Genomic DNA, 72,089 nt, shown 5'->3' with positions numbered 1-72,089 from the left:
CGGTATACTGAACAGGATACAGGACTGAGGAATCAAGTGTCCTGAGTTTGGACCTCAGTTCTGCTATTTACTTTCTGTGTTATCCTGGGCAAGTTACTTTCCCTCTCTGGGCTTTACACTTTTAGATGACAATAGCTTCTACAACCTATGGTTTTGCAGTTCTCACGGACACTCAAATTTTTCTGGAACCAGGCTGTGTCAGGTGTGGTAGCAACCTCTATTTTCCTTGACAGAGGGAGTCTTTTTGTAGTGGCTCTGGCTACTTACAGCTTTATTGCCTCCAGATGGACCAGCCAATGCAGAGTTTATTTAGCCCCTTGCTACTCCAGGTGTGGTCTATGGACCAGTAGCATTGACATCACCTGGGAGTTTATTTATAATGCGGCATCTCAGACCCTAGCCAGACCTGCTGAATTAGAATCTTCACTTTTGTTTTTCTTTTGGTTTTTTTTGGCCGCGCCATGTGGCTTGTGGGATCTCAGTTCCCCAACCAGGGATAGAACCCGGGCCACGGCAATGAAAGCCTGGAATCCGAACCAAAAGGCCACCAGGGAACTCCCAGAATCTTCATTTTTAAGAGACCTCCAGGTGATTGGTACTAACATTAAAGTTCGAGAAGCATAAAGCCCAACGCACAGGAGAATCTGATTGCTTACTACAGCAATTAAATCAGAATCACTGTGGTTGAATTCTGGGTACTCGCTGCTCAGGTGATTTTTTTTTTTTTTTTTTTTTTTTTTTTTTGCGTATGCGGGCCTCTCACCGTTGCGGCCTCTCCTGCTGTGTAGCACAGGCTCCAGACGCGCAGGCGCAGCGGCCATGGCTCATGGGCCCAGCCGCTCCGCGGCACGTGGGATCCTCCCGGACCGGGGCACGAACCCGTGTCCCCTGCATCGGCAGTCGGACGCTCAACCATTGCGCCACCAGGGAAGCCCTGCTCAGGTGAATTTTGGCGTGCAGCTAGAGTTGAGAATCTCTAGCCTCACACAGAATGGAGGTGTGTGTCTTTGTCCAGAATGGGAGACAGAAGATGGGCCTCTACTTCAGCTGGGGGAGGAAAAGTGCAGAGAAAGCCTTCTAGAGGTAATATTTGAACTGCTTGGCGAACATGTAGGGCCAGCGAGGCAGAGAGGAGCTGAAGGGCTCTCCTGGCGCACTGACCCCAGGGGAGGGAACTGCAAGGCGGTGCGGGGCGGTGGGGGGAGCCCGGGGCTGGGAGGGCTGTGGAAGATGAGGCAGGGGCCACCTCTGCCGTGCTTGGGAGTTCATACTTCATCTCAGGGACAGTGAGGGTGGGGTGGGGTGATAGCTGAAAAAGTGTTTTCAGTGGAGAATGATGTAATTAGATTTGCATTTTAGGAAGCTCTGTCTTCCAGCTGATGCAGCAGATCCCTTGAAGGTGGAGGAGAATGAAAGCAGAGAGAACACCCTGGGGTCAATTTCAAAGAAGAAACAAACGAACGTGAGCGTCAGGAAGGATGGAAAGGAAGAGAGAAATTGAAAATTACTTAGTTGGTGACTAGTTTATGAAAAAAGATAGTGAGGGAGGAGTTTAGAATGATCCCAAGGTTTCTGGTGTGTGGTCTGGGGGATGGTGGACCGCTCACCAAGATAAGGTATAAAATATAGGAGAAAGAACAGGCTTGGGGTGGGAGTAAAGAAAAGGGGGAAAGAGGAGAAGATGAACAAGACTTTTACATGGTTAAGTTGCCTGTGAAATGAGCTACTGTAGATGTCCTGGAAGTAGTTGGATATCAAAGTTCAGAAGAATGGTCTGGCCTAGAAATGTAGATTTGAGAATTATTAATAAATAAAAAAGTAATCAATTACATGTATTTGAATTTATAGGAATCCTTCCAAGGAGAGGGTAAAAAATCAGAAAAGTAGAGAGCTTTGCGTGGGGTATCCATCATTTGAAGATCAGATGCAGAGAGAGGTTGACACTTGCAGAAGTAGCCAGAGAGGTAAGTAGAAAACGAGAGGGGAGGGTGTCACAGATGCCAAAGAGAAAAAAGCACCAAGGGATGGTATAAAGAAATCAAGAAGGATGTGGGTGAGAAGATTTCCTGGACTTGATAATCAGGTCATTCTCAAGACAATGAGATTATTAGTGCTATTAGAGCAGTTTCATTAGTGTGTCAAATGTATTGATAGATTCTCCCTTAATACTTGATGGCTTGTGTTCAAGCAAATAATTTTTCATTTCAACAAATATTTCTTGAATGCCTTGTTTATGCAAGGCACCAGGGCTCTAAAGATAAATAACTGTAGGACCTCGGCCTCTAGGAAGTCCCTGCACCTCAATAAGTTTGCAGGGATGGAGCCCTCTGTCTCTTGGACTGCCCTCGGGTTGGCCGAAGACAGGTCTACAGATGCAGCCACTTATCGAGCCCCTATGCTATGCTGGGAACTGTACCAACCACTAAGGATACAAATACACACGTTTATTGTGTGAACTGATTATCTGACCTTCTAGAGTTCTCTGTCTGGTGGGTGAGATAGATGGATAAACAAACTCTACTACTAAATTTTTTTAACTACTAAATTTTAAGTACTCTAATAGAAGTTTCAAGAAGATATCATAGAGAGAACATGCACTGAGCTTCTAATAGATGCCTAGGTGAGCTAATGGTGTGACTTACTTGGGCTTCTGCTTGGAAAATCAGCTCTGGTTTGTGAATGAACATAGCCTGTGGGGTTGCAGGATAGAATCACAAGGTAGTAGGCTGGCTCCACATGGCTATTGTCTAGTGAGGGACTGGGAATACATTCCTTTAGCATTATTTGAAGAGTTTCACAAAGAGACATTTTACGGAGTAAGATTGAGGGAGGGTAATTATCAGAGCAGGTGGCTAAGGTTTCATTGTTTCATCACTGCCTTTCAAGGTAAACTGCCTTTTTGGGAAATAGACCCTCCGTTGCTCAAAGTGAAGTTGGAGGAGATAAGCTTTCCTGGGATCTCACTAGTGGTTGAGTGTGTAGACTCCAGGCTCTAGGGAGCATGTATTGGTATGAAGATGGCTGGGGAAGTGCAGACTCATTGAATAGCTTTGGCTGTTTGTAACAAGTTTTGATCAGAGGTGTTTTTCTCTTTGTGGGTATCTGGGGGAGAATCCTAGTGGGTGAGAGTCACTAAATATTTCAGACTGAAGCCTCTGAGTGGTTTGGGAAGCCAGACCTGCATTTTGGGGAGTTTGGAGGTTGTTTCTAGGTTCTTCTTAGTGGGATGGGATAACTGGCTGGGGAGCCCATGATCATCTTCTCTGCCTTGAACAAAAAGCACAAAACCTGAGGGTTGAAGTAGCAGCATATGAGTATCTTTATATGCAGTCACACTCTGTTTCCTTGAGGGGGAGGACGAGGTCCATTGTTATGTCAAAGCACAAATTTGGAAGGCAATTCGGTCTAACACATAGATTGTTGACGAAAGTCCTGTTTGTATGTCTGGAGATCAAAGGTGAATATGACACTCCACTCTCAAAATGAACAGCCCTGGTTATGGAGATGACTTAAAAAACAAAGTAAGTCTAGACTAATGAATGCATAACGTATTCTGGAAACCTGAGAGAGCAGTTGATTCTTCCATGGGCTATGTCTTGGGAGGAGGAAGTCATTGAAATCACAGAGAGGAGGTGGCACTAGTGCTGGCCTTGTAGAGCCTCCCAGCAAATGGCAGCTGTGAGAAGAAGGGCAATAACAGAGGGGCTGAAAATTGGTGATGTCCAAACAGGACCCAGGTAGGTAGCTTTGTTTAGAGAGTTTAATCCTAAGAAAAACACTCAGTATTCAGAGGCCTGAACTTAGACTGTTGGACTAGCAGAGACCTCACTGGGGTGATGCCTGCCAGCCTCTCAGTGAACAGTAAGGAAACTAGTTGAGGACCCGAGGTGTGGAGGCTACAAACTCACCATCAGGTCTTGGGCCTGTGCTGGGATTTGAAGCCCTTATTCCCGGTATAGTCACTGCTTTAGCCTGTCTCCCACATCTTCAACCTTTGTCATTACTCACGCATGAAGAGAGGAAAGATTGAAGATAAATCCTAATGTTCACGCACCAGCAATACTGTTGGCAAAGTAGGACTGGGCAGAACCTGCCAAGGACACTGCACACAGAATCCAAGGTTGATTTCACCTCACTGGGTTACTGTCAGGATGATTCTGCTCAGTGAAATCCAATTTAAGATATGTTCATTGAATCCACACTGTGGGCAAGTCCCAGAGAAAATCAGATCCTCCCTTTCAGGACCAGCATGGAAGCTGCTAGGACTTCATGCCCGTCATTCTGAGCGTCTTTCTGAGCATGTCTTCTACCACTATTCAACCTAGAAGGATGCTTATCACAATATGCTTTGTTTGTAGAAGCTTATGATCAACATATCTTTTTTTTTTTGCGGTACACGGGCCTCTCACTGTTGTGGCCTCTCCCGTTGCGGAGCACAGGCTCCGGACGCGCAGGCTCAGCGTCCATGGCTCACGGGCCCAGCCGCTCCACGGCATGTGGGACCTTCCCGTACCGGGGCGCAAACCTGCGTCCCCTGCATCGGCAGCATCGGCAGGCGGACTCTCAACCACTGCGCCGCCAGGGAAGCCCTGATCAACATATCTTTGAATTTCTGTAAAGCAAATGTGGGTTAGATAATGGCAGACTTTTCTGGGTACCTGGCTGGTCTCGGAGGGGATCCATCCACCCTGGCTGCTCTGCCAGATGCTGTGAGTGGTACAGAGCATTTCAGACAGAGCTGGTGGTGGGTCTCTTTTCCACCTCCGTGGGGCTGTCAAGCAGTGGCCCCTGGATTTTCGTCAAAAGTAGCTCATGTCCCCCACGCCGCCATTGCTGAACATGCCAGGATTAATAGCATTTGGTCTTTTAAAGATCTGAATTATCCTCTGTTTCTAACATGTGTACTTACCATTCTAGGAGTTGAGCTATCTGTTCTCTGAAACAATCCTGTTTTTCTGAAGGATGTTACTTAGAATGCTAATAATTTAGTGTTGATGCCAAAGACCACCAGGGATACACCTGGAAGAAAAACGAAAAGTTAGGTTTATTGAGTTTGCTGGAGCAAAGGAGAACGCCCTGGAGAGGAGCGGTGGGCAGGCCCTCTTTCAGGATTCAGGTTTATGTTGGGTGATTCTAGAGAGGGATGAGGAGAGCAGGGGCCAATTCTGGATTGGATGATGTCAAGAAGCAGGGGCAGTCCGGCGACTGGGTATCTTAATAGATTTTATCAAGGAGGCTGGTGGATTAAAGGTGGGCTATGAGTAGTTATTAGAAGAGAAACCGCACTCTATTAGTCAGAAGAGGGGATGTCTCATCATTGCTGAGGTTATGGAGTGGCCATTTCTCTATCTTGTTCCAAACATAGCAGCTATGTGGCCTTGTCTGAGCACCATTTATTTATTTTAATTAATTAATTAATTTTTGGCTGTGTTTGGTGTGTGTTGCTGCACGCAAGCTTTCTCTAGTCATGGTGAGCAGGGGCTACTCTTGTTGCGGAGCACCAGCTCTAGGTGCGCGGGCTTCAGTAGTTGTGGCACGCGGGCTTAGTAGTTGTGACGCACGGGCTTAGTTGCTCCGCAGCATGTGGGATCTTCCTGGACCAGGGCTTGAACCCGTGTCCCCTGCATTGGTAGGCAGATTCTTAACCACTGCACCATCAGGGAAGTCCCTTGAGCACCATTTATATTCGTTGCTTTTGTTCAGCTGTTAACAGCACTGCTGGCTGCTGGCAGGGTCATTTTTCATGTTTTCAGTAGTTTCCTCACTTGTAAAATGAGAGGATAACATAAGATCAGTGGTTTTCCAATCCAAAAATGGGCAGAAGACCTAAATAGACATTTCTCCAAAGAAGATATACAGATTGCCAACAAACACATGAAAGAATGCTCAACATCATTAATCATTAGAGAAATGCAAATCAAAACAACAATGAGATATCATCTCACACCAGTCAGAATGGCCATCATCAAAAAATCTAGAAACAATAAATGCTGGAGAGGGAGTGGAGAAAAGGGAACGCTCTTGCACTGTTGGTGGGAATGTAAATTGATACAGCCACTGTGGAGAACAGTATGGAGGTTCCTTAAAAAGCTACAAATAGAACTACCATACGACCCAGCAATCCCACTACTGGGCATATACCCTGAGAAAACCATAATTCAAAAAGAGTCATGTACCACAATGTTCATTGCAGCTCTATGTACAATAGCCAGGAGATGGAAGCAACCTAAGTGTCCGTCGACAGATGAATGGATAAAGAAGATGTGGCACATATATACAATGGAATATTACTCCGCCATAAAGAGAAACGAAATTGAGTTATTTGTAGTGAGGTGGATGGACCTAGAGTCTGTCATACAGAGTGAAGTAAGTCAGAAAGAGAAAAACAAATACCGTATGCTAACACATATATATGGAATCTAAGAAAAAAAGGTCATGAAGTACCTAGGGGTAAGACAGGAATAAAGACACAGACCTACTAGAGCATGGACTTGAGGATATGGGGAGGGGGAAGGGTAAGCTGTGACAAAGAGAGAGTGGCATGGACATATATACACTACCAAATGTAAAACAGATAGCTAGTGGGAAGCAGCTGCATAGCACAGGGAGATCAGCTCGGTGGTTTGTGACCGCCTGGAGGGATGGGATAGGGAGGGCGGGAGGGAGGGAGACGCAAGAGGGAAGAGATATGGGAACATATGTATATGTATAACTGATTCACTTTGTTATAAAGCAGAAAGTAACACACCATTGTAAAGCAATTATACTCCCATAAAGATGTTAAAAAAATAAATAAATAAAATAAAATTCTACATGTCTGGGAAAAAAAAAAAAAGATCAGTGGCTTTCTAACTGCTCCCAAGAAGGTCCTGTGGGGGAGCTTTGGGGCCACCATAGGTGGCTTGGGGAGGCAGAATGGGCAGGGCTCCTGATGCCCTAACCTCCTCTTAACAGAGAAGCTATGCTCTTCCAGTTTTACGTTGGGGATTATGTGTTAAACCACATTTTAAACAAAGATTCCTTTGCTAAAGAAAAGCTTGAAAATTGCTAGAGTGGACAAGCTCCAAGGTCTCTCCATTGCTTCATGGCACAAAGAAGTAAAAGTTTGTCCTAAATTTATGCAGCTGATTGGATTCAGTAGCCTAGGTTTGCACCTCACCTCTGCCACTGACTTCAGAATTTTGCTTATTTTATTTATTTTTTCCCACTGTGTCAAGAGCTGGTGGGACAGCCACACAGGAAATTTATTTTTATTGAGTCAAACCTCATGAAAAGGATTGCATTTAAAAACTGAAACTTATATAAGTTTGGCTCAACAGTGTGGGAGGACAAGAATGAGAGAAGATTAGTAATGGAACCCATTTTTATCATCCAGTAGGTGAGATCTGGGGGACCATTGGCTTCACATTATTCCATGAGTGATCAACTGTGTAATAGGACAAATTTAACACAGATTAAACTAGGTTCTTATTTATTATACAATTCTTTTGGGGATAACTATGCTTCCATTAATTTTATGAGATTCATCCTTATATGTTTATATTATTAGCTACTTGCTTATTAGGTGTTTATTTTCCACTCTACTGTGGCAAAGTGGAATTTTCCCTTTATCCTATAGGTACAGTCTTCGCATATTTTAACTCTGTGTGCACTGTGGGTGCTGCAGACCCTAAAGTTTTGTGGTTATAATTTATGCCTTTATAATCATCACTGATCAGACTAGCAATTGATTAAGCTCATAACTTGTTCTAATTTGGACTTCCTTTGAGTTGACAACAACATACTAGAATTTATAGTAACGATGTTGGGTGATTCTGCTTTGTCTGGGGATTTAATTGCTGCTGTTACCCCTCCATATTATATCCTTTGCTCCCTCAGATATGAGATCTGGAGCTTTGAATGGGTATATAAACTTGGGGGAACAAAGGAAAAACTCATAATTCTATTTAGAATCTTGAAACAACTTATGAATGCACCAGGAGAGAGAACTCTGCTCTTAGAATCCATTCTTTGGTTGTCTGATTGAGCCAATTCAGCAGAAGGAAGGAGTGCACGCAAACCTGATTAGATTCTAGCTCAGCAGACTGTTGCTCGGTGAACAGGGCAAGAAGAGTTGGACATTACTAGGCTGTGTGTCTCAGTGAGGCATTGTGAGAATCACTTAAGTGAACAAAGGATGACAGTCTACTTCAGGGGTCAGCAAACTATGGCAAACGGGCCAAATCCAGTCTGCTGCCTGTTTTGTATGTCCCCTTACTAAGAATAGTTTTTAGATTTTTTTTTTTTTTTTTTTTTTTTCAGTTCGCGGGCCTCTCACTGTTGTGGCCTCTCCCGTTGTGGAGCACAGGCTCCAGACGCACAGGCTCAGCGGCCATGGCTCACGGGCCCAGCTGCTCCGTGGCATGTGGGATCTTCCCGGACCGGGGCACGAACCTGTGTCCCCTGCATCGGCAGGCGGACTCTCAACCACTGCGCCACCAGGGAAGCCCGTTTTTAGATTTTTAAGTCAGTTAAAAAAATCAAAAGAATAATCATATTTCATGAGATGTTAAAACTATGTAACATTCAAATTCCATTGTCTGTAAATAAAGTTTTATTAGAATACAGCCACTCATTCATTCCTGTATTGTCTATGGCTGTTTTGTGCTACAATGACAGAGCTGAGTAGTTGGAAAAGAAACCTTGTACCCTGAAAAGGCCAAAATATTTACTATTTGGCCTTTTACAGAAAAGACATGCCAACCTTTGGTCTCTATGTTAGTGTTATACAAGAAAAAGTTTAAGAACTTAACCTTAATAAATAATCTCATTGAATTTTGACTGCTTGCTGGTGAACACTTATTTATTCTAATATTTTTCTGGGGGTATCCTTTGGAATCAGCATATCTGATCTTATAGATAGGACTAGACAGGGATTTGATTTAAACCTTTTTTTCTCCACTTCTGTTTCATTTAGAGGCACATTTTCCAATTATTGGACTGATCTTTACCGGTTTTATGGAAGAAGTCATATTCTGTATCCTAGTTTCTCTCCCTGTTTCTGCTCGTGAATGTTTTGCACATAGCCAGGTTTATGTATGTTGATTTAGCTCATAAGGACTCGGGAAGTGAGTGTGCTGAGGCTTAAAGGTATTGGAAGTAAGGAATGCATGGAAGAAAGACTGAATGCAAGGATGCAGAGTTCTGAGGGGCAGGAGAAAGGAGATAGAAGTCCTTAACAGAGTCATGATGATGGTCAGCAAGTGCAGACCAGCAAAATGCTGCTATTAGAAATTTCAGGGAACTGCTTGGATTGCAGTTGATATTGCAGGAAGGATAGAATCTGGAGTAACTGGGCAGAAAATGCATATTTTTTCCACTTCCCAGGTCACTGAAGGATAGAATGAATTAATCTTTGGTTCAGGGTAAATGCAGAGAAGAGAATCTGAGTTCTCAAGGAGCAAGGTTAACGTGAGAGTGCTCTTTGTTGTGAGCTCCCAAGTCTCAAGTCAGGGTTCTAGAGCGCAACAATCTGCTCAACTGTGGTCATGAGGTGTAATGACTGGAACCGGTGGGCATCCATAGCGATGTGGCGGGAGATGAGCCATGCACTGAGAAGAGTGTGCATCAAGCAGGAGCAGAATCTAAGTGTAGAATTTAGGACACGACTCTTAGTTCTGAGCGCTGACCCAGCCTATCCTTAGCCTTTGTTCTTCCCGGCTCCCCAGGAAGTCTTGGAAGCGTTTTCTCTCAAGTTCCAAGTTCTGAAATGCTTATCCTTGTTTCATCTGAGATTCACAGAGCCATTCTGAACAGTAACTTCTGTTAACTTAATAACTGTTTCCTTCTCCAACCACCCTCTTTGTTACCACTGTTTTTGGGGGATGAAGGATGCTTTGATGTTTCCAGGCATATTGCTTGCTCATCTAACCAAACATATTTATATCAGCCTGACTGCATGGCCTATGATCTTGCACTTCAGTATTATTCATTTGGATTGTTGGGTTTGATGGAAGAAGGAAATGGGTATGAGGGTGGCATTTTCAGCAGGAACAGCCGCCGCAATTTGGAAAACTTGCGTCCCTGTGTTCAAACAGTACAGGCTAAACCCTCCTGTGCACAACTGTGCAGATAACAGTGTGAGGGACCCTGTGGGGGCTGCTTGGGGATAACAGTGTTTCCCTGATCTGATTACAAGGAATGCTAGATGATGAATAATCAGCCCAGTAGATACTGCTTCCAGCAACTGCTTTGTAGTAATCACTCTTCCTGATGAAAGTAGCAGATTGTTCTGCAGACCAGTGAGCTGGGCTCTATGGAAACTGAACATACATTTATTTTGGAGAAACGTACGTTTAGAGCAGTCAGTAAAACCCCCAATTTCATTTCCTTTATAGCAATGTTTTAAACAAGGGTCCCCCCAGCTCCTAGTTCATGGGGAGGAGTTCTTCAACCTAGCTCTTCAGACGGCATAAAAAGAAGCAATGAGACAAAACCAGCCCCAACACCCTTTCTTTAAGAAGAACAGAAATTTATCTTTGTACCTAGCATATGAATTTATTCTTGAGTTATGGAGGCCAGTAGTTCTCGGACTTAATGTGTGAAGATTCCTTAGGACATAGAAAGGATGCCTTCTTGTCTTGCTAGAATAGAAACGTTTGAAACCCCTCACCCAAGACTTCAGAGCAAATCTCTTTTAAGAGTCACAAATGTGGGTTGGAGTCCAAGTTCTCCTCCAGCTGAGCTGCGTGGACTTTAGTAAATCATTGAATTTCTCTGGAGGTCCAACTCCTTCATCAGTATCCATTTCACTTAAAAACTTAAAAAAATCATCAGTTTATTGTAGAAAAATCAGAAATGTCAAGGAACAAAAAGAGGGAACTAAAAGGTTATCAGAGATCCACTCAGAGAAACCACTCTTAGAAGCTAGTGAATATCTTTTCATTTCTTTGTTCCCTCTCTCCCTCTCTTCCTTTTATCCATTTGTCCATCTATGCATCCATCCATCTACCCAACCATCCACCCACATTCAGTGGAATCATACTATGCATAGGGTTTGTATAATTTGCTTTATCTTCTCTGCAATGTTCTTGAATGTCTGTCTGTTACTGTGTGTGTTACCTTCTTGTTGTCTCCAGAAAGGAAGGTCTGAACAATCTAATGTAACTCAGTCATCAATTAATTTTTAAACTAGTTTATAGATACTTCAGTAATATAAAACCTTTATTATTGATATTTTGGTATTTGTCTCTCTCCTTTTAAAGGAAAAGGTAAACCTATCCCAGTCTCAGCCTCATATCTTCTATTTTTTCATAATAGATATTTTTCATTTTTTTCCAGCTATGTAATTTCTGGACAATCAATAACAGGAAGGAGTAAGATCCCATGTAAATTGGGGTTTGTGTATACCACAGATTCTTGGTGCAGAATGTTACTTTCGTGACAATGTTATGTAAACCTCTTCCTGATATTTAAAGTTTATGTTTTGTGTCTGTCCTCCGAGATTCTGGAGAGCCAGGAGTCCCATGTTTTACAGAGTGAGGAATCCCACAGGCCATACCCAGTGTTTTCACTTTATCAAAATGAATTTTTGAGTGTTATTTTAAAAATTTTGTATTTTCCCTTTTCAAAAAGTAACATATGTTTTTAGTTTGTTCTCTGTATCTCTGAGTCTATTTCTGTTTTCTTATATTTGTTCATTTGTTTTGCTTTTTTAGATTACACATATAAGTCAAAACATACAGTATTTATCTTTCTCTGTCTAACTTATTTCACTTAGCATGATACCCTCCAGGCCCACCCATATTGTCACAAATGGCAAGGTTTAATTCTTTTTTATAGCTGAGAAATATTCCTCTGTGTGTGTGTGTGTGTGTGTGTGTGTGTGTGTGTATATCACAACTTCTTTATCCATTTATCCATCAGTGGGCACTTAGGTTGCTTCCATATCTTGGCTATTGTAAATAGTGTTGTTATGAACATTGGGGTAGCATATATCTTTTCAAACTAGTGTTTTTGTTTTCTTTGGATAAATACCCAGGGATGGGATTGCTGGATAGTATGGTAGTTCTGTTTTTAATTTTTTGAGGAACCTCCATACTGTTTTCCATAGTGACTGCACCAATTTACATTCCTACCAACAGTGTACAAGGGCTCCCTTTTCTCTATATCCTCACCAGCACTTGTTATTTATTGTCTTTTTGATATTAGCCATTCTAAAACGTGTGAGGTGATATCTCATTGTGGTTTCGATTTGCATTTCCCTGATGATTAATGATGTTGGGCATTTTTTCATGTGTCTCTTGGCCATCTGCATGTCTTCTTTGGAAAAATGCCTGTTGTTTCTCTGCCCATTTTTTCCCTCCAGTTTTATTGAGATATAATTGATATACAGCACTGTATAAGTTTAAGGTGTACAGCATAATGATTTGACTTATATACATCATGAAGTGATTATAATATGTTTAGTGAGAATCCATCATCTCATAGGATAAAAAATAAAAGAAAAAGAAAAAAATATTCCTTTATTGTGATGAGAACTCTTAGGATTTACTTTCTTAACAACTTTAATACATAATGTACAGCAGTGTTAATTATATTTATCATGTTGTACCTTATATCCCTTGTACTTACTTATCTTATAACTGGAAGTTTGTACCTTTTTTACTGCCTTTATCCAATTCCCCCTCCTCCCACCCCTTCCTCTGGTAACCACAAATCTGATCTCTTTTTCTATGAGTTTGTTTGTTTGCTTTTGAAGTATAATTGTCCTACAGCACTTATATTAGTTCCTGATGCACAATATAGTGATTCAGTGGTTCAGTATTTCTATACATTTCAAAATGATCACCATAATAAGTCTAGTTACTATCTGTAATGTAATACAAAGATACTACATTATTATTGACTATATTTCCCATACTGTACATTTCATACCTGTGACTCATTTATTTTGTAACTGGAAGTTTGTACCTCTTAATCTTCCTTACCTATTTCTCTTATCCCCCTACCCACTTCTGCTCATTTTTCAATCAGGTTGTTTGTTTATTTGATAAAGAGTTATATGAGTTCTTTATATATTTTGGATATCAACCCCCTATTGAACATATCATTTGCAAATATCTTCTCTCACAGATACAGAGAACAAACTAGTGGTTACTGGGGGGTGGGGGTAAGGTGAAATAGGTAAAGGAGATGAGGAGGTGAAAACTAATAGTCATAAAAAAAAAGTCATAGAGATGTAATATATAGCACAGGAAATATAGTCAGTATTTTTAATAATTTTGTATGCAATCTATAAAAATATCAAATTACTATGTTGCATACCTGAAACTAATATAATAGAGTAAGTCAGCTATATTTCAATAAAAAGGTAACACATTGTTTGAAGAATATTTGGAAAAATACAGAAAAGTATGGAGAAGAAAATACAGAGGTAAGGTCATTTCTTTGTGCAGTTATATTGCATGTACAGTTACTTTTAAGTGAAAAATACTTATAATAAATTCAGATAGTATGATAATGAGAAGTAAGTTCTTTCCCACTGTCCCCTTTCAGACTTCCTCCTCAGGGTAAACACTGTCAAAATGATTGTGTGTGCGTCCATATAGCTTCCTATTGAACTACACAGTCTTTAAAGACAGCGTTAATGGCTTCATGTTATTCCTTTGTGCAGATATGCCGGATTTCTTCTAGCATTATCTAATTAGTGGATATTCAGGTTGTTTCTAAGATTTATTATAGCATATCCTTAAAATATGTGAGGGCCAAATCCTAAGGTCTTTGTAAATCCCAAGTCTGTAAGTACCTCCAAGTTGAGAATCAAAGCATAAAAAAGGCTTTGCTTTACATTTTTGTAATCTCATAGTGATGGTTTTTCACTTGAAAAGGAAATAGCTCATATACTGTCCTGATGGTTTGTGGTCATTGAACAATATCTAGAATTGGCAAGCAACCTGCCTTTCCCCCCTACATTCAAAAGAAAATATTCCACTACATTTTTTATTCAAACTTCCCAAATCATCCACTCTATAAATTGACTAAGGAACCAGGCTACCTTCTGTAGCCTGTAGTTCAATATTTGAAACTGGGGCTGACGTGGAAAATTACAGCAATTGCTCTAAAAGTTTCAGGTTACTATTATTATCCCTGTAAACTGTCTTCAGATAGTTCAGCCAACGTTGGGTCTTGTCTCCATCTTTATTTGAACTCGTAAAATGTGACATTATAAATCCAGAAATTAAACAGCATTGCTAATGCAGAACTACTTCTGGAGGTGATGAATGAATGCTAACTATCATCCTTAAAATAATCCCCTAGACACCAAACATTTTCTGAAATGGTTTTGTTATAATAAATAATCTGCAAATCATCCTTTTATGGGCATGACTCATGCGTGCACAAATTCTGATGGTGTGATAAGTTGTAGGGAGTAGGAACAATCCTTTCCCACTCTTCCTGGAGCCTTCCTGGTCACCAGAAAGGACTCAGGTAGTCCTGGTGAATGTAGAGTGCCTTGTATCTTCAGTATTTTATTATAGATAAGAGGTGGATTCACGACTTAGTAACTTTATTTCTCTAAGCGTTTCAAGGTTCTAATCTTGAAATTAAAAATGTTCTAAAAATGTTTTTACTTATACACTAGGCCTGTCTTGGGCACAGATGGAATTGGGGTCTCCCACGTGATTACATTTGAAGCTGTAGGAAGGCCCTCAGCTCTGTTTTACCCATCTCCTTGAACTCCTAAAATTCTACAGTTAGGAACACATTTCTTGGATAAAGAATTATCCATACAGGTATCTTCTTTTAAACTGGATTTACTGTGCAGAATGAGAGTTAAAATACAGATCTGTATCTTGGGATACAGCTGTCTAGATTACACTAGACACTGTCTAGATTGTACTACATTAACCTGTTGGACAGTGAAATCAGTATAAATAAGTTTACAGCGCTTAGAACAAATGTATAATTGATTGACAATGACTCTTAGCCTTGATTCTATTGCTTTGAGGATTCTGAGGTAGAATGAGTCTTTAATGGCATGGAATTTTGTGTTCCAGTAACAATTTCTGCCATGCGTTTAGAGGGAGGAAGCTGTGGCATTCAGGGTGATTTTTGGTTATGCAAAGGCCCAGGTCCTTTGACAATGGATGAATAGCCTAGTTTTTAAAAATAAAAATTGGGATACAAAGTATGGCAACAGGATTTTTATGCCACCTCAGGGTTCAAGAGGGCATAATTCAGATGTGGAAATAGTGGAATTTCTGGTATAATTTTTTGATTTGTGGGAACAACCAAACGTTTGAAGTGAAGACTGTCCTGGGAAATCCTTGGTTAACAAAGTATGCTGGATTAGCCGGGTCCATAGCATTAAAGAAGTGCTCATGCTGAGGGAGGGATGTGAGACAGAAGGAAGGAGCTGTGATGTGACAGTGCTGGGGAAGCTCAGGCTTGAGCAGGAAATGCTTATGTTGAGACACTTCCCAATGTAGCTCCTAAAGTGAATCCTCATAAGCTGGCTTCTGTCCCTTTGTGGGCAAAATTTCCACTACTCAGGCTGTGAAGGCAGGTGTCTTCTCCAGATTGACCCTGGCCTTTAAAAGAACTCAAATGATTTTACCATGGTTAACGAAGGGAAAGATATACTGTCACCCACATCTGAGAAAACCAAACCAAACCAGAGCTGGAGGGGCAGGAGAGGTCTTTGATACAATTGTTTTATCATTAGTCCAACATTCATTGGGTCATTGAGAAACTGAAAAAAATTTGAACTACTCACCCCTTCCCTGGGCTCCACTAGGCTGGTCTCAATTCCCCTCCTACACCCTCCACTTTCCCAGTCACCCAGGGGTGCCATTTTAATGCAGAGCAGAGCCCAAAAGGACCCTATGCACCAAATATTGAAAATACCCTCTGAGAGTCATCGCAAACCTCCTTCCGGGTTTGTGGCTTTCGTAGCCCATCATAGTCTGGGTGCACTGTTACCTGGCATTCCGTTTGCCCTTTTCCCACCGGTGCTTGAGCCAGCAGTTGGCACTATTTGCCCCAACTGCTTACGTTTGTCCCAACCATTCCGGGGCCATGTGCATAGCTGATGCTGTGTGAGTGAGTGCTTAGGGAGTGGAAGCACACCCAGGGTTCGGCTGGCTGTGGCCAGCCTTTGGCCTCGGAGTTCTTGGAGAACTCTCATTGGCTTCTGCTTGGCCTCTTGCCATCCTGATCAGGGAACGGGTTCCCTTTTCTCTCAGATGGATCTAGATCTGAGTAAAATGGTGAACTAACCTCACACTTTTACGATTATTGACTCCTGGGGATTTTTTCTTCTTTTTCATATTCTTTTCCATTATAATTTATAACAGGATATTGAATATAGGTCCCTGTGCTCTACAGTAGCACCTTGTTGTTTATCTGTTTTATATGTAATAGTTTGTATCTGCTAATCCCAAACTCCTAATTTATCCCTCCCCCTGATTCCTTGAGATTTTGACTTAAGGAACTTACCTTGGAGTTGATAGGTGTTGATACAGAGACTATTCTTGTAATTCTTCTGGGCAGAAAACACCAGCTATTTGGTCCTTTTCAAGGAAAGAGTGAAAAAATAACCCAGCCTTCTGCAAAGGTGTACGAGTCAGTGGTGCCAACTCGATTTTACTTACGATGCCTCAAATTTCTAAAAACTCTTCCACCCTCTATCAAAGAAAAACCTAGTCTCCCACGTTACTGAAATTAGCTCCCACTTCTCATTTATGATGCTTTGGTCTTCCATATCCCCACATTCTGCTCTCCAACTTCTTCCGTCCATTTTCATAGGTCACTCCTAGAGGTAATAGCACATAGGTCTCAGAATGGTTTAAAGTGCATGAACTCATAAGACCCTGTCAGCACTTGGTTCCGCTTGTTCCAGGCTCACATTGCCATTGTGGGATCCTTTCTGGTTCCTCCTAAGTCATAAGCCTTCTCCTTCAGTCTTATCTGAATCTCAGGTCTGCCCTCCATGCCAAGTTAATACCTCTCTCCCTTTTTCAGGGTCCCGATTATAGATTGTACCTTTACTCAAGCATGATGTGAAGACAGGATTTCCGTAAACAACCACTTGGGAAAGAGATAATGGGAGAAAAAGGTGAAAAGATGCCTCTGTTGGAGTGGGAAGATAAGGAAGAGCAATAAAGAAATACAGATAAGAGAAGGCAAATTGGCCTATTTTTACCACTTTTGGAGAGTTGGCTTTTCTTAATAAGTAATTTCATGCAAAAATTTGCAATCACACTACCTTGGTCCAAATTTCAGCTCTACTACTTACTACTGCTGTGTGACTTTGGACAAGGCACTTAACCTCTCTGGTCTCAAGTTTTTCATCTGTAAAATGAGGATAATGATAATATCTACTTTTCGGGTGGTAGTGAGCACAGTATGCTAGTTCATCAGGGCAGTCACTCCTCACTCAGGTTCTCCAGGCTCTTCAATGCAGGGGATAATCCAGGGAAGGAACAGTGGATTGAATCAAGAGGTTTGAGGATCAGAGAGCTGAAGTTCTCCTGCTGTGAAAAGAGGTACATAATGCAAAGTCTACCTATTTGCCAGGGCCTTGGTGGAGGTCTAATGGGAGTGAAAACTATAAAGTGCTGTTCAGACCTTAATAGGAGTCATTAGATTACCTGCTCTGTTGATGGAGGGACCAGACCATCCGTATGAGAGTCTGCACGTGCTCCTCTGCTCATGCAGAAAAGACGTTCACCTTAAGCACATGGGTGTTGTTGCTATTACGGTTATTTTGAATCTTTAAGAAAAGTAGTTTGCAAAAGTCTTATGGCTTGCAGCAAAATATTTACGTGTACTTTCACTTTCCTGCAGAAACCCCTGACAACTTGGTGTTAGTCTGGATACAGTGGGGAGTGAGTCGGAGGAGATGAGGAGAGCCATTGGACTGCAGTACAGCTCTGAGCTATGAAGGAGAGAGGGAAGGAAGGAAGCAAGGTCTTAGTTCTAAGGAAGTTTAGAACAGGCAAATGGGGGATCTTTGACACAGTCTCCTGTCAGCAGTCATGCCTCTCCCAGAAATGGGCCTGCCTTGGTATCTCTGCTGCTTTTAGTCATTGGCTGGGATCCATCTCAGGGGAAGGTGGCTTTGGTGCTAGCACAGTGATGGATTTCAGAGCACAGCAGTTAGGGGCCATTGGTCGATTGTGCTCCCTGCAATAGAAGATCTAAGAGGTACATTGTCGAAGCCTCTATGGTGCCTAGTTTTTCAGGCTCTTTTGTACGCCTTTGTAATCTCATCTATTACCCACATATATATCTGCATGAATATGCATCCATATCTACATAAACATTTACGGTTTCATGAATGGGGCCATATTTTACATTGTGTTTTACAACTTGCATTTTCATTAAATAATAATTTCTTATGCATAGCATGTCAGTACATATATATCTTTTGCATTCTTTTTTTTTTTTAGAAATAGCAATTTCAATTTATCACTTTTTTTTTACATTTATTGGAGTATAACTGCCTTACAATAGTGTGTTAGTTTCTGCTTTATAACAAAGTAAATCAGTTATACATATACATATGTTCCCATGTCTCTTCTCTCTTGCGTCTCCCTCCCTCCCACCCGCCCTATCCCACCCCTCAATAAGTGCTCATAAACATGAGCTCTGTTCCCAAAAGCCCAACCCTATCTAATGCTAACAACAACAAAAACGGTACCTTTAGTGACTAAGTAAATTAGAACATTTACTCTTTAGAAGTATACAGGAGGAATCTTTTTTTGTAGAACTTCTGTTTTTAAAGCCTGTGTGTGTGTATGTGTTGCCTCAGAATTTAAAAGGGAGGAGGGTAAAACTTCTACTTGGAGTAAGCACACTGCAGTTGATTGCTACTTAAGATGACAAAATACAAAAAAGCAACTGCTTGAGGAATCTGAAAAGTAAATAGAACAAGAAAATTGGGAAAGGCGTTAAAACGTGAAGAACAACTAATACGGTCTTTTTGTGTTTCTCATTTTTGTTTCTTCTTTATCTCCCCGCTATGAGACATATTAAACTGTATGATGGACACCATCATCAATATCTCCTGTAATCCCTCCTTCTGGCCAGAAGTCCAGGAAAAAAGCCACCTGTGAGCTCAAGAAAGTAGGGATAATTCTTCCTTTTCTCCTTTTTGAAATTCTCGTAGCCCTGCTCCATAGCCAGCCCCATTTTTGCATTCTTTTTAATGACTGAATAGAGTTTCATTGTTTGGCTGTGCTTAATTTTATTCAACTAATCTCAATTGATTAGCTTTTGTGTTCTTTCTAGTTTTTCATTATTATAAATAAGGCCATAAACTCCACTCTCGCAGGCATATCTGTATGTACATGTATAACTTTTTGAAGAGGGTAAATTTCTATCATTGTAACTGTTGAGGCAAAAGGCATGAGATGTAAACTTTTGATAGATACTGCCGAAATGATATCCAAAATAATTTCTACCAATTTGTTCTTCCATGAATAGTTACATGACAGTGCACTTTCATCCACTGCTGTAGCAACCCCTGGGTATTGTCATTCTTTTCAATTTTGCCAATTTTATGAGTGAAAAATGAACATACAGGCTTTAAATGTCAGTTTAAAAGGGGCGTTCTAATATCCATGATTTCTGAGGCTTTCTGTTGTTGAATCTATAGTGAGACCACCCTCTGTTAAGAGCCTGGGATTTGGCTTATCTGGGTTTGGAACTCTGAATTCAGAAGCAGAGAAGCAAACTCTATAGGATCTCCTGTGCGAAATGTCAATCACCAACCCTGAAAAGGTGTCTGAAATGACACTGTTAGAGACTTGTTCCCTTTGAAATACGAGAAAATTTCAAAACCTACAGGCCTCTATTAAAATAGTGAAAATACTCTCTTTGACCCTCAGCTGTTGTAGTTTTTCTTACGACAGGGCCGAAAGTAAGCTCATCACAGGAGATGAATTGTGCCGAAGCACAGCAGTAGAGGGCTGCCGCTCGCTCAGGCAAAGCAGCGCCGTCTGTCCTGCTGTGGTAGCTTTTATTTAAGCATTACCTATGTTTACATCTTAAGACTTAAAATTTTAACATTTCAGAAATGCCAAAGCAACAACGTATCCTTTTATTGATTATACAAGCAACAATGGGCTTTCTTGAAGACACGCCGTGCTTCGTCCTTGAGCTCACAAGCAGCACGAGGACATCTCCTTGTGTTCCCATCATTCTGATTATACTAAAGTAGTAGTGTTCTGATTATACTGAGGTCATTTCATGGATCAGTGCCCAAAGTATCCAGGACTGCCTGCAGTCCTGGCTTATTCGCCAGCCCTCGGTTTGCCGAGGGGGGCTCATGGGTCACGTCTCCTTTCCATGTCCTCAGTTATTCCACTACACTCAGCTATAATCCAACATCTATGGTTTACAGATGGGAAAATGAAATTCTTTCCTAGAGGGTGCTTCGACCAGGGTCACAGAACTAGTTAATGACAGAATTTAGACTAAAATGAGATTTTCTGACTTCCAGGCTAGTACCCTGCCCTGTGAGAATACAAATAGCAGTTATTTTTATCATAATTACAGCTAGAAATACCGGTGTTAGCAAACTCCATGAAAATCAAGGTACTTAAGTAAAATAGAGAAAATGGAGGCTAAAGGCAATGCATGTTCAATATTTGAAGAATCATAATTTATATATTCATGTCACTGTGTAGCATATATTGAATCAAATGCTGTGGCTACAATAATTAAAAAGATAACAATGTTTGACTATCATGTTTTAGGGGAAATGCCTGTGATGCTTTGGCATTCTGACGAGTAATCTTTATGTGTAGTTACTCTGCATATATAAACACATATTAATAGGAAGTTTGGTGGCGTAGATAGCTTAAGTAGTTGTCAAAAGACCTTCATAATTTCCAATTTACCCTATTATGTGGCATCTAAACAAGTCACTCTAAACAGACAGTGCTTCTTTCCATGATTCCTCAGAGCTAGCTGATAGCATTCCTTTGATCATATCACACTTGTACCCTGGGATGTGATTTATTTTAATCTGGAAATCTGAATTCTTAGGGCGTAACTAGAATCTCTGGATAATTTTTTTTTCTTTTCACCAGTCTTGTATTTATTTATTTATTTATGTTTTTTGCGGTACGCGGGCCTCTCACTGTTGTGGCCTCTCCGTTGCGGAGTACAGGCAACGGACACGCAGGCTCAGCGGCCATGGCTCACGGGCCCAGCCGCTCCGCGGCATGTGGGATCTTCCCGGACCGGGGCACGAACCCGTGTCCCCTGCATCAGCAGGCGGACTCTCAACCACTGCGCCACCAGGGAAGCCCTCACCAGTCTTGTACTTTGAACCAAAAGACAAGAACAGTTCTGGTTAGGAAGGACCAAAGATCCTACTCCCTAACTGAAGATGGAAATTCTGGCCTCTCATTTCTGTTCTCATAGGAATATGTTAACATTAATCCTTTTGCCATGAGTAGTGAGTCTACTTTCCTTGTTTATATTTTTACTTTGAATCTATTCTGCACTCTCCTGAGTGATTTTAGTCCTTCTTTAGGATCTATCTTTTGTCAAGCCCCCATTTTTAAACTTTTACGTAACATCTTTTCAGTTTTGAGCCCTGAGACACACTGCTACTTTTTCTTAACCTTTTTATTGTAAACTAAAACACAGATAATAAAAGCCACATAAAGGAAATGTATGGCTTACAGAGCTATTATGAGGCAAGTATTCTTTTTTTTTTTTTTGGCCGTGCTGCGCTGCTTGCGGGATTATTTCCCCAACCGGGCCATGGCAGTGAAAGCAGAGTCCTAACTGTTGGACCACCTGGGAATTTCCAAGGCAAGTATTCTTATAACTATCACTCAGACTAGGAAACAGAACTTTGCCACCCAGTCCAGAAGCTCCTCTGTGTGTCCTGCCACAATTTCTGTCTTCTCACCCTCTGAAGTAAATACTCACTGGGATTTTTATAGTAATCTCTTCTTGTATCCCTAAACAGTGTATTTTAGTCTTGCCCACCTTTTTTTTTTTTTTTTTTTGCTTTTAATTCTCTTTTAACCTACAGTGTCCTTCCATCCCTTTATTTTCCTTGTAATTTATCTGTTGAAGAACCTGAGGCATCTGACAAGCATTACCACCACTACTACCCATTACTGTAGCATTATCCTTAGTCTGGATTTTGTTGATTGCATATTTTTGGTACAGTTCACCTAGCTCCTCTGTCCTTTGAATTTCCTGCAAGTTTGCAGATGATGCAAAGTATTTATCAGACTTATGAGCCCTTTGGAAGATGGTAGATGGTTGTGTAGTCTTTCATCAGGAAACACATAATGTATGTTGTTCATCTTTTTGTGATACTAGCAGCAGTCGATACTCAATATCCAAATCCATTAATTGATTGGGAATAGCAAGATAGTGAAATTTTCTTCTTTATTCTTCACTTATTAATTATAATACTTTTATAAAAAGGTGCTTGCCCTCATGTACTATTTTGTTACCCAGTGGTATAGCTCATATAAGAAAGGCTAGATAAATGCAAAAATGTACTGTGAGATTTACAACATGCATAGAAGTACAATGTATGCCAACAAAGCAAAAAGGATGTAATTATGTAATGTCCTTGTTCACCCCTTTTATAACCCTGTTCTGAAGTCTTTTTTTTTTTGCGGTACGCAGGCCCCTCACCGTTGAGGCCTCTCCTGCTGCAGAGCACAGGCTCCGGACGCACAGGCCCAGCGGCCATGGCCCATGGGCGCAGCCGCTCTGTGGCATGTGGGATCCTCCCAGACCCGGGCACGAACCCGCATCCCCTGCATCGGCAGGTGGACTCCCAACCACTGCGCCACCAGGGAAGCCCCTGAAGTCTTTTTTGTCTGATATTAATATAACCACTCCAGCTTCCTTATACTTATTGTTTGTATGGTATGTCTTTGTCCATCAGTTTACTTCTAACATCTATATCTTTATATTTAAAGTAAGTTTCTTGTAGACAGCATACAGTTGGTTCTTGCTTTCTTGTAATTGAATATTACAGTCTTTTCCTTTTTTTAAAGATCGAGGTGTTTAGACTATTTACATTTAATGTAATTATCTGCTTGGATTTAAATTCACTCTCATTAGTTGATTTCCATGTGTTCCATTTGTCTTTTACTCCTTTCCATCCTCTTTTCCTACCTGCTTTTGGTTTAACTGAGCATTTTTTCTAGGATTGCATTTTATCTGTATATGGAGATATAGTTTTACTATAGACATGTAGGATATAGATATGTACATATATACACACATACATGTCTATATCTACATACACATAGATATAGTTATACTTCTTAGTTTTAGTTTCAGTTGCTCTAGGGTTTAGAAAACATATATTTAACTTACAGTCTACTTTCAATAATATTATTATGTAAGGGCCACTCTCATGTCTTCTCTTCCATCCTTTGTGCTATCATTGTCATACATTTTACTTCTATGTAAGTCTCACAATATATTTTGATGTTTTTTAACTTTAGACAGCTGATTATCTTTTAAGGAAATTAAAAATAAAAATTATATTTACTCTCATTTTAAAAGTAATATCCAATGCTATTTTATTTCTTATGTAAATCCAGATTTTCGTCTGGTATTGTACTCCTTCTGCCTGAAGAACTTCCTTTAACATTTCTTATAGTACTGATTTGCTGACACTGAGTTTTCTTATCTTTTGTTTGTTTGAAAAATTTTTTCCTCCTCTTCATTTTTTTTAACCTCCCCTTCATTTTTGATAGTTTCACTGGGTATAGAATTCTGGAGTGACCAATTTTTATTTTCATTTTTTCTTTAAAGGTTTTCCTTTGGCTTATGGCTTGCATAATTTCTGATGAAATTAAATTTCTGTTATCATTTTTATCTTTCTTTTATGTGTAATATTTCCTTTTTAATTCTTCTTTGAAATATAGTTGACATACAGTATTAATTTCAGATGTACAATATAATTATTTGGCATTTATATGCATTATGAATTGATCACAAGTTTAGTAGCCAAAAAGTTATTGTAATATTATTGACTATATTCCATATGCTATACATTATATTCCCTTGACTTATTTATTGATAATTGGAAGTTTGTACCTCTTAATCCCCTTCACCCAACCCCTCTGACTCCCTCTCCTATGGTGACCACCAATTTGTTCTCTATCACTGAGTATGTTTCTGTTTTGTTTTGTTCGTTCATTTGTTTTGTTTTTTAGATTCCACATATAAGTGAAATCATATGGTATCCCATTGTGTGTGTGTGTGTGTGTGTGTGTGTGTGTGTGTGTGTGTGTATGTGTATGCTACATCTTCTTTATTCATTCATTGGTTGATGGACCCTTAGTTTGCTTCCATATTGTGTCCATTATAAGTAATGCTGCAATGAACATAGGGGTGCATACATATTTTCTAATTAGTGTATTTGTTTTCTTCAGATATACCCAGGAGTAGAATTGCTGGATCAGATGGTAATTCTATTTTTAATTTTTTGAGGAAACTTCATCATGTTTTCCATAGTGGCTGCACCAATTTACATTCCTACCAACAGTTCATAAATGTTCCATTTTTCCACATCTTCACCACCACTCCTTATTTGTTGTCTTTTTGATGATAGCAATTCTGAGAGGTATGAGGTGATGTCTCTTTCATTGTGGTTTTGGTTTGCATTTCTTTCTTTTTTTTTTTTTTTTTTTTTTTGCGGTATGCAGGCCTCTCACTGCTGTGGCCTCTCCCGTTGCGGAGCACAGGCTCTGGACACTCAGGCTCAGCAGCCATGGCTCTCGGGCCTAGCCGCTCCATGGCATTTGGGAATCTTCCCTGACTGGGGCACGAACCCATGTCCCCTGCATCAGCAGGCAGACTCTCAACCACTGCGCCACCAGGGAAGCCCTGCATTTCTTGATGATTAGTGATGTTGAACATGTTTTCATGTATCTGTTGGCCATCTGTATGTCATCTTTGGAAAGATGTCTATTCAGGTTCTCTGCCCACTTTTTAATCATACTGTTTGTTTTTTTGATATTGAGTTTTATGAGTTCTTTATGTATTTTGGATATTAACCCCTTATTAGATATATCATTTACAAATATCTTCTCCCATCTAGTAGGTTGTCTTTTTGTTTTGTTGATAGTTTCCTTTGCTGTGTAAAAGCTTTTTTACTTTGATATAGTTCCATCTGTTTATTTTTGCTTTTGTTTCCCTTGCTTGAGGAGATAGATCCCCAAAATTATTGCTAAGACTGATATAAAAAAGTGTACTCCTTATGTTTTATCCTGGGAGTTTTATGGTTTCAGGTCTTATGTTTAAGTCTTTAATCCATTTTGATTTATTTTTGTGTATGGTATAAGATAGAGGTCTGGTTTGATTCTTTTTTCATGGAGTTCTCTCGTTTTGCCAAGATCATTTATTGAAGAGACTGTCTTTTCCCCACTGCATAGTTTTGTCTCCTTTGCTGTAAATTAATTAACCATATAAGCGTGGGTTTGCTTCTGGGCTCTCTGTTCTGATCCATTGATCTATGTGTCTGTTTTTGTGCCAGTACCATCCAGTTTGTTTTTTTTTAATAGATCTTTATTGGAGTATAATTGCTTCACAATACTGTGTTAGTTTCTGTTGTACAACAAAGTGAATCAGCCATATGCATACATATATCCCTATGTTCCCTCCCTCTTGAAACTCCCTCCCACTCTCCCTATCCCACGTCTCTAGGTCATTGCAAAGCACCAAACTGACCTCTCTGTGCTATGCTGCTGCTTCCCACTAGCTATCTCTTGTACATTTGGTAGTGTGTATATGTCGATGCTACTCTCACTTTGCCCTAGCTTCCCCCTCCTCCTCTGTGTCCTCAAGTGCATCCTCTATGTCTACATCTTTATTCCTGCCCTGACACTAGGTTCATCAGTACCACTTTATTTTTTTCTTTTTTAGATTCCATATATATGTGTTAGCATACGGTACTTGTTTTTCTCTTTCTGATGTACTTCACTCCATATGACAGACTCTAGGTCCATCCACCTCACTACAAATAACTCATTTTCGTTTCTTTCTTTGGCTGAGTAGTATTCCATTGTATATATGTGCCACATCTTCTTTATCCATTCATCTGTCAATGGACATTTAGGTTGCTTCCATGTCCTGGCTATTGTAAATAGTGCTGCAATTAACATTGTGGTATATGCCCAGTAGTGGGATTGCTGGGTCATATGGTAGTTCTATTTTTAGTTTTTAAGGAACCTCCATACTGTTCTCCATAATGGTTGCATCAATTTACATTCCCACCAACAGTGCAGGAGGGTTCCTGTTTCACCGCATGGTTTCCAGCATTTATTGTTTGTAGATTTTTTTTTTTTTTTTTTTTTGCGGTACACAGGCCTCTCGCTGTTGTGGCCTCTCCCGTTGCGGAGCACGAGCTCCGGACGTGCAGGCTCAGCGGCCATGGATCACAGGCCCAGCCGCTCTAAGGCATGTGGGATCTTCCCAGACCGGGGCACGAACCCCTGTCCCCTGCCTCGGCAGGTGGACTCTCAACCACTGCGCCACCAGCGAAGCGCTATTGTTTGTAGATTTTTTTTTTTTTTTTTTTTTTTGCGGTACACGGGCCTCTCACTGTTGTGGCCTCTCCCGTTGTGGAGCACAGGCTCCGGACGCACAGGCTCTGCGGCCATGGGTCACAGGCCCAGCCGCTCCGCGGCATGTGGGATCTTCCCGGACAGGGGCACAAACCCGTGTCCCCTGCATCGGCAGGCAGACTCTCAACCCCTGCGCCACCAGGGAAGCCCTGTAGATGTTTTGATAATGGCCATTCTGACCCGTGTGAGGTGATACCTCACTGTAGTTTCGATTTGCATTTCTCTAATAATTAGTGATAGCATCTTTTCATGTGCCTCTTGGCCATCTGTATGTCTTCTTTGGTGAAATGTCTATTTAGGCCTTCTGCCCATTTTTTAATTGAATTGTTTCTTTTGATATTGAGCTTCATGAGCTGTTTATATATTTTGGAGATTAATCCTTTGTCCATTTTTCATTTGTAAATATTTTCTCCCATTCTGAGGCTTGCCTTTTCATCTTGTTTATGGTTTCCTTTGCTGTGCAAAAGCTTTTAAGTTTAATTAGGTCCCATTTGTTTATTTTTGTTTTTATTTCCATTACTCTAGGAGGTGGGTCAAAAAGGATCTTGCTGTGATTGATGTCATAGAGTGTTCTGCCTATGTTTTCCTCTAAGAGTTTTATAGTGTCTGGCCTTACATTTAGGTCTTTAATCCATTTGGAGTTTATTTTTGTGTATGGTGTTAGGGAGTGTTCTAATTTCATTCTTTTACATGTAGCTGTCCAGTTTTCCCAGCGCCACTTATTGAAGAGGCTGTCTTTTCTCCATTGTATGTTTTTGCTGCTTTTGTCATAAATTAGGTGACCATATGTGCATGGGTTTATCTCTGGGCTTTCTATCCTGTACCATGGATCTATATTTCTGTTTTTGTGCCAGTACCATACTGTCTTGATTACTGTAGTTTTGTAGTATAATTTGAAGTCAGGGAGCCTGATTACTCCAGCTCCATTTTTCTTTCTCAAGATTGCTTTGGCTGTTTGGGGTCTTTTGTGTTTCCATACGAATTGTAAAAATTTTTGTTCTAATTCTGTGAAGAATGCCATTAGTAGTTTGATAGGGATTGCATTGAATCTGTAGATTGCTCTGGGTAGCAGAGTCATTTTCACAATGTTTATTCTTCCAGTCCAAGAGCATGGTATATTTCTCCATCTGTTTATGTCATCTTTGATTTCTTTCATCAGTGTTTTATAGTTTACTGAGTACAAGTCTTTTGCTTCCTTCAGTAGGTTTATTCCTAGGTATTTTATTCTTTTTGTTGCAGTGGTAAATGGGAGTGTTTCCTTAATTTCTCTTTCTGATTTTTTGTTGTAAATATATGGGAATGCCAGAGATTTCTGTGCATTAATTTTGTATTCTGCAACCTTACCAAGTTAATTGATTAGTTCTAGTAGTTTTCTGATGGCATTTTTGGATTTTCTATGTATAATATTGTCATCTGCAAACAGTGACAGTTTTACTTCTTTTCCAATTTATATTCCTTTTATTTCTTTTTCTTCTCTGATTGCTGTGGCTAGGACTTTCAAAACTATGTTGAATAAGAATGGCAAGAGTGGGCATCCCTGTCTTGTTCCTGATCTTAGTGGAAATGCTTTCAGGTTTTCACCATTGAGTATGATGTTTGCTGTGGGTTTGTCCTATATGGCCTTTATTATGTTGAGGTAGGTTCCCTCTGTGTCCATTTTCTGGAGAGTTTTTATCATAAATGGGTGTTGAATTTTGTCAAAAGCTTTTTCTGCATCTATCGAGAGGACCATATGGTTTTTATTCCTTAATTTGTTAATATGGTGTATCCCATTGATTTATTTGCATATACTGAAGAATCCTTGCATCCCTGTGATAAATCCCACTTGATCATGGTGTACAATCCTTTTAATATGTTGCTGGATTCTATTTGCTAGTATTTTGTTCAGGATTTTTGCATCTATGTTCATCAGTGATATTGGTCTATAATTTTCTTTTTTGTGATATCTTTTTCTGGTTTTGGCGTCAGAGTGATGGTGGCTTTGTAGAATGAATTTGGGTGTGTTCCTTCCTCTGCAGTTTTCTGGAAGAGTTTGAGAAGGATGGGTGTTAGCTCTTCTCTAAATGTTTGATAGAATTCACCTATGAAGCCATACGTTCCTGGACTTTTGTTTGTTGGAAGATTTTTAATTACAGTTTCAATTTCATTGCTTGTGGTAGGTCTGTTTATATTTTCTAATTCTTCCCAGTTCAGTCTTGGAAAATTGTACGTTTCCAAGAATTTGTCCATTTCTTCGTGGTTGTCCATTTTATTGGCATATAGTTGTTTGTAGTAGTCTCTTATAGTCTTTCGTATTTCTGTGGTGTCAGTTGTGATTTCTCCTTTTTCATTTCTAATTTTATTGATTTGTGTCATCTCCCTTTTTTTTTGATGAGTCTGGCTAAGGGTTTATTAATTTTGTTTATCTTCTCAAAGAATCAGCTTTTAGTTTTTTTGATCTTTGCTATTGTTTTCTTCATTTCTATTTCATTGATTTCTGCTCTGATCTTTATGATTTTTTTCCTTCTACTGACTTTGGGTTTTCTTTGTTCTTCTTTCTCTAGTTGCTTTAGGTGTAGTATTAGGTTGTTTATTTGAGATTTTTCTTGTTTCTTGAGGTGAGATTGAATTGCTATAAACTTCCTTCTTAGAACTGCTTTTGCTGCGTCCCACAGGTTTTGGGTCATTGTGTTTTCATTGTCATTTGTTTCTATGTATTTTTTTATTTCCTCTTTGATTTCTTCAGTGATCTCTTGGTTATTTAGTAGAGCACTGTTTAGCCTCCATGTATTTGTGGTTTTTACAGTTTTTTATCCTGTATTTGATTTCTAATCTCATAGCGTTGTGGTCAGAAAAGATGCTTGATATGATTTCAATTTTCTTAAATGTTCCAAGGCTTGATTTGTGACCCAAGACGTGATCTATCCTGGAGAATGTTCCATGTGCACTTGAGAAGAATGTGTATTTTGCCACTTTTGAGTGGACTGTTCTAGATATCAATTAAATCTATCTGGTCTACTGTGTCATTTAAAGCTTATGTTTCCTTATTTATTTTCTGTTTGGATGATCTGTCCATTGGTGTAAATGGGGTGTTAAAGTCCCCTAATATTATTGTGTTACTGTCGATATCCCCTTTCATGGTTGTTAACATTTGCCTTATGTATCTGTTGGGTGCATAAACATTTATAATTATTATATCTTCTTCTTGGATTGATCCCTTGAGCAATCTGGTTTTCCCAGGATCTTTTATTGAAGAGACTGTCTTTTCCCCACTGTGTAGTTTTGTCTCCTTTGTTGAAAATTAATTGACCATATAAATGTGGGTTTGCTCTGGGCTTTCTGTTCTGATCCATTGATGTACATGTCTGTTTTTGTGCCAGTACCATCCCTTTTTGATTACTATAACTTTATAGTGTAGTTCAAACTCAGGGAGTGGGATTTCCACTCCAGTTTTATTCTTCTTTCTTAAGATTGATTTGGCAAATTGAGGTCTTTTGTGTTTCTTTATAAATTTTAGGGTTATTTGTTCCAGTTCTGTGAAAAATGCCTTTGGCATTTTGATAGACATTGCATTGAATCTGAAGATTACTTTGGGTAATATAGATGCTTTAACAACAGTAATTCTTCTAACCCATGAGCACAGTATACCTTTCCATTTGTTTGTGTTGTCTTCAGTTTCTTCCATCAGTATATTGTACTTTTCAGAGTACCGGTCTTTCACCCACTTGGTTAAATTTATTCCTAGGTATTTTATTCTTTTGATGCAATTGTAAATGGGATTCTTTTCTTAATTTCTCTTTCTGTTAGCTTGTTACTAGTGTATGGAAACACAACAGATTTCTGCATATTAATTTTGCATCCTGTAACTTTACTAAGTTCATTTACTAGTTCAAATAGTTTTTTGGTGGACTCTTTAGGGTTTTTTTTATATATAGTATCATGTCATCTGCAAATAGTGACAGTTTTACTTCTTTCTTTCAATATGTACATGATAATCAACTTGATGAAAACCAAAGATAAGGAAAAGATCTTGAAGACAGCCAGAGAAAAAAGAAACTTTAGGCTCTCAGGTCAGAATAATGGACTAGAAAGATCCTGAGCTCACCTGCTCCCACAGACACACCAAAACTCCTACTACATATAGAACAACATCTCTGAGAACAACTGAAGACTAGCAGAACAGACTTTCTACAACTAAGGATGTAAAGAAAAAGCCACAGTCTGGTTTGGTTCTGTTGAATACTTTATGCCTTGATGATGTGTGACTGTGTTTCTTTTTTGTGTGTCTCATAATTTTTAAAATTTGATCCTGGATGCTGTGTATAGAATAGTGAGAATGAGTAAAATAGAATTTATGTCAGGAAATGAGCAGTCCTCTTTTTATGTTGGGCTTTTAGTGGGAGGTGGTTGAGCTAATCTAGTCAATAGTTAAACTTTTGTGGGTTATTTTTATAGTTACCTTTAGTCTACCCGAGACCTCAAATTCCTTCAACATTAGGCTGCTGGTACATTGTGTTCTGTGTGGGCCCTGAGGCTGCAGCAGGATTTTTCTCAGAATTCCAGTCCACTCTCAGCTTCCATTTGGTCTTGCATGCCTGTGCCAATGAGGGGGTCTCTCTCCATACTCTTGCCCCTTCTCAGAGGCAAACTGCTGTTACTTGTTTCTCATTGGTAGGCTTATGATAGGGTCAGGGTTTAGGGGTTTTTTTGGTTTGTTGGTTTGCTTTTTGTTTTTAAGTATCTTTCCCTTTAAAAACTCTCTGCGGAAATTTATAATGGTAGAATTTTCCTTTTGAGAAGCTCTAATGCTGGAAAAGTATCTTCCCTTTCAGATAGTCTAACCCTGGGTTTCCACTTATATTAAGAAAGTGTCTAGGATACATGCCCAGTTATACCGAGATTCTTATCATTTTTTATGGTATATACAATTGTTCCTTAAGATTTCTATCACAACTGTTTCATGGACTACTACTTTCTTATTGGTCAAAGTATGGAATACCTGTTTTCTTAACTTTTTGAAAGACAAAATAGCAGGAAAGTCATATACTAAGTCCTTCCAACTCTTTTGGAAGAGTTTAAATAATAAGTGGAGTCAGAAATTTTTGGAAGTTCTGCTCTTGGTAGAAAATGACTTCCAAGGAGGTAGGCTTTGATAATGTCAGACAGATTTGGTTTAAAATCTTGGTTAGTTGTGTCACTTTCAGCAATTTAATTACCCTTTCTGAATCTCAGTTTGCCATCTGAGAAATGGAGACAATTGTATTTATTCATTTTTGCAGCAGCAGGTATTTATTAGGTGCTTTCTAAGTTGCAGGAATTGTTTTAGGTTCTGGTAATACAGCAATGACCAAACAGACAAAAACTCAGCCTCAGGGAACTTGTATTCTGTATTCGCATAAAGGGCTTATGAAGGTTAAATGAGACCTAATGTAAGTTTCCTAGTTCAGAGCATAGTTGCTCTATGAATGCTGGTTCCCTTCTGCCTCATTTTAGTAGATGTTTCCTACCACTTCTAAAATTGATACCTTTAATTTGTTGAACTCTTTGGCTTTATTATTTCAGTAGTCAATGGTTTCCCAAGCAACAACAGCCTAGGCAATATAATTAAGGCATAAATCAACACTACAGTTTTGTTCTGACTCACAGCAGTACTAGCAGAGTCTCTACTGTCTTTGTTCCCAAATGTCTCCAGTCTCTTCTAGAGAGTCACCCAGAGAGTCCCTGTCTCTCCTGGCTAGATCATGGCATTCCTGCTACCTGTGGCTCCCTTCCCATGGCCTACTGCCATATTCTTCCCTACCCTAAATGCTTCTAACTTGACATTACCCTTATTGGGAAGGCAGTAACTTTGCTCCATTTGTGGTTAAATTCAGAGTGTATGACATTGCATTGGTGCACCTCTCTCAGCTTTTTGAAATTAGGGCATGGGATGGATTGACCTTATTTTTCAATTCCCTTCAATGACCTTACCTTTTTCCTTTTTTTTTTTTTTTCCTGAAAAGTACAACTATTGTTTCATTTGCTCAGAATTCCTTCTCTCTTCTTCTCAGATATATAATCCTCTTCTTTTGTAAATGCCTATTTTGTCATTCCTATGGTTCTAATCTATATGTGTGGGGGCTACCATGTCATAGGTTCCTGGTCCCCAAACAATCTAGGGTGGCTACTTTTAAATCACGGCACTATGCTTACCTGGTCACGGTTACGAGGTCCAGGTCTGGCTATAAAATTCAAGCCTCAAGATTCTGGACTTTTAAAGGTGAAATTGACAAAGGAGCTTGAATCCCTTTATAGTAGTGAAGCTGTGGGATTGATTGAAAGTGTTGCCTTCCCTCATTCAATATACTGTTGAGGGGTTAATTGAAAGGCATTTTATTTCCTAGTTACTTGGGAAGTCTTGACCTTTGTCTTGGTAAGTTTGGGCTGTTAAAACTGATTACCACAGACTGAGGAGCTTATAAAAAACAGACATTTATTTCTCACAGTTCTTCTAGGTTGCAGACTGCTGGCTTCCCATGGTATCCTCATATGGAAGAGAGAGGGCTAGCTTGCTCTCTGGCCTCTTATTATAAGGGCACTAATCCCATTCATGAAGGTGCCACCCTCATGACCTAATTACCTCCCAAAGATTCCACCTCCAAATACTATCACATTGGGATGAGGGTTTCAACATGGGAATTTGGAGAGGGACACAAACATTCAGTTCATGGAAACCTCTGAGATATAGTTTTTTTTTTTAATATGCCTAGAAAAACATTTCTAGATCTCTCTGATTCATTGTAGATATACAGCTTAAGCTCTTGCTACATACTACTTGCTCCTTAGAACATCCTGTGAGAAAATTAGGACAGATACAATCTCAGTTTCTCTCTCTCCCTCTCAGTCACACACTCATGCACTTACAAGAGATTAAAAGTGGCAAAATGCTTTGTCTGATGTCACATAAGTAGAAATTGCAAAGTCAAAATTATAACTCAAGATACCTGATTTTAAGTTTTGTGTTTTTTCCGCTGTACTATAATGACTCCTTATGACTTTTATAGTCTCTATTAGGAAAATAATATCCAAATATGTTGCCTGATTTTGCCTCAACATTGTACCACTTTTGTATCTCATCATTTTTTTAAACCTTATCTAAGTACTTCCTTAGCATTTTCCTCCTTTGGCTTCTAGATTTCTCTGCATATTTTTTGATCCATTATACTGCTCCTCATCTATCTCTTACCAATCCTTGGTCATTTCCTGGAGGTTCTATCTCCTATTTGTGTCTATGTTACTGGTTCTTACTGACTACAAACCCGGGTATGTAGATGCCTGAGGTCTTCAGGTTATTCTTGGGCTGCTTTGAGTTTGGGTGCTTTGGGCTGCTTTGTGTTTCCTTGCAACAGAGGATCATATTCAGGGAAAAGGATCTAGGTTTTCCATAGCATGGAAGAGAGAAGGTACAGAAAGGGGAGTAGGAAAGTTGACAAGCAAAAGTCCCCCTACAACAGTCATGTTCTTTGCAGAAGGCAGGCTTGGTGTGACTCTAAGAAGCAGTCACTCCCTGTTCTTACTTGGCTCGCTGGCCTGTTCTGCTAGATATGTGGTATTGATGAAGTCAGGATGCAGGTATAATACCCATATAACCATCTTCCCTCTGTTTCAGAGTCATAGACACCCCAACACAAGACAGACCCAGGAGGGTTTAAGCAAAGACAGAATGGTGTCAGTAGTGAAGGGGAGAATGGCCTTTGCACACACAGAACATCGGGGATCTCCTTCTTGTCACCACTGGAAGGCTTTGGGATCTTTCTTAGGGCCATTGCTTTTTCTACTATTGCCTTTTATGCAACTAAGAATAATTTATTTGTAAGAAAGTATTCCTGAGTGAAAGAATGCTCGGTATAAGTACTGAATTTGTCAGCACGGTGGTTTAAAAATAGGTCCTAAAATTCTTTGATATCTTTCCCTCAATTCCAGATGTGGAGCTTAGTTACCCTTCCCTTGAGTTAGGGTTGGACTTAGCAACTTACTTCTAATGCTAGAATATGGCAGAAGTGATGGTGTCTGATGTCTAAAATTGGGACATAAAAGGCATAGTGACTTGCTCTTGTTCTCTTTCTTGGATTATCCACTTTGGGGAGAGCCTGTTTCCCCATTCAGGAAGCCTAATGGAAAGACCCGTGTGGCTAGGAACCGAGGCCTCCTGCCGATAGTCACGTGAGTGAGTCATCGGAAGCGGACTGTCCAGCCGCAGACAAGGCTTCAGATGACTGCAGCCCTCACTGACATCTTGGCTGCAGCCTCAGGAGAGTTCTCGAGCCAGACCCAGTTAAGCTGCTCCTGAACCCCTGACCACAGAAACTGTAATAGGAAATATTTATTTTTAAAATCTACTACATTTGGGGGCTATTTGTTATACAGCAATAGGGAAACAGAATTTGGTCATGTTCATTTGGACTTGATTTAGATGCCCATGTCCTGGAGTTTGAGTTGATGACATAAAGGGATGAGACATCTGAGGGATCTTGGGAGGTGACTCCATTCTGCATGTAGGAGGATTGTAAGTAATTTCTGACCAGAGGCCAGCTGTGAAAGTTTTAAAATGTGTCCACAAATTCTTTGATGCTCCTGTCTTCAAACGTAGGGCCTAATTCTCCTCCCCCAGCAATGAATGGCTAACATACCTGGCTTCTTCAGGGGTGGATTCATGGGTGTTCAACCTGTGCAGTTGCAGGGTCCCCTTGCTCAGAAGGGTTTTGCACTTGGCTTAATGCTCAGTTGTCCCATGTTGAAGTTCTTAATAATTTTTGAACAAGGGACCTCACACTTAAAAATTTTCACTGGCCCCCACAAATTATGTGGCCATTACTGAGCTGCTTCTTTTGCCCTAACCTTGAGGTCACTGGCCTTTCTTGATAGTCAGCTTTCTTTCTATCCCCAGAGCCCTAGCAAACTCAATTTCTGTGGTCTTTGGGAATGTGGGACATAGCTATTTGCTTCACTTCACCTCAGGAAAAAACCAATTTCTCCTGGTCCTTTGAACCATCAGCCCAACTGGTGACCACAGAACTCTGAAGTCTTACTTAGTGAATTCCATCGTCAATGTCTCTTGGTCCCCTGTGGTCCTCTCTGAGCTCAGGTGGCACTTCATTTAGCCAAATCCTGATTCTCCTCATTTCTTCCTTCCTCTGTTTCTTTCTTGGACCACAGAGCATCCAAAACCTGTTATTATTATTATTTTTTCCTCCAGGGACTACCACACCTTTCTTCACTTTCTGGGAAACACTTTTCCAAGCTTCTGAATCAGATTATTCATTGATAACATTAGCATTTAACTTAATTACAATTAAGTATTGCTTTTATCCAGGTTGGACACATTCTGTAATCCATAACAATTCTCCTTGGGAGAAGAGACTTCTGTTTTTGTGGCCTAGAGATTCACTCTTTTTGAGAATGTCCAAAGCTTCCCTAAAATGTCAACAAACAGGCTGGCTCCTGAAGGAGCAGCTCCCGAGGAGCTGCTCCTTTGAGCAATAGCTCTCAAGCAGAAACTTATAGTGTGAATGTCTTCCTCACTCTGGTCTTAGCATTGTAGAATTCCTATACATGCTCGGAAACACTGAAAGCATCATAAAGTCAGGGCTTAGGCTGTTATTTTATCTTCAGCATTTTTTAAAAAATACTATGACAAATGTAATTTAACCTGCAAAATGGCAACTCGGGAGCTATTTGACATTCAGAGCCTGATTGGAGAATTTATGCCATGACTTAGTTTTTTGGTTGACCCAACTGTAAGCCATTTGACTTCCTCTTCAGAGCAAGCTAGTTAGAAAATACGATGGAGTTTTAAAGGTGTGAGTGCTGTTTAAACTTGCCTCTCTCTCTAAGGTTTTCCCAGTCTCCTCTGACATGGAGATGTTAAGAAGACATCTGGGTACACACTAGGAAAAAATCTCAGAGGCACTTTGAGGCTTTGGAGATGAGAGAGGGTTGAGGGCCTCATTAAGCCAGGTAGAATTTGTCCAAATGTCCACAGAGGGCAGTCTGGCCTTAATTAGGTCAATATTTATTCAGGCCCACATATAGGGTAAAGACTTTTTAATTTTAGCTATCTTAGTGGCAGACCCAGAGATGCATTGTTCTGTTCAGACCCCCCTTCAAAGAAGGACTTGTTACTAAGTTGTAAGGAATGTGGTTCACTGGCAGTCTCCTGCTATTTACGTCTTCAGATCCACCTCGGCCTTTGAGCCAGACGCCCCTAATGGATGACTTTGCTTCAAAGGGTCTCACTGGGCGGGCAGAGATGTTTGTTGTCCAATACGCATGATGGTCTGCCATCTCTCCCTGCCCAATCCTACCTCCTTCCTTTTCTTTTCACAGTTATTACTCTTCAATCTGCATTCTTAAATCTGTCCCAGCATCTATCTGCTTCCCAGAGGACCCAACTGACACAGTGGTTCCAGAAGTGTTTGAAGAAAACAGGTGGTAAGATGAGGTTTTGGGCCTAGATCACTCACTGCCTGGTTGGCAAGGAGAACCCTATCCCAGGTGCTATGTGGGGGCACAGATAGTCTCTGACACAAGATGTTGGCCCAATTGCAAAAACTTTCCCTGGTGAATTGAGAGGTGTTCCAATGTACTGGTTTAGGCATTTGAAAAATACAGGGGGAAAACATCCATACAAGGGAAATGGAACTGCCTGATTGTTATTAAGTTGCATTGAGGCTTATTAGAGGGATAATGAAAAGCTGAAGGCAGTTAAAAATTGATAGCTAAGGAGGTCAGAAGCCCTTTTGGTAGCTTACGAAGAGGTCTGTATCTTCAGAATTGGGAGAGAAGAAAAAGACCAAAATCAAGATGAAATAGATTCCTGAGCTTCAAAGACAATTGATTATACAGCTGAGGCAGGTCTGTTATGCCAAAGTCAGGCCCCTGGTTGAGAAAATTGTCCCTATCCTGACGCATGGGATGGGGACACTTTGTTGCTTGTCTCCCATATGTTGACTCTTCAAACTCCTCTGAATTCTCAGAGCTTGCAGAGGTGGTCCCTTTCCCTAGTAAGAGCTAATATATACCTCTTTCATGAGAGAAGCCACTGTAGACCATTCTCCTGCAAGGTAACGGGCTTCACCCTGCCCCCATCAAGATAAGGCCCTACCTCTTCTCTTGGCTGCTATTCCTATAACTGGGATTAAGTCATAGCATGTCCCAGTTAGGGATGTCCTGGGTCTAATAAGGGAGGAATGGTATTATACTCTCAGGGAGTTATAAGACCTAGCCAGCAGGTACTGACAGGAGCTAGTGGAGTGCCCATGGTACTGGATTTTGAGGGTTCTTGAGGGGCCAGAACATAAGATTGGGTAAAGAAGAGATTAATGGCTTGGAGGTACTTTCTTAGGACACAGATTTACTATCTTGGCAAAGACTCCAGGGCATAGCACAAACTCACTGCTTGAGTGGCTTCTAGAAGCAAGAGGAAATGATAGCCCATGCTGAGCGAAGTAGAAATGCCAGCATTATCATTGCCGATACCAGAGGAAGGAAACAAAAATCTCAGGGAAGTGGGCATGCTGGAGTGGAGATATGTGAGGCCAGAAGATCCACCAGAGCATTATGTTCTATGGGCAAAGGACACAAACTTACTAAGGCCACCAAGAGGGTGCACTTGTAAAAGGTGCCCCAGCATCATTAGGCATGTCAGTGTTGGCTCTCTTTTGCAGAGCATGCCTGATAGTAGGAGAAGTTAGCACAGAACTTAACTAGTTGATAACAATGGGGTTTCGAAGGTACCACATTCCAAATTTAAGAGTGGTGCTTGGGCCCATATACTTGGTGACATAAGAGACCACCATCTTCGAATGGGCTCCAAAACAAGAAAGGCATCGTAGCCCGTCCAGGGTGCAGTACAAGCAGGTCTGTTGCTCGGGCTAGTTGATCTGACAAACCCTATCGGTGTGAGAATAAAAGTGCAGACCCCTGAAATTCTGGAGTAAGGCCATATTGCCTTTCGAAAAGCAGCCTAACGGTACCTTGTAAAGACAGACTACTTGTTGATGAGGGCACACGTAACCATGAGTTCAGAACTTCCTATCATTTGCAAGGTCTTGCTGAACCTCCGAGCCATAAAAGCAGGTGTACCCAGCAGCAGTCCATTGTAAATTGGCAGCGGTACATCTGGGATCTAGAACAAGCAGGATCTATGAGTGAGTAGCCCAGAGCCCCACGGTATTGACCGGAGTTGCACCAGCAGCCCTTTGCTTCCCACATACTTAGGGCACTTAACATATTGCACCACCCAGCAACAGTGGCCCAGTAGAGTGTTGGAACAGTCTGCTGAAGGTGCAGCTGGAACACTCTGACGACATGGGGCCATCCTTCAGGATGCTGTACACACACATTAACAGAGCCCTCTATGTGGGACTACGTCCCCCAAAGAGAGACAGAATACATGGGTCCAGGAAGCAATTTAAGAAGATGGATTGAAATGCATTTTGATAACGATTTATTTAAAAGAGGGAGGCTTATTAAGCAAATTAATGGTTAAAAAGGAAATGTTTATTTAATGACAATGGAGGACATTTCCCTGATACTTTATTACCTAGAGTGTTACGTTTACATGTATGCTTTATGTCCCCGGATTATTTACATTCTGAATTTACTTATAAGAAGGTTTAATGTACCAAAAGTAATGGAAAAGGGCTTAAAGTATAATCTTTGAAAGAAATAACATTTATTTCTCAAAGTCTGTTGTAGAAGTGAACTTTTACTGATACAAAAACTATATTCCTGTGAATTAGATGGAAAATGAAGACTTAGATGGAAATCCCTGAATTAGATGGAAAATGAAGGCTTTGGTGAAGTGAATACATCATTTCTGGGGCTCCTTTTAGGCCTTTGGGAAACATTAGGTAACTGGTACACATGGGAAGGCTAAACGTTAGCAGAACTACGAAGAACCAGAAGGCATAAAGATATCAAAGTAGTTTGATTGACTCAGGGTTACATGTAAACTCCTATTTAAACTTATATGGAATCTTCTTTTCTCATGTAATAAAAGGTTAACCTTTGAGTTTTTCTTTTCAGAACCTTCTAGTGCCTAAGCATGTTCCTTGGGAAATAAGTGATCATTGACAATCTCAAATCTTGGTGGGACAAGTTGCTATAAGTAGATACAGTAAGGAGTAAAATTATAATACAGAATTAAAGGGCATAGAAGGCACATGGAGATTTGGTCAAGTATACATTGCCTCAAGAACAACCCGTTTTTTTGGTTGTTGTCATAACTAGGTTCTTGAGGCAGTCAATAAGTTAATATTTATTGAGTGCCACGGTGCAAGTCTTCCCCTGTGTCAGGGGCTATGGAGAACACAGAACTCTAAAAAATGGCCTCTGCCTGCAAGTAGCTTATACATTGTACTAGCTCAGAGTAAAACATATGAATACACAAAAACATTAGTGAACAACCTAACATTTTACATGATTAAGTGCTACATTCTATTTAAGAGAAGGTAAGGGCTTGGGGTACCCAAGTCAGCCGTCGTGGCTGCTACACTCAGATTCCCTCCTAGGTGCAATGCTCGGGACCATATGATGGGCTTTGTGTGGTGTGACTGTTGATTGGATTAGAGGTGGTCACATGGCCCCAAGGCAGCCAGTCTGTAGGTCAGCCAGCTACCTATAATATGGCCTGATGCAAACCACAAAACAACAACAAGTCAAAGGAGCTGGGTCTGATTCTTCTGGAAGTTTGCACCAGGAACTAGTGAGAGACTGAACATTGCGAACTGAGAGCTGAGTCTCATGTTCTTTCCTTCCTTCTCCCCTGGGGAGACAGGAACAAATGAGTGAAGAAATTCTAAGTCAGCAAAGGCTTTAACGTTGGGTAGAGATAGATGGGGAGCAGAGGGTGAGGAGGCCGGTTGGTAGAGAGACATGGACACATGGAAAGTTGATGTTGATGGCAGGTCACTTTACATGCCTTAATGAAGATCCATGAAATTCTCCCTTGAGTTACCTTGGACCCATAATCACCTGCGGGGAGGTCTGGATTTTGTTTTTCCTGGGACTCCTGTGCTCGCACCTCCTTTCAGTGAGCCCAGTGTCACTTGAAGTAATTTGAATGAGTTTCAATTTCTTGCAACCAGATAAACTTAACTAGAGCAGTGCTATAGGAGATTGGAGGGAAAGTGAAGGCTATAGGTAGAGAAAGAGGTGTTTGATTTGTGTGGAGAGTCTAGGTGTTTCTCTGTGATTTTCTTCTTTCTTCAGAAAAAGCTTATGGGCTCCAAAAATTCTGGTGCATTTTGAGGTCCAATGAATCCAGAGTTTACTGCCATTCATTCACCAGTGACAATGCACTGATTGTTCTCATGTACAAAAAAGGTAGGCTTGCTAGGTTTGAGCCCAAAGTCAGAACTTTCTTCCATTAGGTATGGAATGTTATTGTACGTTGTGCCTTTAGCCCTTAATAGTACAGCTCTAATTGTATCTATTATTAAAGCATCAAAACAGTATTTATGAAAATTACCATTTTTTAAAAGCAGTAGAGGTGAAGGTCTTAAAATTTTTTACTACAGATTAAAAATAACTGAGGTTTAAAGAAATCCATGAGAGTGATTATTTTTTTATAGGTCAATGAGGATAAAACCTTCCATAGGTGGGGAATCCTTCATCTAAGTGTAAGGGAGCCGCAAAGTTAACAAAGTTAGCAAGAAACTCTGCAGCACTGCTGAGTCCTGTGGGTCTCATTTTGCCTGGGTTTGATATATGTATTACAAAGGAAGCCCCATTAACAACTGCTCTCCCCTCTGGTTGACGAAGATGAAAAGCTTAGCGATCCTGAGCGTGGAGAAAGCAGGCTTTTTTCTCTCTTGACAGATTATATTCCAAGCAATCTGCTGAGAGGGGGAGGAAGGCAGGTCTGGAATAAAAATAGAGCCACTTTAATTTTGAAAATGGTAAGAGAAAATTAAAATAGCAAGAGCAAGAGCCAGTCCCGGAGGCAGACAGTTGTGACCCAAGCACTGATGAAATAGACAAGGAAAAATGATTACAGGAAAATGTGAGGGTGATGTGGAAGGAACTCTCCTACTACCCCACATCATTTACTTGTCAAATCTCTACAGTCAGCCCAGGCACAAGGTGTGGACCATAGGAAGTCTGGGATTGGATATACACGGGGGAATATTTGTCATCTTTCTCAACTGTGAAAGATTCTCTTCCCTGATCCTACACCGCCACACAAATTCCTCCCAAGGTGTTCGAGGCGGGGCTCTAATGGTGAGGGTAGGGTACTCAGGCTAGCTAAAGTCACCAGGATGGCTGTAGGGTGGAGTAGAGTATTCCATGAAGACTTCCGAGCTCCTGGGAGTCTTTTTGTACTTTTTCCACAAAATGGTAGATTTCTCTGCCTAGGAAAAGTCTTATTTAATTAGAGGAGAAGCAGCCATGGAATTGTGGAAAAGAAATGCTAGAGACAAGTAGCTCTTGCTTTGGTGTGTACCTAGACAGGTGAGGTGAACAACTGAAAGTACCAAGAACAGCAAGAAGAAATCTAGTTCAGCCTGCCTAGCCGTGAAGCAAACTTTTCCTCAAACAGCAGAATCAGCTCAGCCTGAATTAAGACCCCAGGAGGGGTATTCAAGTAGATCCTTCAGTCTAGATAGGGAGACAAAACATATTTGTATATGTGCATATGTGTACACATATGTGTGTAGAAATAAATTAAATATTGTAGAACACCATAAAATCAAAAGTAACCTTGCTTGGTTTAGACAATTAGTGATGCTTGAGTTCTGAAGGGGAAGATATTAGCAAGGTTTAGAATAGTCTGAAGGTTTGGGGGATTACCTCAGCATGAGCCCCAGCTCCCTTCTCTTGCCACTTTTGCATTCTGTCTCTACCTGTCCCTCCACCTCAGTGCGAGAATGAGCACCTTGGAACATATGGACAAGTTCAATTTTATAGAATATAAAGTTTGAGGGGAACAGAGGCTGGGGTAGTGCGTGTGGCTGGGAAGGTAACAGTAATGGTAATGGTAAGGTTGATGATGATAGCTAATGTTTAGGCAGTGCTTCTAAGCACTTTAAATGCCTTAATAATTATAATCTTTTAAACAAATCATGAGGTGATAAGAACAACAATAAAATCAACAGTAATAACTATCTTAGCTGTTCATAGTTCCCAAGAAAACTGAAGCTTAGGCAGAAGCCTTCTATGCTAATTTTTCTTTTTTTTTGGCCACACCACCACATGGCATGTGGGATCTTAGTTCCCCGACCAGGGATCGAACCCATGCCCCCCTGCAGTGGAAGTGCAGAGTCTTAACCACTGGACCGCCAGGGAAGTCCCCTCTATGCTATTATTTTATTAGGCAATGCAATCTCAGGTGTCATAGGTGAAAGATCAGGATGAGTAATGCAGGCAAGGAGGGAGAGGCCCTATGAAGATGCTAGCCATCTGGCCACCAGTATAACTAATTGCTCCAACCATGGGACCACATATCTGAGAAGTTACATAAATTCTGTCTCAGAACTATCCCTGGGTGGGAAAGAAAGGCTAGGGGAACAATTTATATAATGACCCTTGCCTCCCATTGTCCAGGGTGTTCACTTCCCTGCCTTTCCTCATTGTATATTTGAGCCTGTGGGTACCAATTATGATCCTGCAGTAGCTTCAGCAGGGCAGCACTTGAGTGAGAAGAAAGGAAAGAAGCAAGGCACGGGTAGGAAGTGAGGCACTCTCAAGATGCTCCTGCTTAAATTGGATAAGAAAGCATGAGAGCTGGAAGACACAGAAGGTAGAAGGCACTGCATTGATACATAAGCAGTGTCTGATATTGTCCGCCACTTGTGTCATGCAGATTATATCCTCCATGATATACAGCTCCCAGCTTACTAAAGAGATAAAGGGAACAATTTTTCTTTACTTTTTTTTTTTTTGGTGAGAACACTATTCCATCCATTCTTTCTTGTGAGAGAAATTTTATCTAACCAGTCACAAAGTTTTTCATGGTGGTGGCTAGCTGCAATCTCTGAGTGACCTAAGGCAAGAGAGTGAAACAGGTAGTTTCCATGATAGTAACTGTATTGAAGCCTTAGTTGATATTTAAAATCTACCTTTTCTATCACCAGTCTCCCTCAGCCTCAGTCAGCCCTTTACCTGGTCTGGGTTGGCTGGCCTGTGAGATGGTGTGGACCTTCATCCCCCTAGAGGTCTAAGCCCTTAGTTTCTTTGCCCTCACTTGACTGTGGTTGCTACAGTTTCCCCTTTATATTATAGTTGGTGGGTTTCTAAGCCATTCATGGCTAAGATCATGGGGTAGGAAGCACAATTCCTCAGTGGGTTCTTGGGGAGGGGTAATCAGAGGGACCATTCTGATCTCCACCCCTTGATTCTCAGACTCATGTATTCTAGCTATTAGGGGCAAAACACCATAAATATATGTGTATTTTCCCATGTATATCCCTCTATTTTCTCATGTATCCCTAACAGCTAGGAAAAATGAAGTTGTGTATCATTTCACAAGGTGTTATTCTTCAACTGGTGTCTTATCTGAATGTTGCATGTTGGGTTCCCTGGGTAGCTGACTCTGGGACAGAGATTAGTGTGTAGGTTTATTAGGCAGTGCTTTGGGCTCACTGTCTTTAGAAGGGAAGGAATGTAAAGGAACAAGGATTGAGCAGAGAGAGCTGTTGGGCTGTGATTCAGTTCTGAGTTGGGGTGAGAAGGCCGAGTCTTTATACCTCTGTGCCAGTCAGTCATGGCTGCCCTGGGGAAGATTCATGCCCTTGGGTGAGTGGATCCCTTTAGTGGGTACAGTTCCTAAGAAGGGCTGACAGCTGAGGCCTATCTGTTGTCAGCAGTCCCAGCACGTGGGGGAATATGTCCTTCTTTCCTGAAGAGGAACTTTGGTAGAGTATCATGGCATCCACCTCACTGAGCCTTTTCAAGGACATGTCACTAGTCTATTAGATTGGCCTCTTCTGGGGGTAGATGGTAAGATCACTGTCATAGGCCTATCATTACACCTCCTTGGCTGTAGGGTCAGTCTCTCAGTTTGAGACACAGTCGTTTGGGGTCCCAGGTCAATAGATTAGACATTCAGTAAGCACTTAGATGATGGGGCTGGAGGGGATACTGAGGATAAGGAAGGTCAACTCATATCTGGAGAGTGTGTCTATTCCAGTAAGGATGATCTGTTACTTCTTCCAGGATGTAAGGTGTCTGAGGTAATCGGTCTTCCACAAAATGGCTGGTTCTTCTCCTGGAGGAACTGTTCCATATCAAAGGCTAGAGATTTAGATCTGTAGTACTGGCAGAGGGTAGGTAAGCCTTGGTGAGAGGGAGGCCATACTATTGAGCCCTTGCATAGTCTCCACTCTTGTCATCATGACTACTCCATTCATGGGCCCATTGTGCAAACACTGATGGGCATTAGCAGAAGAAGCAAAGTGTCCACTGCCAGAAACATACATCTCTTCCCCAGAATTCCTTCTGCAGTCTTCCACTCTTGTTACTTCTGGGACCTTAACCAGCCAAGCCATTTTCTGCCACCCGGGAGTCTGTGGATATCTTTTTCTTCTAGCCACTTTTCTCTCCACACAAATTGGACCATCAAGTATACTGATTACGGATCTGCTCACTAGGAGGATTTGCTTTTTCCTCTCTCCTTTAGGGCCACTCTGGTTTTTTTGTTTGTTTGTTTATTTGTTTTGATGTCCAGAATTTTTATTGGAGCTTTTTTTAAAAAATATTTTTATCAGCAGGGATTTTAATTAATTTATTTATTTTTGCTGTGTTGGGTCTTCATTTCTGTGCAAGGGCTTTCTCTAGTTGTGGCAAGTGGGGGCCACTCTTCATCGTGGTGCACGGACCTCTCACTATCACGGCCTCTCTTGTTGCGGAGCACAGGCTCCAGACGTGCAGGCTCAGTAGTTGTGGCTCACAGGCCCAGTTGTTCCGTGGCATGTGGGATCCTCCCAGACCAGGGCTCAAACCCGTGTCCCCTGCATTAGCAGGCAGATTCTCAACCACTGCACCACCAGGGAAGCCCTGGAGCTTTTATTTTAGAAAATATAGTTGATTTACAATATTATGTTAGTTTCAGCAAAGTGATTCAGTTATGCATATTTATCATCTATCTATCTATTCTTTCCATTACAGATTATTACAAGATATTGAATATAATTCCCTGTGCTATACCGTAGGTCCTTGTTGTTTATCTATTTTATATATAGTAGTGTGTTGTCTGTTAATCCCAAATTCCTAATTTATCCCTCCCCCTCCCCCTGTACCCTTTCCCCATTGGTAACCATAAGTTTGTTTTCTTTTTTCTGTTTGTTTTTGTATTCTTTTTTTTTAACATCCTTATTGGAGTGTAATTGCTTTACAATGGTGTGTTAGTTTCTGCTTTATAACAAAGTGAATCAGTTATACATATACATATGTTCCCATATCTCTTCCCTCTTGCGTCTCCCTCCCTCCCACACTCCCTATCCCACCCCTCTAGGTGGACACAAAGCACTGAGCTGATCTCCCTGTGCTATGCAGCTGCTTCCCATTAGCTATCTACCTTACGTTTGGTAGTGTATATATGTCCATGCCTCTCTCTCGCCCTGTCACAGCTCACCCTTCCCCCTCCCCATATCCTCAAGTCCATTCTCTAGTAGGTCTGTGTCTTTATTCCCATCTTACCCCTAGGCTCTTCATGACATTTTTTCTTCTTAGATTCCATATATATGTGTTAGCATATGGTATTTGTTTTTCTCTTTCTGACTTACTTCACTCTGTATGACAGACTCTAGGTCCATCCACCTCACTACAAATAACTCAATTTCGTTTCTTTTTATGGCTGAGTAATATTCCATTGTATATATGTGCCACATCTTCTTTATCCATTCATCTGTTGATGGACACTTAGGTTGCTTCCATGTCCTGGCTATTGTAAATAGGGCCACTCTTGAGGGGGACTGTCTTATGAGAGCCAGGCACTTTTTGTTAGCACCAACATATTTATTTCCCAGTCCATCTGTGAACCAAGCCTGATTTTTTCCTCCCTTAGTTTGTCCTAGAGATGGAGTTTTTCATGAGCTGAAGGAGAGGCGTCAGTGCAGTAGAGGTCAAGGACATGGAGTCTAGGCTCTGTTCAAATAGTTTAATCATGGCTTCTGGACCTGCTCTATCTCTACTAAGATATGGTTACACACCAGAAGCTACTTTTCAAATGGTGAGTAGTTCTCTGATGCAGTAGTCTTGGCTGTGCTCCAGACTACTAGCGCTGTGTACTGTACCCCTCCTATTTGGGCTTGCTAAGGATTTTACACATCTGTGATAACTGCTGTGCATACCATCAGCAACAGTGGATCTTCTGGGCCATACAACCTGAGTGGTAAGGAAACTTGCACCACAGCAAAACTGTCAGTCTCCTAAGTCACCTGGTACATGGGTTAGGTGTGATGTATACTAATATTTTGAAGTGTAACATATGCTACCTCCAAAATCCAAAGAAGTAATCAAACAGTATAGGAGATTAGGAATGAAACAGTGTGTCTTTTACTTTAGAGGGGGTGTAATGACATGCCCCAGGCCACTGCATTCCTTAAAATCTCACAGATGTGGCAGGCTCCTGTATCTTCATAGGATTTTTCTTGCATCTTCTAGCATAATGTGTCTTCCCAGAGCATCCATAGTGTTTGCCACATTGTGAATAGTATGACGTCATCAATATACAGGAACACTAATATGTTCTTTGTAATGTCAAGGTGATCAAGGTTCCTGTGGATTATATTTTGACAGAGAATGAGTGAATTAGCTTGGCCCTTGGCAGGATTGTTAAAGTATAATTCTGTCCTAATTAGATCTCTTTATCTTCTCTCGATGGAGATAGAGAACAATACATTCCCTAGATAAATAGCTGCAGAACAAGCGCCTGAAGCCATTTTGTTTTGCTCCAAAAGAGATGCCACATCTGGAAATAGCATCTGTCCCTGAGGCGCCCGCCTTTAAGCTTATGGTAGTCTACTGTCCTCTGCCACACTCCATCTGGTTTTCTCAGGTGTCAAAATGCTGAAGGGGGATGTGATGGAGAGTACCACCCTTGTTTTCTTGAAGCCTTGGAGGGTTGTGCTAATCTCTGAAATTCCTCTTGGGATACAGTGTTGCTTGTGACTTGCTATTTCAGCCAACACTGAGGCAGTTTCAGAGGCTTCCACTTGAACCTTCCTGCCATAATGGCTCTTACTCTATAAGTTAGACAACAAATGTGAGGCTGCTTCTAGGAGTTAAATATATCTCTCCAGTTATACACTTGGGAACTAGGAAATGAGCAGGTCTGCAGTTGTATTGGACTCACTCTAGAATGGTATACTACTCCATTTATCACCTGACCTCCACAGGCATTCACCATAACCAGAGAATTATTATGGAATTTTGGGTTTCCTACTATTAGTGGCAGCTCAGATCCTGTATCTCAAAATCCTCAAAATTTTTGGATATTCTGGACATTCCTTTTCCCGGTGTACAGTTAGCCTGGAAAATGGCTTCACATCTTTTGGGGGAAGAACTGGGGAAGTATTCATTGTACAAACCTGTGGTGAGTTACATGTTTCTCAGTAGGATCTGTAGTCCTCTTTAATCAGTGGTTTCTGAATCTAAGAACAAAAGAAGAACAAGAAAATTAAAATGTCATGGAAACCAAGGAACTAGAAAATTTCAAGGGGACTACTATATATTTACCTAAACCAATGTCCTTCACTTCTGGGAAACATAACTAAATGACTTCTGTGGCAGTTATCTGAGGCCACGTGACTGAGTTCTGACCAGTAGAATGCAGGCAGTGTAATGTACACAACTTGGAAGTGGGATGATCGTTCCATAGAAATCTCCCACATAATTTTCCATCTTCTCATTTCACTCATCACAGGGAGCAGAACAGAAGGATATGGGGCACCAAAGACACATTTTGCCTGATTCCTGGTTTCCCCCTTTGTCTTCTCTCAGGTATCTAGTAATTCATACTATTTAGATGAAAGAGGATTGGAGCTGGAGTTAGGAGTCCTGGGTCTGCTTCCTGGTTCCATCATCTATCAGCTCAGGTGAAGCATGTAATCTTGACCGTCTAGTTACTTCATCTATAAGATGAAGCATTGGATAAGGTGATCTCTCAGCCTCTTCTTGTCCCTAAATTTGTATGAATATGAAATATAATCTGAAATTGATTCACAGTAAGGAGCCAATGACTGATTTGGGGGGTTATCCACTTCAGGGGTCTTTGTTTTAGCAGATGTGAAAGCTACTTCCTGGTTTGGCTTGTTTTGCTGGGGAATTAGAGCGGTCTCCGTCCTGACTAATAAATCCCATTTCTTTTTCACTTTAAATTCTACTGCAGATCAATGCTGGTCCTGAAGATTAGTTTGGGGCCTTGATGTCGCAGGGGGATTGCAGCAATGCAACATGCTAGGATGTGCTTAATCTGTGTAAGAGTGCACAGCAGGCCCTGTATACTTAAATCCTCCAGAGAACATGATTGAATATTCAAGTAAGTTTCCATCAATGGAACTTTTAATGCTTAACATCTTCTACCAAAATAGCATTTTCTTTTCTGATCTTAAAGAGATCCTCTGGAGAACAAATAAAATGTTCACACCAAGGAAGAACACTCTATAATCATAATTATGTTACTCTAAAAGGCTATAATAAGCTTTAAGCAAGTGCTTCCTATTTTATTCTCACTGCAAACAATTTATAAGCAGAACTGTCCTCTTGACGTGATAATGAAAGAGCAGTCACACATGTCAGCTGGGGCAATTATGTTCTTCAGATGTCTGCCATAAGTATTGTATGATTCCTTCCTGCTGACACCTTATCAACTGTGACATGCATATTAAAAAGAACACCCAAGAGAGCTAACTTCAAAATCTTGAGTACTTCCAAGAAGTTCCACTTGTATCAAAAAGCCTCGTACCTTCTCTTCCAAGGTAGTCTTCTTTGCTACATGAGTTTTGGATCTCAGATGGAAAAGAAAGAACAACAACAAAAGCACACAGAAATCTGCATTTTGATAGTACACAGTCGCCTAGTGAGTCAGAGCCTTAAAAATTTACCTGGTTTATTATATCAGTGAATAAAAAATCCACAGTCAGACAGATATGGGTTCAAATTTCAGCTCTGTCATTTCCTAGCTTTTTGACTTTGGTCAAGGGACACATTTTTTGAGCTTCACATATAAAAAGGTAAAGGTGCAGACCACATTGCCCTGGTTGCTGGGAGGTTGAAGGAGAGACCAAGTGGTGGAGCACTATGCTTTGGTCTATCACAGGAACCCTGACATGTTAGTCCCCTCCTTCTTGTACGTTTTTAGCAGGACCTAGAGGGTGCCTGCTCTGGGTATGCTTTGGATGTTACCCGGAGAGTCCCTGAGTCCCATGGCCTTTCTGTTGAGGAGGAGGAATGGGGGCTTAGAGGGACCAGAGAGCACTTGCAGCTCAGTCTAGCTCCAAAACTCTGTGTGTGCAGATTAAACATTTTTTCTCAGCTCTTCCTTTCCCATCTCTCCTTTCCCAAGATGAAGTCATCTGGCCCAGTTCCTCAAAGCTTTCCCAGCCATCGTCAGTGCCGACTGCCCAGAGGCCTCCCAAGGCGTGGGTTCTGCCATCAGTCACTGGGCTCCTGCCAGGGTGCTGCGCTGACTCTCAGTGTTACTCTTCAGGCACCTGCCTCGTCAGGGACCCAGGACACTGAGTGGCCCGGCACCTCTCTGCTCCTCTCCTCACCCAGCACAGCCGTCTTCTATTTTAAGCAGGTACAAGCATTTCTGAGTGAAGACTATTCCAGGGCTCCTCCACAGGCCTTTCCAGAGCATTGTTATCTGGGCAGTCCAGACACCTTCTTTGTTATGAATAACCTAAATCTCTTTTTGACATCTCCAATCTCGTCCCTCTCATTCAGTTCACTTTTGGCACCAAACTCCATCAGGTACTCAAGCCATCACTTTCTATCCATGATGCATTTAGGAAGGCAAGTAATTGTTAATTGTCTTTGTTCCTCTATTCGGATTCTCTCCAGCTTAACCATCGCTTTTTTAAAGTTTGCAGAACAAACGGCACAATCTTCTATGAGGGGTTTCACTGTGTAAAGGAAAAATGGTATCTGGGCTCTTGGGCATCGTACTACTTTTGTTATGCCCTGGAATCTGTCACCTTATTTTTTCATTCACAGCACTGTGGTATTGCCGACAGATAATAAAAATCTCTTGCTGTAGTTGGTTAATATATGCTAGTCTTATTAGTAACTGTTCATTAGTAGTAACTAGTCATTTTTATTTATGGGGGTGTTTGTGTGTGTATGTGTATGAGAGCTAGAGATAGAGGGAGAGAGGAGATTTTGAACCATGTATTCGTTCATTCATTCACTCTAAAGTCACTTTCTTGTCCCTTAACTGTGGTGAAAGAGCTCTGAGAGATCAGGAATACTAGGTTCTTGTGCTGACTAAAATCAGCTTACCCTGTGATCTTGGGCAAGGGGTGACTTAACCTCCTTGGATCTTAGACTGTCCAGCTGTGAAATGGAAAGGTAGGACTAGACCTATAAAGCACCTTCTCACGTCAGTATTCCAGGAGCATATTCTGTTTTGCATTTTATGCTTGTCTTTCTTTAAGTTAATTGTTGCCCTAGTACACCATCACCAGAAGTTAGAGCTGAGTGCTTGATAACATCCTTCCTTACATATAGATTACATGTTTCTTCTTTAAATGTCTTTCTTTTTTAAGATTATCTGTGACTATCATCATAACCAAATTTCTATAGCCTGAGGTATGAGAAAAATAAGTGGATTATTTTGATTCATCTTTCAGGAAGGAGCTTATGATTACTTGTTATAACTCGTGGTTTTGACAATTCACATTGGCCCAGATTCTGCAGACACAGATTTGAGTGGGAGGCTTAGCTCCAACACTTACCAGATGTATGGCTTTGGACAACTCAGATTTATGTTCTCCCATTTGAAAGCCAAGAAAATAACTACTTTGCAGTGTTGTTGAAGAAGTAGGGAAGGAGAAAGATTTTAGGTAATGTGTGTGTAATTCCTAGCACATATTGGTTACTCTGTGACTCTTATTCCTGTGTTCAACTATATCTGTAAAGGATGGAAATAGGCTGTATGTCTTTTTCTGGAAACAGTCACCCTGAGTTAAGGACAAGCAAATCCCCTGCAAGTTCTGTGCTCTAGACCAAGTTCTAATTTGCCTCTGAAAATCTCCTTAGGTTGAGACTCAGAATTTGCGCCGAGTTCAGGAAAGACTTATCTCTGCCTCTCCCATCCCTCCTGCCCTTGTTTAGATAACCTGCCCTTCTGTTAAATTAAGGTGCTATGACTGGTAGCTCCCAAAGCTACTTGATTGCACTTGTTGGCTCTGCATTTTTCGAGTGATTATAGGTCGATCATTTGATGATCTGTTCTAGTATCACCCAGGGTTTGTGACATTCAGCTGACTCATCTGTCATTTTCAAGATCGTCCTTCTTTTCTCCTTTCTAAGTTGGTCCTGACATTTTCTCTTTTCCAAAATGTGGGGAATTCTCTAATGGAATTTACTTTAAAAAATCCCACAGACCACATGATGTGGCCAAAAAACAAAAAAACAAAAAAAAACACTAAGTAGCAGCTTGACAGTGATGTCTACCCATTGATTAAAATCTGCCGTAATCACCAGCCCTTGTCCTAGAGGGACCTGGCACGTAAGAGGAGCCCCTCTTCTTGCCAATTTGGAGGTCTATGACAGGAGGTCTTTAACGCTTATTCTCACTATCTGCTTTCAGACCTTCAAACATGTACAAGACAGTATAAATCCATACGGTTTTTAACTGAGAAGACTCAATTAACTTCACGCAGGTGGGACTTGCAGTTAGTTACTAAGGTGCATTTCCTGTCCCTGCCACCTAAAAGGAAGGGCTGCTGTTGCTCTAGTGGAATAATGTGATGTGGCAGCTGCTTCGTTGCAGTGAATAGTCCTTGAGATCAAGCTGGGGAGAAACTCAAGCATCTCTTGTTAATACAGTAATGGCCAACATTTATTGAGTGCTTCCTATAGGCCAGGCACTGTGCTACACACTTTATATGGATTACCTCATTTAGTGCTGAAAGTATTCTTATGAATTATATTCTATTATGATCCTTATTTTACTGATGAGCCTGGGTTTAGCTCCAGGCTCCACTGTCATAGCAGGGTGAATTTGGCCAAGTACCGAGTAGAGCTTCCAGCCTACACCTAGACAATATGGCCTTTCTATAATACTACCAGGTGTTACAAACCTCAGAAATGGTCTGAAAAAACATGAACAGAGTCAGAGAATCTAGGTCTTAGCAATTGAAGTCATCTCTAGAGATCACTTATCTAGTGCTTGGTTTTTTTTATTTTTTATTTATTTTTAATCTGTTTTTTAAAAATTTATTTTATTTTTGGCTGCATTAGGTCTTCGTTGCTGCTGCATGCGGGCTTTCTCTAGTTGCGGAGAGCGGGGGCTACTCTTCGTTGTAGTGCATGGAGTTCTCATTTTGGTGGCCTCTCTTGTTGCGGAGCATGGGCTCTAGGCATGTGGCTTCAGTAGTTGTGGCTTGAGGGCTCTAGAGTACAGGCTCAGTAGTTGTGGCACATGGGCTTAGTTGCTCCACGGCATGTGGGATCTTCCCGGACCAGGGCTCGAACCCATGTCCCCTGCATTGACAGGCGGATTCTTAACCACTGTGCCACCAGGGAAGCCCTAGTCCCTGTTTTAAGACAAGTTTTGACATCATTGACCTGTTGCAAGCTTCCACATCCTCATTTGTAGAAGCCCTATTGTTGTTAGTCATGGATAAAGGCAGGACCTGCAGCCCAGCAAGAGAGAGAAGATGGAGTAGTTCCAAGTCTTGCATAGCCTTTTTTCACTGATAAAAACCATCTGTTCGACGTTACTTTATGCCTACTTTGTGCTGACTCTCTATAAAGTCCATGGTGTATCATGGGCAAGCAGGTGGGTTGGCACATAAGTGAACATAAAAAGTGTCTTAACAGGGTGTAGGGTTGGGGGAGTGGTGTATGGAGACCTAGTTAATGTATGAATCTAAAATAGAATTTAAATGTAGGGAAATGGAAGAGTGCATAAGGCTAATTTGGTAGGAACAACTCTTTCTCAGCATTTTTAAGTCAGACTAGTTCAGAATGTTTATTTTTTAAAAAACAGATGTCAGTCACTAACATAAAACATCTGCAGTATACTGATAACACATAATACTCAAATACAACAAATGTGTATAAATAAACATTTTAAATCCCCTTACATAGTAAGAGGACTGGTATTCTTAGTAGATGTTTTTCCTAAGTCACCACACAGCTTCTTCTCCTTTCCCCTGGAACTGTTTCTAAGTGGTATTTCTAAATGGTAAGTCCAGTGGTTTCTTTTCTCCTGGAGTTTCTCCAGCTACATAATACGCAAACTAATAAATGCTAACGTTACTTTATCTTCCCTAGTTTCATTTCAGTTCGTGGGTATAAAGGGTAGAGAACGTTTGATGTTACAGGATTGGAGCTAATTAATTCCTCAGGATCTCTTCTTATAAATTTTAGGTCATGTAAACTTAATTCTTTCTAACAGTAAAAGAAGCAGGTATGTGGGTGATAAGGAGAGACAAGCCAGTTGTGGAAGTTTTTATGGGTAATATTTCTGTTTTGTGAGGAATTATAGGTAGTATGTTAATAAATTAGTTTAAATAATTTAAATGCTAATTCCTATAGGTTACATTGAAAATTAAATTATATAACTAATGGAGAATGGCGGTGAAGTTCTAGAATTCCAAACCCAGTGAGTTCAGAACCTAGAACTCCTTTACATTTTATACAAAAGAGCACCAGGAGGTATATCAGAATTCGGGTCTACAAGTTCAGTCTTTTTCCCCTGGTTCAGGGAAGACTAGAATCTGGGAACAGTGGCAGAGATGAATAGGGGACTTCAGTTAATCTTGGAGTGTCTATGTGAGTCAAGAGTTTAGGGATATTGTCTGTATAGATAACTCTTTTTCTAAAGTATCTAAAATTAATGACTTAATTTAGACTCATTGACAGAAGTGGAATCCACACTGTCTACCAAACAAGTTTTTTTCATGGTTTTATACTCTCACATGTACTTGGACCCAAATCCATGTCTTTGACCAGAAATGAGAGGGAAGACAAACGAAAGCTATGGAGGAGGGTGAGAAATCTCATTTGCAGCAAATCTCAAATATTCCTTTCCTTTCTACTCCCTTTACCACAACTCCAGTTCAGGATCTTATGTTATATGTAGTGTTGCCTAATGATCAAAATAATAATATGATAATGAAGATGATAATAGTACAAGCTAACATTTATTGTGTTTACTATGTGTCACATATGAAGTGCTTTGCATTCGTGAACTCATTTAATCCTCACAACCAATTTCTGAAGTAGGTAATATTTCTATGCCCACTTTACACGTGTGGAAATGGGTTTGGGGCGGTTGAGTAACTTGCCTACATTCACACAGTTAGTGCCAGAGCAGGAATTCCATATCAGGCAGTTGGGCTCCAGAGCCTAAGACTGTAAGCACTAATGCTTTGTTGTCTTGCCTCTGGCTAGCCTGATGCTGCTGTTAGATTTAATGTTCTTAAGCTGTGACAAAGTGAGAGAGTGGCATGGACATATATACATTACCAAATGTAAAATAGATAGCTAGTGGGAAGCAGCCGCATAGCACAGGGAGATCAGCTCTGTGCTTTGTGACCACCTAGAGGGGTGGGGTAGGGAAAGTGGGAGGGAGACACAAGAGGGAGGAGATATGGGGATATATGTATATGTATAGCTGATTCACTTTGTTATAAAGCAGAAACTAACACACCACTGTAAAGCAATTATACTCCAATAAAGGTGTTAAAAAAAAATACTGCTTCAAACATTTTCTTCCTGTGTTTGAAAGCCTTCTTGGCTTCTTCCCGAACACAGAGTAAAGTCTACACTCTTCAGCCGGGCGGTATGCTGTCTGGCTGCAGCCTAGCTTGCCTGCACCTCCTCTATTGCTTCCAGCGACCTTCTACTCTCGGCAGGCTGGCCTGCTCACTGCCTGTCTAACCCCACTCTACTCTGCTCTGAACTTACCTAATACTTTTCCTCTTTGTGAATCTTTGATTTTGCCATTTCCTCTGCCAGGTACTTTCCCCTCACTCTTCTATTCAAACTCAGCGCAAGACTTGCATTCGGCAGGGAGTGACCAGGATGTGATGGGATTTTAAGCCATGCCCCCAAACCAGGGAATGTTAAGCCTGGAGGAGAGACAACTCAGAGGGACAAAACCAACCATCTTTAATTAAAAGGCTTCCATGTGGAAGGGGTTTAGAGTAATTTTGTTCAGTTCATCATCTTCCGAATGGCTCCAAAACAGATCCAAAATTCAAATCCCTCCTTTACATGGCATCCACCCAGAGGGCACAATTCCATTGGATTTTATTTTTGTTTGCCACAGAAGGTGTCTGAATTCAGTCTTATTAAATTGGGTACTCATATACTAAAATATGTGCTCTCATCAGCTTCCTGAGGAGGAGTAATTTAACAAATGTTGTCCAGTAATTGACAGCACGGCAACCACTATTGTGCACACTTTTAGATAAAAGTTAGGAACTCTTCAGGAAAGTCCCAGACACATTGCTTCATGATTAATTCTGTTTAAACTGTGATAAAAATAACATTAATGATGCATTTATAGCAATGTTTTTTGAATTAAAATTATTAGTTTATTGTTATTATCTACTTAGTTAATTGTGTGAATTGTTGCATTAACACTATAGTAGGATCTGTTTGCTTCAAGAGCATTTTGGTTGGGGAACTAAGATCCCACATGCCTCATGGCCAAAAGACCAAAACATAAAAAACAGCAGCAGTATTGTAACAAGTTCAATAAAGACTTTAAAAAAAAAAAAGAGCATTTTGTACCCATGATTTTCCATTAACTAAAGTTTAAAACCATGTATTTAGCTCAAACATGAGTTATCCTTACCTCTATCGGCATATCTCTAAGTATATAAATCCGGACCCTGCTCTCCCACTTCCAAATTGCTTTGCTTATTCAATGGTTTCATTATTATTATCACCAAGTACCACTCCATTCCCAAAAGAAGATAGGCCCTGGGGTCTTTTGCATCTCCCAAGTACGCTCTGACAAAAATGTCTACTTGATTTTTCTTTTGCAGAGAGGATTCAAAAATCCATCCAAAAACGGATGATTCAATGAAATGGCCTTTGTGCTTTCTTCTGATTTTGATATTTTATGCTCTTCAGACTTTCTTCTGCAGTGAAACCTGGTGATCATTCACTCTTCTTAACTCATAGGCTACGTCACATATTTTAGCATTCCCACAGTTTTCTTTCCACCAATAGAAGTTACAGTGTAATTGGGAAGTGCACTGGGCAGGGTTTTTTTTTACTACCACCTTGCTATGAAGGGCTTCCCTTGCATCCAAAGCATTGGAAACATGGTTTCAAAAGAAGAGGAGAAGGAGGTGTGTACCCGTTCTATACAAATCGATTTATTGGATAATTTCTGTTGTTATCGAGCAGTCTTTTAGAAACAGGCCTTTAATTTTTAAGGTCAGCTTGTGTTTTGACTGAATAGTTTGAAAAAGGAATGATTATTCATGCAGATAGCAGCCAGGTACTCCAATAGGGCTTCATTTCATACTATTATAGGCTTTTTCTAAAAGAAACAGTAATATTTGTGGTGAGCATGGAGAACTATTTCTTCAGTACAAATCCAATTTATTTTGGCCAGTTGATTGGTGCTTGAAGCCAGATCAATGGACATGATCTTAATTATTCATTACAGTACTTAGAAGGATAAAATTTTCATTCTCATGCAGTCAAAATTGATGAGGTTTTGCATTTGTACCATAGGAATAGCTTCCAACTCAATGCTAAAACTCAATATAATCTTAATAAAATTTTTGAAAAAGGTACCAATAATTTAAACTTTCTCATATCCACAGAACATTTTTTATTGGACCCTTTATTAAAGTGTATTAAAAGTGTGTTGAAAATATTCTTTTTATATCTAATCATGTGGATATGGCTTTGAAAAAATCTCAAGAACATTTCAAATGAAAGGTCATAATCACTGTAATAGAGCTTAAAAATGGTGATTTGGAGAACAAAATTGCAACTCATGTCTTTATAAAAGACATTTATTATAGCACATCTTTAGTGTTTTCGTTCTCAGTTAAGAAAATATTGGGGCTGTAATGATTTTCATAGGCAGGGAAGTAGTATTCCTGTAGGTTAGAAAAACCAAGCACAAAACAGACTTGTCTTACATCAAGAATATGTTTGGAGATATTGCATAAAGCCAGACCCTTTAGGTCACATATAACAGGCTTCATCTGAGATTCTGGCTTGTGCCTATAGCCACAGATAGGTCTACAGAGGGCAGTCCCCTCCATTTACCTCACACTCTCAAGGGTGTGTGGAATGCTGTTATAGCACCTGGCTGGAGGGGAGCCAGGGCAGCTGTGTCTGACGTTTTGTGTACCTGCCTCAGGAGGTAGAATTGGCCAGTGGTACTGATTCATGTTTTTCTGTATCATGTTCTGAACTCTGTAAAAAAAAATTTCAGTTCCAAAGGCTTCACATATTTTTGGAAAGAGTTACTTCTAGGAGGAAGGGTGTGTTTGTGTGTGTGTGTAAAGTGCATTGGTTAGGTTGCCTCTGGCCAAAAGTAACAAAGTCTAGACTCCTGAAGACTTAAATAATGAGACAATTCTCACATATGTCTGGGAGCCCAGAGGCAAAGCAGGTTCCAGGCATGGTGATCAGAGGTTCAGTGATGGCATCAAGGACCCTGGTTCTTTCCGTTTCTCTGCTCTGCTACTTTCTAGGGCTATTTCCCTTATGGTTGCAAAATGATCACCAATGGCAATCAGGGTACATGCTTCCTTATTCACAAACAGCAGGAGAAAGGATAAGAAAAGTCTCCTTCAAGCACAGAATATACACTCTTCCCTTTGCTACAATTGGACCATCCTAGGTCACATGCCCATATCAGGACCAGTAATCACTGTCAGGAAAACGCTGTGCAGCTTGGGTTTCATTGATCAGGATTTCAGGAAATGGGGTGGATGCCTGGACAACATTGGGATTCTGCCAGAAAGAATAAAGAGGAGAGATGGAACTGGGTAAAAAACCAAACTGTCTTCTACCAGAGAAGAAGAGCACTCTTCTTTACCTAGAGAAAGGCTGTATCTGGGGCCCCATTCATCCAGATTCTTATGTTAGGAGTCTGCCTTCCTATCTCTGTTACTATTTTCTTGCTCTCAAACTTTAATAAACGCCTACAGGATACACTGGTATTGCTATGATGGCTTGGTAATGATCTGTTTTTGTGTGTTCTATGTGTGTTACTAATATTTGTTTGTACCGGTTCCACTTGAATGTCCAATTTCCATTCCTTGGATAGCACCAAGCCAGAAAATAGATTAAGAAATAACAGTATGTTTTCTTGTTTTAAAAATTATATTTGGGGGTCTTATCAAATTAGAATAGATTCTAAAACATTATTTTTACATATTATTTCTTAAAAATTACATTTCTTTAAGTGATTAAGATTTCATATTTTAATTTTCCCTTTGTACATCATTTTATAATTACCTGAGCCTTTTGCCCATTATCAGTTTGGGATGAGATGATTTTCTTGATAGATGAATGATATTGTGAGAGACTGGTTACATTAACGGTCTCAAATTTTCACTTTTCCCTGTATCCATTATACCCTTTGTCCTATGACTTTGGAATTCCTCCTATAAAAGCAGAGTCTATTTCCCATCCCAAGGAACTTCTTTCATCAGTAGAATGATGCATAAGTGATTGTGAGTCACTTTTGAGCCTAGGCCCCCAACAGCTTTGCAAATTTCTGATTTCCCCCCTTTACCCCTGCTTAAGTACATGCTGGGGCTGACTTGCCGGAGATGAGAGACATGTAGAAAGATGCAGAGGCCATTGTAAATCTGCTGACATTAGCTGACTCCCAGACATGGGAGTGAATACAGTCATGATCAGGAAAGCCACCTGGCTGACTCCTAGTTGACCCCAGACTGAGCAATAAATGATTACTGTTGTATTCCTCTGAGGCTTTGGTTGTTTGTTAGGCAGACTTGTTATGATAATAGATAACTAATACAACTATTATCCTCTTTCATCCATTAAGTTACAAATACATCCCAGATCTTGCCCTTTAATTTTGTTTATGATGTTTTGCCTTGTAGAAGCTTAAGAGGTTTATAAAACCAAATCTGTTTTTTCCCTTTGTGACTTCTTCCATTGTTTTAACATGTAGAAAATCCTTCTTTACTGAGAAATCAAACATGTATATATATATAATATTTTCTTTTATTTTGTGGTTTCAATTTTAATCTAATTTTTACATAAATTTGGGTCATTTGGTTATATGGTATGATCTAAGGATCTAGAATTTTTTTTTCCAAAAATGATTTTTCCAACTAGTATTGAAATAATCCCCTCCCAATTCAATTAATGAAACCACTTCCATATATTTGGCTCTTAGATGTATATCAACATTTACTTTAAAAATATTTAAAAAACAGTATTTATGTATTATGGTTTTATAATATGTTCTAATATTTGTGAGGATTGGATCGTCCTCATTTGTGAAACAACAGAAACAAAGTTGAGAAAAAGAATATATTTACAAATAAACTTTAGAACCACTTTGGCAATCTCCTAATTTTGTTGCAATTTTGAGAGACATTTTATTAAATCTATAAATTATGTTGGAAAGACCTGTAATCTTTATAAAAGTTAACCATCTGTTAATAATTGTGCCAAAAGTTGCCATTGAAGTCATTTATATATATTAGCACAGTTTCATATGTCTTGCACACTTAAAATTTTTTTCTCTAATTTTTTTTTTTTTTTTTTTTTTTTTATTTGTGGTACGCAGGCCTCTCACTGTCGTGGCCTCTCCTGTTGCGGAGCACAGGATCCGGACGCTTAGGTTCAGCAGCCATGGCTCACGGGCCCAGCCGCTCCGCGGCATGTGGGATTTTCCCGGACCGGGGCACGAACCCGTGTCCCCTGCATCGGCAGACGGACTCTCAACCACTGCGCCACCAGGGAAGCCCCTTTTCTCTAATTTTTTAGCCATTATTTTTATTGGTATTTTCCCCGTATTTTTTAGAGTACTGTGAAGTTAGATTTTTCTTTTTGTCTGTTTATCACAAATCGAACTATATTTTCAGAATTATTAATTTGAAGAGTCAGTTGATTTTATGATTTAATTTCAAAGGAAACTATTTTTTAACCTTTGAGTAAGTAAGATGAACAAAGATGGAACCAAACCAGAGAACTCAGTTCCCCTTCCTTTGGAGGAATAGTACTGAAGGGTGAGAGTGGTGGTCGCTGTCATCTCAGATGCCAGATGAGCAGAAAAGGCCTGCATCATGGTAGGTAAGAGGAATGGGGGCTCCTTCTTGGCCAGTTGGTGGTAGCAGAGGACTCAGGTCATCTTCCTCTCTGGGGACACAGGACAGGGAATTGTGCTCCAGTGCCATTTTCTAAGAACCACAGCACTCATAAGTGTGGTGATATAATTCCTAGGACTGTTCTGTTTTGTGCCTGTTGTTCTAGTATAGTTGTTAATAGTTCCCTCTTTCACTGTCAGAAGTGTTCTGGTCTGGATGATGTCCCGCTACTCATACTGCACCATGAAGCAGTGGCTGCAGTTACACTGACCACTGCACCCTTAGACTGAGAACTGAGATGGGGAGAACAGGTGCTCAGCACTCGATGGACATTTTTTTTTTTTTTTTTTTTGCGGGCCTCTCACTGTTGTGGCTTCTCCCGTTGCGGACCACAGGCTCCGGACGCGCAGGCTCAGCAGCCATGGCTCACGGCCCTAGCCGCTCCGCGGCATGTGGGATCTTCCCAGACCGGGGCACGAACCTGTGTCCCCTGCACTGGCAGGTGGACTCCCAGCCACTGCACCACCAGGGAAGCCCTCAATGGACCTTTCGTTATCACAGGTACAAGACTCAGACTGCTAATTAGAAGTGGAAAAGGTCACCTTTGTGAGCACAAACTTCCTCCTTCTGTTTACAGAGCTGTGTGTTTTAATGGAGAGAGAAGTGGCAGAGGAGGACGCTTTTATCAGCTTTTGGACCAATCTCTGCACCAAGTAGCAAAGCCTTCTTTTTAGAGCCCTGGGGTATTACGTTTGCTTAAATGGAATAGAATAGTGTTTGGTGTATCCTGGAGCAGCAACTGGGTGAATCATCTCAAACCCAAGCAACAAGCAAGGTTGATGCTGAGAAGGCAATGGGAAGAGGGGATTTTAGAGAGAGACTCTGGGGAAAGCCTGTACGTTATCAAAGGGGCTGAGCAGCAGCATCAGATGCCGCAAGTCCTTGCCATGCATGACTTGACGTCACGCTGGGAGTCATCCTCTCTCCCAAGCCTCCTCAGAAATCATTGACAGAAGTGCGCAGTCCTGGAAACCTGGCTCATGAAGGAGGTCTAATTTAGGCTTGGTCGTGCTCCCTCTCTTAAACTGCTGGCCTTTTGTTCTTTAGGGCATGGGGACATTGAGAAGGAGCATAGTAGGTTCCTGTGATTTATTCATATCATTTCCCTTAAACAGCATTTCCCAGCGTGCATTCTGCAGAGCTCCAGTTCTCAGGGGTGATAAGAGCGGTACTAAGAAAAAGGGGGTGGATCTGGGAGATGATTGTTTCGCATTAGTCTGCATCTGTGTTCTTTCACTTCAGCTTGAGGATCTTAGTGAAGTTCTTGCAGAAGATGGGGCATGGATGGGGCTTTGAAGGATTCTGTCAAAGAGTCAGGAAAACAATTTTTGAAAAAGTGAATAGAACTTAGAGGGGTGAGAGGGGTTATATTGTGGAGATTTGAGTCACGTGATAAAGTGGACTAGAAGATGAATTTAGTTTTATTCCCCTTGCTGGACAGGAGCGGCAACAGCTAGTGGCAGGAAAGGGGGACACAGCTGGACACTGTTGCGATACTTAGTATAGGTATGTTATGGTAAGGGCCTGAAGGGTGGCAGCAATGGGAATAGAAAAGAGAAATTAGATGTAAGAAAACTATAGAACTACGGAAGATGTCGCCCACAGGATGGCCACCATTGTGGTGACAGCAATCAGAAGCAGTAATGGTGTGTTAACAGCAGCTAAAATCTGAGACCTCACCCTATGCTGTGCACTGTGCTGAATGAACACAATCCGTGCAATATCTCGTGAAATCCTCCCAAGGATGCTAAGAGGTAACATTTGCGTTTTACTGATTAAGAAATGGAGATTTCTAGTGGTGAAGTTGTTTAAATAACCTTGAACTAGTAAGCGGTACGCACTTTGAGCCTCTGCAGAGCCTCAGAGAGGAGTGATCAAGGAGGGTGAGTCCAACTGCCCAGAGAGATTGCACAGAAATGATGCCCGGAAGGAGCAGGTGGCCACCTCCCTTATGCATATTATGACTGATAATGCAACTGGTAATGCTAATTTCACCGCAAAGGACGTGGGTTTAGTCCTCCAGTTACTTTGAAGGTGGTTGGGTGGAGGGCATTTGAGAAAAAGAGTGGCCTGGCTGATGTGGAGGGCAGACTGATGTGACAAGTCTGACTAAGGAGGGCCACCAACCCAATGCTCTGGGGCTTTGAATAGGTCCAATGCTAATAATATTCATTTCAATCTAATATTTACTCAAAGAAAACAAGTGATAAAATCACTTGCCCCATCATTTTGAAATGGGTGTCAAAATCCTATTAAAACTCTGAGGATGACTGAAGACTGCACTTGGGAGGAAAAACAATTTTCTAGTTTTTGTAAAATAATTATGGAATACATCAAGTATTTACTTCCCACCGCAGTTGTAATGATACTTCAGTATCTCCTGTGGTTGGACTGGGGAGGGCGAGGAGGCATTTGTATAATTTTAAAAAATAAATTATGATGCCAAATATTCTTCACAACAATTTGAGTCAGTTTCTGAGCGGGTCTATATCGGCTGTTAGAATGCGAGATTACAGCAGAAAGCCAATTTCAGTAGAAGTCTATGGAGATCCCATCGCAATATAAAAATGAAATGTTGCCAATGCATGTTATACACTACACCCAGAAATAGGAAGCAAGACAAAATCCCACATGCCTGTATGATGTTTTTGTTCAGACATTCATCCATTGATTGGGCAGCATTCTCTAAAAGGAAGCTGACACAGCGTCCTTATCTCAAATTGTAGTTGTCATACGACAGATGATGTTTTATTTAAATGGATTATCCTTTAAGTCACCTGGGAAAATTGCAAAGAAACCGAATTCAAAGTCTTGGGCCATAACGAGACAACTCGAGGATATTAACTGAGAAGTGCAGGTGATCAGCGTGCTTAGTACACTAGTGATTCTCAACCCTGGCTGTATGTTAGAATCCCCTAGGAAGCTTCAAAAAAATGCCTATGCCTGGGTTCTAGCCCCAGGAAGTCTAATTTAATTAGTTTGCTGGTGGTGTGCAGGCATCTGTATTCTAATGTGCAACACTGATTTACATAAGCCTCAAAAGCTGGATTCAGTGGGGTCTGCTATGTGTGCCACCAAAAAAACTGAAGAAGCAGCTCTGTGAACCAGGAACAGAAATTGCCTGCACATAGGTACAATGACTTATGCCAATCTCTCTCTCACCTCAGCTGCTGCATCATTTTGGAAGTTTGATGCGGGAAATATTGACGAATGGTGGGTAACATGTTCAGAAAAAAGTTATCTAACAGGGAATGGTGGAGATGCAGGCAGAGGGCCAGGAGTTTGGCTCACTTTGAGCCCTAGAATCTTCAGTCTAATAGTTCTGCAATATCTATCCATGTGTATACCAATATCCAAAGAGGTTTAATAACTTGGGCTTTATAGAGACTTTTCGTCTTTCAAGAAATCCTTTTCTTAAAAAATTGAAGTATAGTTGATTTACAATGTGTTAGTTTCAAGTGTGCAGCAAAGTGATTCAGTTATATATATATATTCTTTTTCAGATTCTTTTCCATTAAGGGTTATTACAAGATACTGAATATAGTTCCCTGTGCTATATAGTAGGCCCTTTTTGTTTATTTTATATATAGTAGTTTGTATCTGTTAATCTCAAACTCCTAATTTATCCCTCCCCCGCCTCTTTCCTTTTTGGTAACTGTAAGTTTGTTTTCCATGTCTGTGAGTCTGTTTCTGTTTTGTAAATAAGTTTATTTGTATTATTTTTTTAGATCTCACAAATAAGTGATATCATATGATATTTTTCTTTCTGACTTTACTTAGCATGATAATCTCTAGGTCCATCCGTGTTGCTGCAAATGACATTATTTCATTCTTTTTTTATGGCTGAGTAATATTCCATTGTGTATATATATGCCACATCATTTTTTTTTTTTGGACTATCATCTTCTTTTTATTTTTTAGGCTGTATATTTTGTTTTTTTTAAAATTAAAGTATAGTTGATTTACAATGTTGTGTTAGTTTTGGGTGTACAGCAAAGTGATTTATATATATATATATATATATATATATATATATATTCTTTTTCACATTCTTTTCCCTTATAGGTTATTACAAAATATTGAGTATAGTTCCCTGTGCTATACAGTAGGTCCTTGTTGGTTATCTATTTTATATATAGTAATGTATATATGTTAATCCCAAATTCCTAATTTATCCCTCCCCTCCCCTTCCCCCTTTCGCAATGATGTTTGTTTTCTATGTCTGTGGGCTTATTTCTGTTTTGTGTATAAGTTCATTTGTATCACTTTTTTTTTTAGATTCCACATATAAGCGATATCATATGATATTTGTCTTTCTCTGACTTACTTCACTTAGCACAATAATCTCTAGGTCAATCCATGTTGCAGCAAATGGCGTTATTTCATTCTTTTTATGGCTGAGTAACATTCCATTGTATATATATACCACATCTTCTTTGTCCATTCATCTGTTGATGGACACTTAAGTGGCTTCCATGTCCTGGCTATTATTAAGTAGTGCTGCTATGAACATTGGCGTGCCAATATCTTTTCAGATTAGAGTTTTTGTGTTTTCCAGATATATGCCCAGGAGTGGGATTGCTGGATCATATGATGACTCTGTTTTTAGCTTTTTAAATTAATTAATTAATTAATTTTAACATCTTTATTGGAGTATAATTGCTTTACAGTGGTGTGTTAGTTTCTGCTGTATCACAAAATGAATCAACTATATGTATACATATATCCCCATATCCTCTCCCTCTTGCATCTCCCTCCCACCCTCCCTATCCCACCCCTCTAGGTGGTCACAAAGCACTGAGCTGATCTCCCTGTGCTATGCGGCTGCTTCCCACTAGCTATCTATTTGACATTTGATAGTGTTTACATGTCCATGCCACTCTCTTACTTCGTCCCAACTTACCCTTCCCCCTCCCCATGTCCTCAAGTCCACTCTCTATGTCTGTGTCTTTATTCCTGTCCTGCCCCTAGGTTCTTCAGAACCTTTTTTTTTTTTTTTAGATTCCGTATATATGTGTTAGCATATGGTATTTGTTTTTCTCTTTCTGACTTACTTCACTCTGTATGACAGACTCTAGGTCCATCCACCTCACTACAAATAACTCAATTTTGTTTCTTTTTATGGCTGAGTAATATTCCATTGTATATATGTGTCACATCTTCTTCAACCATTCATCTGTCACTGGACACTTAGGTTGCTTTCATGTCCTGGTTATCGTAAATAGTGCTGCAATGAACATTGTGGTACATGACTCTTTTTGAATTATGGTTTTCTCTGGGTATATGCCCAGTAGTGGGATTGCTAGGTTGTATGGTAGTTCTATTTGTAGTTTTTTAAGGAACCTCCATACTGTTCTCCCTAGTGGCTTCACCAGTTTACACTCCCACCAACAGTGTAGGAGGGTTCCGTTTTCTCCACACCCTCTCCAGCATTTATTATTTCAACAACTCCTTTTGAGTTTACATTCTGAAATGAAAATGGTGTAAAGTTTACTATATGTATACACTTACAGAACAAAATTTGAAAGTGTACTGTGCATCTTGATGTCAGTCTTCAATTTTCTCTCATCAAGACTGAGGTTCCATAGCCCCTGTCTGATGGCAATAAACTCACAACTCATCTGGTCTATACCTTTTCCTGCTTCCTACATTGCTCTCATCCTGATGACTCAATTGCTATTTCTTCTTTTCTCCTCTCCTCCCCTCTCCTCTCCGTCTTTCAGTAGTTAGTGAGTGCCTATTATGTGCCAGGTGCTGTGCTAGACAGTGAATATACAAAATTGCTCCCTGTCTGATGGGGGAAAACAAACACAAAGAAAATGATTAAAAAGAGTGTAATAATTTCCATATAAAAGGAGGCAGAAAAAACTGCCTCTTTCGTAAGGTATAACTTGGCAGGAAATGACATTGTAATGAGTTTTTGAACTGAGTAAAGTGGAAAAATTTATACTGTGTTTTTTAGCACACAAAAGGCATATCTAGTAGCATGTGTGTGGTAAAAACTGAAATAGAGTATAGGAGACTCACTATAAAATACTTCCTCTAGCGCCATCTTCCACTTCGTCCATAGCTTTGTGAAACTGTAGGGTGGTTCGACGGGGTCTGAGAGCATAACTGAAGGTCTCTAGCAAGCCACATGGGAAGGCGACTTGGTTTGTGGTTACCTGTGATCACTGTGCTTTAGCCCCAATGTAGTTCTTTTTTATAAGGTCTTTAGAAAGAACTTCCTTTCTAACATTTTCAGCTTGCCTCTCCCCCACCCTCTACAAACATCTCAGAAACCACCAAGAAAGCAGCTGATCAAAACCTACAATCTTATGACAGTCTATGGGAAAACAAAAACTTTTTACAGAAGTTTGTTCTCAGAGTAGATTCTTCTGCCAAGCAGTTAATGGCTCTTGTATTGACAACTCTTATTCACTTGTAAGCATATGGTCTTTGTGGTAAGGCTGCGCAGTAATTTAAATGTTGCCCAACACAGAGTCTAATCATGTAGCAGATGCACAGATGGTTCTGGAATGAACACACTGGTGGACCCTGAAGTTAACTTTCTTCATTTTCTGTTGCATTTTAATGTTTTGTGACTTACTGACAATGGAGTTCATTAGTGTAGAACTCTGCTAGGTAGTTTCCAGATTACGTGAACTATGGGTCTCGTAACTTCATATGAGCGTGCGTGTTATCTGGTTAGTTTTAGGGATTAATATCTTGTCTTTGAGTAATACTTTAGAAAATATGAAACTTTCCCATGACAGATAATTGAATAAAATAGCAGCTGATGCTGTATGACCCAGAAATCCCACTGCTGGGCATATAGCCTGCGAAAACCATAATTCAAAAAGAGTCATGTACCAAAATATTCATTGCAGCTCTATTTACAATAGCCAGGAGATGGAAACAACCTAAGTGCCCATCATCAGATGAATGGATAAAGAAGATGTGGCACATATATACAATGGAATATTACTCAGCCATAAAAAGAAACGAAATTGAGTTATTTGTAGTGAGGTGGATGGACCTAGAGTCTGTCATACAGAGTGAAGTAAGTCAGAAAGAGAAAGACAAATACCGTATGTTAACACATGTATATGGAATCTAAGAAAAAAAAAAATGTCATGAAGAACCTAGGGGTAAGACAGGAACAAAGACACAGACCTACTAGAGAAGGGACTTGAGGATATGGGGAGGGGGAAGGGTAAGCTGTGACAAAGTGACAGAGTGGCATGGACATATATACACTACCAAACGTAAGGTAGATAGCTAGTGGGAAGCAGCCGCATAGCACAGGGAGATCAGCTCGGTGCTTTGTGACCCCCTGGAGGGGTGGGATAGGGAGGGTGGGAGGGAGGGAGACGCAAGAGGGAAGAGATATGGGAACATATGTATATGTATAACTGATTCACTTTGTTATAAAGCAGAAACTAACACACCATTGTAAAGCAATTATACTCCAATAAAGATGTTAAAAAAACAAAAAAAAAAAAGAGACTCAGACAATGAGCACATTGACTTTTGTGCTATATTAGACCATTAGAGCAAAATAGAAATAAGTATAAGTATTATTCTCCCCAAACAAAGAACATTGTTTTGGGTATCTGTATTACGGTTCTGGATTCTAATAACTAATGGTGTGGGCAAACTCAGCTAATCTATCTGGCCTCATGTTTTTCATCTGTAAAATAAGAGTTGCCTAAATCAGAGTGTTTTCCTGCCAAAAAGTTTGAAAGTAGTCTTTAAATAAAATTGCAGGGGAAAAGAAACTATATAAAATGTATGCAGCTGGAACTGCAGTTGAAGCAGGAATGTCCAAGAATCTAGGACTCAGAAACGCAGATGCAACCTTGCTGAGAAACACTGTGACAGCTTCCAATGAGTGAGGGAAGTAAGGGCCATGTACTTACTGCAGTGTAAAACAATGTGATGTGTGGGAGTGGGAAGCTCCTCTTCTAGAATGGCAAATCAGGGAGCTTTGTGTACAGGTCTGCTCCCTGGGCAGTAATGGCAAAATCTATCTGTGCTTATTCTAAGCTGAATTTTTAGATGGGTCATTTACTCTTCAGCATTCTATCACCTTCAAACGATGAAGTTCTGAGTTTCTGATCCTCCCAAGTATAGGAAGACACCTCGTGAAAGCACCATCCTCTGAGATAATCATCTATTCCTCAAGTGGTGACAATCTTTAAAAAACTTTGTGTTCAAAAGCCAGCGTGGGGTAGTTCTAAGCAAAGCCCCCAAAGTAATCCTGTTTCTCAGTGATTTCATTAACCACTTGTAGTGACTTTCTTGATCTGGAGATGATTTTCTACCTGACTGGGAAGTACTCATCTCTTCAGCATTTATTTAGTGTCTGCCACATGCCAGGCATGTGCTCAGTGCAAGAGATAAAAGGAAACTCTTCGTCTTCAGGGAGGTTAAGGTGCAGCACGGGAGATTGCCACGCAAATCAGCAATTCCAGTGCACTGTGTTGAGTTCCTCTGAGGTCTGAACAGGGTGCTGTGGGGAAGTTGGACAAGTAAACCAAGTCAGCCTAGTGGAGGAAGCCTTCATGGAGGAGATGTTGCCCGAGAAGGAGGCTAAGAGGAGGAAGAAGAGTGTTTCATGTAGAGGACACAGTATATGGGGAAGCACTGAGGCCAGAAACAGTAATAAGAGTTGAGGATCTCCAAATACTTTGTGGTGGCTAGAGAACCAACCACGTGTGTGTAGGCTGGAAGCAAAGCTAGAGAGGTGGGCAGAGCCTCCCTCACATGCCATGATCGGGGGTTGAACTTTATTTTGAAGGCTGTGGAGAATCTCTGATGGAGTGTAAATAGGGAAACAACAAAATATAGACTCATTAGGAGTATTAGGAGGCTCACTCTGTCAACAATATAGGTGATTGACTATGGAGGGATGATAGGGAGAAAGTGAGAAGGAATGAACTTAGAGGGTAGGGCATCAGTGAGGAGATGGGTCCAGGGAAAAACTGGTCAATAGCAGATGGAAGGCCATGGCTTTTAATTATTCTTGAATCATCCTTTCCTTTCTCAATAAACTGTACTTGGTCATGATATATATGTTTTTTTTTAATGTTCCATTGGATTCTATTTGCTAATATTACATTAGAGATGTTTGCATGGATGTTAATTAGCAAGGTTTCTTATTTCTTTTCTATGCTTTGAAAGAATAATATCACATTTTTTGTTCCTTGAAGATTCAAATCCAATGCATTTGTCAATCTTTTTCGGCCTAGTTTTCTTGGGGGTGGGGATGTGGGGAGTTGTGATCTCAGAAGAAGATTAACAAATCTATGGTCATGAAAGAAATTAAGAATGCTCTCGGAATTACCTGGTGGTCCAGTGGTTAGGACTCCATGCTTCCACTGCAGGCAGCATGGGTTGGATCCCTGGTGGGGAACTAAGATCCCACGTGCTGTGTGGTGTGGCCAAAAAAAAGAAGAATGCTCTCAATTTTGATAATTTATAACTTCTTAGAAACTATCCATTTCATCTTGAAATTCAATGTTATTTTTACAGAGTTTTCACAAAAGTACTCATAATCCTTTTTAATATCTTAGGCATATGAGTCTTTCTTTCATTGTTGATATCTTCCCCCGCAGTATCATTGTTGATTGTTTGTGTTTGTGCTTTCTCCTTTTTATTTTTTGTTTAGACTAACAGCTGGTTTATCTTTAATTACTTTTCCCCCTAAGAACCAACTTTTGGTTTTACTGATTAATTCTACTTTCTTCTGTTTTAGAATCTGTCAATTTCTGCTTTTTATCTGAAATAGTTTCTTTTGCTTTCCTTACATTTTTTTTTTTTGTTTTTTGTTTTTTTTTCTTTTTTTGTGGTACACGGGCCTCTCACTGTTGTGGCCTCTCCCGTTGCAGAGCACAGGCTCCGGACGTGCAGGCTCAGCGGCCATAGCTCACGGGCCTAGCCGCTCTGCGGCATGTGGGATCTTCCCAGACCGGGGCACGAACCCGTGTCCCCTGCATTGGCAGGCGGACTCTCAACCACTGCGCCACCAGGGAAGCCCCTTTCCTTACATTTTATCCTTTTAAAATTATTGAATTGAATTCTTGTCTAGCAATGCAGGTGTATAGACGTGTATGTTTTCACCTGTGCATAGCTTTAACTGTTTACAATGGGTTTTATTAATGTAGTATTTTCAATACTGTTATTTGCTAGATATTCTGCAACTTTGTGGAGTCAATAAATAAATTATGATCGTAATTGTCAAGGAGTTACAACATTTCAGGTAATTGGTTTTATTAGTTAATAATTTCTACTTTAATTGCATCATAACCAGAGATCATGGTCATTAACTACAATTACTATTTGTTTTTTGATGTTTTTCTGGTGCCTAATAAATGGTTACATTTTGTAAACATTTTAGCAAGTATTTGAGAATGGGTCTATTCTGTGTTCAGGGCTGAAGATATAAAAATGTTAATCTAATGAATTAGATTCCAGATTCTTTATATCCTCACTCATTTTGAGTAGTTGAATTGAGTGGGGCTGAGAGAAATAAATTAAAATCCTCCTGTGTTTGGAGGAATCTCCTTAAATTTCCTGCTTTTAAAGCTTTACGTACTCTGATGTTACAATAATTGGAACGTAAAATAGAACACCAATTATTTCTTCATTGTAGACTGAATGTTATTATAATGATAAAATACTCTTTTGTCTTGTTTAATGCTTATTGCCTGGAAGTCTGGTAAAGACATGACAAATAAATACAAAAAAAGGAAAAAATCAGAATTACTTGTAATGTCATTTTATTTTTAATATTTCTGAATGACTAAGGCATATCATTAGTTTTTATTTATTAAATCCAATTGGAGAATCTTTGAAGGATTTATTGTATTTCGCATACATATATAACATGTTTCAGTGCTGTTGTCTTGTGTTTTTCTCTGTCTAATGCTTACATTGTTTTCCATCTTTTTTTTTTCTTTTAAGC

The sequence above is a fragment of the Globicephala melas genome, chromosome 2 (assembly GCF_963455315.2).
Source record: "Globicephala melas chromosome 2, mGloMel1.2, whole genome shotgun sequence".
Lineage (NCBI taxonomy): Eukaryota > Metazoa > Chordata > Mammalia > Artiodactyla > Delphinidae > Globicephala > Globicephala melas.
The sequence above is the reverse complement of the archived record's forward strand: the minus strand, read 5'-3'. Positions refer to the sequence as shown.